The following is a 72,089-nucleotide window of genomic DNA, read 5'->3' on the forward strand; positions in this document are numbered from 1 at the left end:
TAAATGATAATGACACATTGGCATTAATTGAGGCGCACAATAAATAGTATTGCGTGAATAGTAATATGAATAGTAATGATGTTAAAAAATTTAATGATTAGGTTCCTTTTGTTATGTATTTAAAAATTTCAGATTTATTTGCATATTTTAAGAGTTTAAAGTTCAAGATATTTTTCGAGCAAGAGTTTAGAATTCATTTTACTTATCAACCCTAATAAGAATAAGATTATAGGGAGTTAAAATGTAAAGAGAGTGGGAGAGATAATCAAAGAGGAATAAGGAAAAAACTTAATTAAAATAAATCAGTTTTTAAAATAAAAAATTGAAATTACAAAAATAAGTTAATAAAAAACACTACGAACATATGCATAGCCAAGATGAGTAATGTTATTCTCTGCTACAAAGGAGCTTTCACTACTAATATTTGATATTCTGAAAAAAAAATAGAAATAAATGTTGACATGAATAATTTATAATCATAACGTTTTAAAAAATGCAGACATATCAAGTTTAGAAGACGGCTTGTGATTCTACTTTTGTATGTTGATATATATAGATTTACTTAATTTAAAATATTATTATATTATTCATGATAATAAATAATGTATTATTTATCATTATTATTTCTATCTTGCCATGATCTATTAGTTTTTAAAATTAAATGTTTAATAATAAAAATAAGATTATGGGGAGTTACAATGCAAAGAGAGTAGGAGAGATAATGAAAGAGGAATAAGGAAAAACTTAATTAAAATAAATCAGTTTTTAAAATAAAAAATTAAAATTACAAAAATAAGTTAATAGAATTAAATAAAGTTGAGGTGGCAATATGCATTTGTAACATTGTGAAAAAAAAAAGAGGACACATGTCAAGCTTAAAAGGTGGCTTGTAGCTATACTTTTATTTTTATATATATATATATATATATAGATAGCTTTGCGGATGTTAAAAATTTTAATTTTACGGTATTCATAACATGTTATAAGATTTAATGTTATAATATGTCTCAAGTAATATTTCATTAATAAGTGAAATGCATATAAGAGTGAAGATGTTTGGTTTTACAAATGCCCCTTCTTTGATTTTTTTTTTTAAATCAAAGAAATTGCGTTTGCTCCTATTTTAAACACCACTTCTTTACCTTCCTCTAATCAATAGAAGTAACATTTTTACAAGGTATAAATGCCATTTATGTTATTTATTTTTTAGAAAATATGAATATCAAAATAGGTGGCATTTTCTTTCTTCAGTTAGGAAACGCCGCCTATCTGATTTAATTTTTTTATTAAATTAAAAAATACATAGATAGCATTTTTATTGAAAAAAATGCTACTTAATAAATTTATTTTTTTATTAAATTCAAAACTACATAGGTAAAGTTTTTTCATTAAAGGAACACCACTTTTTTGATTTAATTTTTTGAAAATAAGATCAATTGTATTAGAAATAAATAAGTAACAAGAGTACAAAAATATCACACATTACTTACAGTACCAGGCGAAAAGGAGAACTGAAAGTAAAAGTACGAGTCACTAGCAAGAAAAATACTTGAGGGAAATTTCAATAACAATCAGAAAATATCTTCTTCAAGAATTCTACTCGCATCCTTTTTTCTGATTCTATTCAGACATTAAAGCGAATTCTTCTTGAAGCCAACTAATCCAATTGGAAGGTTGTAGATGCCCGAGTTGGTAGAGAGATTCAGAACCTAGTTTAGACCATCTCTCAAAAGAGAAAGCAGATTTGTTTGATTTCCACGTTGCCGATCTGTTTGGCATATCACCCGCAAGTCGCCGCCGCATAACCTTAAGATCGCAAACCATTTCTTTGCATTGCCACCCTCCTTTTTGGTACCAGATCGACCATGTATGAAAGGCTACGTCTATGATATATGTGTGTGTATATTAAACAACTAAAAATATATAGAGGTGTCGTTTCTTCAAGTAAAAAACGATGCCTGTTTGAATTATTTTTTTTAATTTTAAAATACATAGTGGCATTTTATTGACTGGAAATGCCACTTATTGTTGTTTTTAAAATAATTTCTAAAAAATTTTGTACACTCAAATTTTTAACCTACGTAATAGATTCAACAATATACAAACAATCCATCTATACAAAGAAATGTAAGCAACATATCTTACAAAACAATTCAACTATATAATGAAATGTACACAACACGTGCTATATCTAAAACAATTCAATAGTTCCTAATGTTACAAAACAATTCAACAACTACCACAGCGTCTAAATCTCGACATAATAGAAAAATACCATAGCACATTCATAGAATTTGATTTCTTTTCATGGCGTGATGTTTCATATTTAGGGCACTTTTTTAATGAAACATATTCATTATGAAATGAGATGCAATAATTAAGACATGCGTGTATTTTTTCTTAGCCTAACCCAATTGAACAAAACATTTGTTTTGCTTCATATGTCATGGTGGGAAGTTCATTACCAATCAAAAACATATCTTTCAAAGCATCAAGCAATAGAGTGAAATTCTTATCAATCTTTCTATAAGATGCTTTCAAATTATATAATATTAAAACTACTAATAATCTGGTGTAATGGTTTCTCTGAATCACTTATCAACCTTTCAAACATTTGAGAGCAGTCATAAAGATCATCCTCTATTGCATTTAGCATTTCATCAAGATGATCAGTCTCACACACATTGTTGTCAGCATCATCACATACATCTTGTCTCTTGGAAGACCTCGTGTTGTACACCCCTTCACCAAATACATCATCTCTCTCCCCATGCCTTATCTAGCATGTATAACTTTAATCAATTCCATAACATATTGAATGATCTAATTGAGAACATATTAAATGATCTAACAACTCAGTCAGAGTAATTCACTTTCTATAACTACAAGTTAAACAATGACACCAAATCTTGTTTGAATCTTGCACATGCTCAACTGTAAAAGTAACAAACTCTTTCATCCCATTCTTATATTCTTTTGACAATCGATTATCAAATATCTACTTTTGATCCATACTCTCTACCTATTATAGGAAAGTGTTAGGTATGATTTGTTGGCATTGTCTCATGCATAGTCTAATAAAAATTTTATTAGTCAACTAATATGTCTATTTTTTTCCTAAAATAAAACCAGCAATACAACGACTTAAAAATAAAAGTTTTTCAAATTTCACACTTTATATTTAACACTTATAATGGTCAAAAATAAAAATTTAGTCACGGTGATTAAAGAAATTAGGATATGGTCTAGCCAATTAAAAACATGCATAAATGAAAATGAACAACCAATTTAAAAATAAACTTGAACAAATTAATTCAACATTTAAAAAAATTCAACAATATAATGGCTTAAAATAAAAGTTTTTCAAGTATTAAACCTTCTATTTAACACTTGTAAATATCTAAAAGAATTAATTTAATATTTTTATTGAATGCAAAATATTTAATTATTCTAGCTGACAACTAAACTAATAATCAACAGCAATTAAATAAATCAAACACATGAAACATTTTAATTATACAAGAAAAATATATTTTTCTCAAGTATAAATTAAATGTTTTTTTCTCCTTATCATTTAGGAAAGGCAAGAAAATTTCAAGGTAGCAAACATTCTCTAAAATTTCTCTTAAATTTGAACCCATAACTAATGATAGACCTAAAATAGAAAATATTATATTTAGAAAATGCAAAAAAAAAAAGCAGACCTCAAGTTGAAGAAACACTACGTAGCACAATTTGTCAATGTTAAGGAAATAATATTGGGACCATGCACAAGCTAAAGATCACGAAGTGAAAATAGGAATATGAGCTGATCGAATCTAAAATAAGGGACCACAAGTTTGAGAAATTTTAAAAGAGAGTTGTGGAGATAGTGGCTGAAAGTTGGGGTGACAATGGTGAAAATCTTTGAAAAAGACAAAAGCTTAGATATTGGTGGGGACAAGAGCTTACTAGTGGGAGATAACGAGCTAGAGAGTTGGAAGAAGAAGAACCACGAGCTAGAAGCTTGAACGAGTTAGAAGAGTAACCATGAGCTAAGAGCTTGAATGAGCTGGTGTGGATGAAGTTGGTGGACGAGAGCTAAGGGTTTTACGGCTTAAAGGAGACAGTAAAGCTAGCTCACTCGTGTGCATGAACAGGGGAGGTAAAATAAATTAAATGCAGAGTTAATTAAAAAAAATAAAAGAAAAAGGTGATAATTTTTGAGGACCAATTGCTACCTTTGTCAATGTTGACCATCAACTCTTCATGGATAGCATGTATCGAACAACTAGCAGGCACTAATAAAAAAATATATTAAATTAATTAGTAAGTAAATATTATATGGATACTCTAAAATTTTTCTTAATTATTAATTATAATTAATTAAATTCATAAATAATAGTATGAATTAAATACTAAAAATAATTAGATAAATTATAATAACATAAATATTTAAATTAGTATTAGTAATTAATGTATATTATTACTGACAATAAAAATAATAATTTGATAAAATAAGAGAGGTGGCCCTCTCTTCTTTTGATTATTCAAAAATAATATATATTATAAAAAAATAATTTAATAACTTATAAATAATTTATCCAATTAATAAATTAAAAATATTAATTATTAAACCTTGTCAAACAAAAAAATACTAATTTAATTAAAGTTAGAGATGTGGCATTTCCATACACTGGAAACGCCACCTCTTTAATTTTAATTATTAAATAATAATATATGATAAAAAATATTAATTAAATAAATTATACAATATTTATTTATTTAGAACTTACTATATATAATTTTTTAAGTAATTAAATTAAATAGATGGTATTTTCAGATTAAGTAAACGTCACGTCTCTACTTAAAAATAATAAATAATTTTAATTTAATAAATTATCAAAGATTTATTTATTTATAACTTAATATATATAATTTTTAAATAATTTAACAAGAGAGGCCTTCCTGCTAATTTAATCAAACATTAGAGATGTGGCGTTTTCCAACATTGGAAACACAGCTTCTCTGCTTTTAATTATTAATAATAATATGTTATAATAAGAAATATTAATATTAATTAAATAAATTACAAAATATTTATTCATTTAGAACTTAATATATATATATATATATATATATAAAATAATTAAACCAGAAAGATGGCGTTTGGATTGGGTCGAAACTTCACCTCTCTCCATATTTATACATTAATTATTAAGACATATTAAACAAAATAAATTAATTATAAATAATTTATTTAGTTAGTAATCGTTACATATAATTTTTAAATAATTAAATAAGAGAGTTGGTGTTTGAGTAAGGGAATACCACCTCTTTGCTTAAAGATAATAAATAATATTATATATAATTTATTAATACATGTTAAAAATAAAATACTAATTTAATTAACAATTAGAAAGTTAATGTTTCCTCCCTTCTTAAAAATAATAAAAAATATTAACTACTTTCATTTAAAAAGGTAAAGCATTTTTTGAAGAGTTAGATGTTTGAAAATATAAGACATTTTTAGTTTTTTAAAGTATAATCATTGCCTTCTTTTCAAAAGTGCCCCTATTAATAATAACTTTATATTTATTATAAGATATTTAATAGAAATAAATATAAAAAAATAGGGTTAATTTGAGAGTAGGTAACTGTTTTATTAAGAGTGATATTCAGTTAAAAATACGTTACATTTTTAAATGAAAGAAGTATTAGTTATTAAAAATTATTAAATAAAACAAAATATTTATTAATAAAATATAATTTATTTAATTACTAATTAATAAATATAACTAGTTAATTATTAAGACAAGAGAGGTGGTGTTTCTAGTTTGTAGAAATGCCACCTCTCCATTTTTTATCATTAACAAAATAGTAATTAATAATGAATTAGAGAACGTCACCTCTATGACTTTCATTATTAAATTTGTTAAATATATTGATTATTTATACGAATTAAATAATTATATAATTTGATAAAACTAACAAAATAGAGAGGTGACATTTAATTACTAAAATGCTATTTAATTATTGATTAATAAAAAATATGGTACTTTATTTAAAAAACGTCACCTCTATATATATTTACTAAAACTGTAAATAAAAAAATAATTCATAAATTGTGGCATTTGATATAAAGGTCGCATCTTTGCTCTAACTTTAATATTAATGGCCTTTTATTTTTTATTATTATAAAATGCATGATACTAAATCTTTTTTTTTATTTTTTAGTGTTTATAAATTATTTTTGTCGTGCATGCATGGCACAGTACCGGTATTTGTCCTTGTGATCCAAAAGCCACAAACACGCAGTGAGTTATCCAATATTTAACTATCAGTTTTTCTCACACAATTCACACACTAACAAGTAAAACTAAATGCGAGTAATGACTCAGCAAGTTTAACGCATGCCCGTCAACTATATTCTCACAATCACAGAAATATGCGATTGCCGTTTTCAAAAGTAAATACGATTCTTAAAAATCGTTCTATGATGTGACTGCGCGTAATAAATATATTGGATTCAAGTTGGATTAATTGTGAAGCAACTATTAGCTAATCCGACCACCACTTGCTTGTTAAGCTTGGAAGCATGAAGTAGTCACGTTTCTATATTCACACACATAATTTATACCTTACTCCGTTTTTAAATAAAAAAAATAACTAATACATAAAATTTAAAGTATTCCTATAATTAATGAAATAAATTTGTTTCATAAAAGTAAACATTCACTCTGTGATAAGAAATTTAAGAAAAATATAATAAATACTTTTTAAAATTTGTAATTTTGTTTATAAAAAGGGTTAAATGACAAATTGACCCCCACTCTTAATTGGCCAGAAAATGATACAAAAGAATCTCAAAAATTATACAACAAAAAAATGAACAATAATTTTTTTTTGTCATTCACTATAATTTTTTGGGTCTTTATATATAATTTTAGTTAGAAGAATTTTTCCTCCCTTTTGCCAAACAAGATCACTTCCCCTTCCCTCCAAACTGGAGGATTGGGAGAGATTCTTTTCCCTCCTCCCCCTTCCTCTCCCAATATATAATATAATGTTAAACACTGTTTTTTCCCCTTCTAACAAGGCAAGTGGCAAGCTTGAATTGAAAAAGCATCTCTCTCCTTGCAATGAAAAACACAAAGGCATAAATAAGTCCTTACTTTTAATTAAATTAAAATTTTATTTGGTCGTTGAGGTTAAAAACATGCAAGGTGGGAAAACATTCATCTTCCAACCCCTAATATAAAATATTTTTTAGAATTCCTTAGTCCTGTTTGGTCTAAAATATAAAAATTTAGGTTATTGGATAGTTTTCATAATTATTTTTACCACCATAACCTAGTTCATTTATTGCTTTTCTTTGAAAAAATGATGTAATAGAATTTTAATTGTTATTATTAAAATATTGATACAGGACATTCAATTAGGATATAATTGGAATATGTAATTTTTTTAAAAAAATAAAATTTCATCTAACTTTTTTTTAAAAAAAATTGGAGGTGAGAGAGTATATAGAGTGGTTTCTGTCGAGATAGCAGGCAGAAGGATTAATGGTCGAAATTATTTCATGGTCCCCCATTATAAGTTACATGTGCTTCATCTTCACCCCAACTGGCCTTTTCAAGTAATTAAGTATCTAGTAGCTGTGATTTATACCGCCACCAATTAATAATTGATTTGGTGGGTGGAGGGGAGGCTAGGGGAATGCTTTTTTGCTACCTTATTTGATTTTGTTTGAAGGGAGAGGAGGAAGTTTTAATGATCTTTTATTTAGTTTAAAAGGAGAGGAGGGAGTTTTAATAATTTTTTATTTAGTTTAACTATTAAGTTACCATTATATCTTTATATAAAAAAATTAATTTTTAAATTTTTTGCCGTACAAATCAATTTTATATTTAAATTCAAATTGTATAATTTTTTTTTTAAAAACTTTAATCTAAGCATGGAAGTCACAAAATAATTAGATAGATTATATCTATGATAGATGTAATAATAATCAGATAGGAGAAAAATCAAAGGAGAGAAAGCATAAAGTGCATCAAATAGCACAAAAGTCACGTGCAAGGTGCACATCAAGAAAAGTCAAATAGGACAAAAAATAAAGGAGTAAAAGCATGAGTTGGAGTGCACTGTTCATGTTGAATTAGAAACCAAGGAAGCAAGTGAAAGTATATCAGATATAAAGGACGATGACCATGAACCTCAAAATAGGTCCTAAAGGGATCGAAAAGAACACATCTATAACGGAATATAGCAGAGAGATTATAGAGGCCAAAATGAAAGGTAGGTTGAAAAGTAACAAATCAGATAATAAATCAAATAAAATGAACAAAGAAATATCATATCCATATCAAAACACAAATTAGAAGGGGGCGCGAGGAGTAAAGGAGAACTCATAATGTTTAACAAGACAATACATAGTGAGAGCTCTGAAGAATTTAGAAAAGATGCAAGGCAAGAGCTCCAAAAATTAGAAGCACGAGCAAGAATGGGAGAAATGCTGAGTTAATCACCCATCAGATTTTATTTTCTTTTATGGGCACGATTGGAATACAACAAAAAATCATGAAGACAAATTAGTCAACAAAATTAGCTCCCTTCCGAAAAATCCTAATTTGGAGGGAGCCAAAATAAGGATAGGAGAGGGGAGGAAAAATCTTGGCTCCTCCCTCCAAATTTTCTTAACCAAATGAGGGGAGTTTTCCTTCCCCCTAAAAACTTTCAACCAAACAAACCCTAAATCTGATTATATGTATGCTTTGCTTTTAGTCACAATGTGATGTGAGTTTTAACTAACATTTTCTTAGCCGCATGCACATGCAAGATATCTTTTTAAGGAGATTTTATTGAGGGACCAAATTATCATTTTGAAGGACTAAATTATCATTTAATAATTTAGGAAAATTTTATTATTATTTTCCCTATTAATTAATGGTTCCATGTTATGTTTAATTAACTACTCATACATTAACTTGGTCCACAATTTATTTATCTACTTGTTTCTTTTTCAATAATAGAAAATAATAAATGTTGTTCCTCGTCCCAACAACATGCATTAGCTTGGGTTATTTTGGGGAATGAAGAATACTCCATCTAATTTTATTTATAAATAAATTTTAGTATGTCTTATTAAAATTGAGGAAAACATTAAATTTTATTAACATTGTCTTGAAATTCAATAAGTTTGTACCTTTATCCCTAATAATGACAAAATGAATTATTTTTAATAATTTTTCCTAGCATTTAATAAGGGTAGAAAGACAAAGATAAATATGAAAAATAGTAAAGTGCCTTGCAAATAGGATTAAAATTAATATTCTCTCTTTACTATATAAATAAAACTAAAAGAATATTTCTTAACTATTAGATTATTTAGACTAGGGTAAATCACATCTAGGCTCTTAAAAGGAAAAAATGCACTTTGGACCTAATAGGATATGACACGTCCTTGCAAGCTCAATAACTTTAGATAAAAATATGTTTTATCTAGAAAAGACTCATTTGCCGTTCCAAAGTGAACCGATTTTTCACAATTTGATTTTTTTTTTCTTCCTCTATCTTTCTCTTCATCTTTCTCTTCCTTCTCTCCCTTCTCTCATTGTCTTACTTCTCTCCCCTCTCTTTCCATAACAATGAAAACTTGTTTAGTTAGCTTGGCTCTTGATTTTGGCTTTGACAAAGGCTATACCAAAAAAATGCTTGGATCAGCTTATCACCCTATTTGATATTCATTTTTCTACCTAGCCACTTCAATGCTTTCTTTTCTTTTTTCCAATTTTATGTACCATATAGTCTCTCCATGTACTAACTTAGATCTATGCAGAAGGACTTGAAAGGGGTTTATTCACCCTTCATTTAGATACATGTTTTTTGAAATTTTTAAGAACTGCAAGAAGATTTTTGGAAACTACTATGGAAGTTGTGAAAATCAAAACTTGTTATCGTTGAGTTGTGAATATCAGAAGTCAAAAATTTTGAAATTTGAATTGTGAATAACTAAACCTATACTTGTGAATATTTGAATGTTTAATTGTAAATTTATGGACTTTGACAACACATCAACTTTGAACATTTGCCTGTTAAAATATAAACTTTTATTTGTAAATATTTGAGCTTATACTTGTGAATATTAGGACTATTACTTGTAAATTTATGAACCTTACCTTTTTGTTTAGGGGTATAAAATGGTTCAGGTGTAACATTTTATACTAGCTAGTAGAGTATCCAAATAATGTTAAAGCTCAAAATGCCCTTGTACTCACAGTAGGAACTAAAGGAAGATAAAAATAATAGGAAGGATGGCTTTTGCATCTCAATGTGTAGTAGAATTCGCTGGAACTTCAATTTTTGATTGTTTGATAGTCAAAGATTGCATTATGAGTTGTTAAAATATGAATATTATCTTATTAATATTGAATATTTAGCTGTGAATTCAATTATAAATTACTTAGATATGATGTATATATTATTCAAAATTCAATGAAAACAAATTGTTATCTACATAGTTAATGTTGTACAAATTTTGTAATTAATTTGTGTAAATGTTTAAATGTGCCACATAGAAAAACCTTCTGATGTTAATATATGAAACTTGTCATATTAATTGTAAATATTTAACTTAACCATACAGACCATGTAAAATATATGGACATTATATTATTGATAAATGGACATTATCATGTTATATACAGGCTTTCTGTTATTTATTAAAACTTTTACAAATATTCAACTTAACCATATGGACCATGTGAAATAGAGGAAAATTTTATTGTTAATAAATTGATCTTGTAATGTTATACATAAACTTTCTATTGTTCAAGTTAAAAATACATTATAAATATTTAACCACACAGACTATGATATATATGGATATTATATTGTTAACAAATAAATACTATCATGTTATATATAGGCTTTATGTTGTTCATAAACCTAAGAAACATTTATAAATGTTCAACTTAACCACACAAACCATTTGAAATAATTTGTTGTTAATAAATGAACATTATCATATTATATACGGACTATCTATTATTTAATATTTAACCACATAGACCATGAAATATGTGAATATTGTATTGTAGACTATCTATTATTTAGGTTAAAAATATGTTATAAATATTTAACCACATAAACTATGAAATGTGTGGATATTATATTGTTAATAAATGAACCTTGTCATATTATATATGAACTTTCTATTATTAAGGTTAAAAACACATTATAAATATTTAATCACACAGACCATGAAATAGATGGATATTTTATTGTTAATAGATGGATATTGTCATATTATATATGAACTTTTTATTGTTCATAAACCCAAAAACTTTTACAAATATTCAACTTAACCACATAGACCATATAAAATAGATGGATATTGTATTGTAATTAATAAATAGACTTTGTCATATTATGTAAGATGTAATGTTTGCCTCAATATTACTAAAACATTTCATTCATCACTAATTCATAGTAATTAGGATTAAATAATTCCTTATATTAAATTACCATAATATAAAAAAGGGTTAAAATTTAACATTTTAAAAAATATAGTTTAAATTGTGATACTAGGAAAAACCCTTGATTAAAAATGTTTGAGCTCAAACATATGTTAAAAATATCAAATAAGAAGTTGTGGAAGCATGTCAATAATGGAAAACAAACAAAATGTGACACAACAGGGGTAAAATGGGCATTCTGCCCAACTTGTTCCATTCGCTATGATAAATGACTCAATTGGTGTTTGTTGCGGCCAATGCTTAAGTTGGTTACAGTGGTGAACATAGCTTGTCATAACAGCATACTTGCTGTTGTTACAACACCAGGAGATGAGCTTTTAGAGTGCGTCATTTTGCCATTTGAACTCTAAATTAAGCAATCTAAGCATCCACACATAGCTAATTTAGCTACCGAACACATAACATTGGTTACACGGTAAAACACTATACTAATTAAGAGTTGGACACTTGAGTACAAAATCACCACTTTCCATCTTAAAACTCTCCAATGTGTCTAAATTTTCCCAACAAGTGCCAAAAGCCTTTGGACTTCTTAAACCAACTCAAAGACACCAAACTACACCTAATGAAACAATCATACAATCCAATCAATATACCAATGCTTTTTGGCCACTAAACCCCATTTAATAATAACAACAAGGCATAAAATCATAATTCATAGGAATATGTCATAATGGCTAATCATATCATCCTCACCAAAATAAAACATACATTTATGCTAGTATTTTGACCTCTCAACATGCATTCAACTCATACATATTATCTTAGGCTGAAATACCTCAAAAAGACATGCTGTTGTCATCATGCTAGTACAACAAGAATGAATGTCTATCTTAAGTTGGTAATGACAAATATATATATATATATATAGCTCTTCTACTCCTTAGCCACTTCTTCCTTCCTTTTGCCTTTAGAGAAGCCTTTGCCTGTAAAATTTTAGCCACAAGAGTAAGAATAATGTCTTAATAATCAAATAATCTAATCTATCTACTAGCAAGTTAGGAAAAATTATGAGCAATTGAAGTGGCAAGAAACAAGTAAACAATTATCGAGTATAATAATGTATTTTTACATCTAAACAAAGCATGATCTTTCACAACCATCTTATCTCTTCCATATTACCTTTGATTGAATTCATGGACTAACAATTTAACATGACTAAGTCTATGTGATTAGACTAGCTCAAACTTACCAATTATGGAAGGTAGCTCAGCCAAAAGTTCCTTCGCCCATTTTTGAACCACAGATTCCTCCTTTTTAAATACTTGGGGTGTTACATGCCTTATCTACCTCAATAGTAGCATTAGGACTTTCAAACAAATAAAACTAAGCACAAGAGCCACTCAGGTGCTAGTAGGTATCATATGATCATGCTTATACAATGTGTCTCCATAAGGTATGCATAGATTCCAAGTAGGCATATTTACATCACATCATATATAATTCAAAAACCACATACTAGCATCTTTAAGTTTAAAGCAAATTTCACAAGCATCTATATATAAATACTTGTGTTTGACCTAAAAAAAGCTTGTTTCACAAAATTGCCACTTCACATAAGTTTTTATAAAAATAAAAACACGTGTCTTTCATAGCAAAATAATAGTATAAAATTTCACAATAACTCATAACAAACCAAATATACACATAAAAGGATTAAATTATTTGATTACCTTAACTTTTTATCACATAAAGGGTTACTTGTGGGAGAATAACTTCTCTATCTCAAAAGAGTTTGAGCAATAGTTAATTTATAAGATTAGATGCTAGGCATAAATTTTCAATCCTGCTAATCATATTTTTAGACTATACTTAATTGTCCATACTCTCAATTCTTTATCGTTAGCTCAACAAACTCCTAAATCATCAAATAATTAATCACTAAACTTAAGTATAGAAACTTAAATTAACTCCTAATAATCCCAAAGAGCAAAATAGGTTTGGCCAAAATTCAAGGAAGGATGAGTTCATCATCCCGTAACACCTAACACCTTTGAAAATTTAGGTAGGAAAGAGGAGGAAGGGTTAGGAAGCTTACCTAAGTGCTTCTCTAGCTTAGGAAGCCTCCAAAGTAGTCTAAAGTTGAAGCCTTAACAACTAGAATCTTGTTCTCTATCACTTCTCATCCTTCCTCCTTTTGTATTTGTCGCGAGTGACTTGTGATAGACTTAATAAAATTATCCGTTTGCTATAGTGAAAGGGCATGCTCATTGAGATAGATGGCCTAGCCTGGTCCAACGTGAATTAGACTTTTTCTTAAGACCTAGATGCCTAATAACCATCCTAGTCCAATACGAAGATATGCCCAAATGATCTAATAGGTCCATTGGTGATCTAAAAACCTGATAAACTTATTTTATTTGTTGTTTTTACTAATTCACCTTAATTGAATCCTTAATTATCAAATTTTAAAAATTTTGGGATGTTACATATGGATTTTTTGTTATTCAGGTTAAAAATACATTGTAATTGTTTAACCACACAGACTATGAAATATATAAATATTGTGTTGTTAATAAATGAATCTTGTCATGTTATATATGGACTTTTTGTTATTCTTAAACCTAAAAAACTTTTATAAATGTTTAACTTAACCATATAGACCATGTGAAATAGAGGGACATTGCATTGTCAATAAATAAACCTTGTTATATTATATACAAACTTTTCGTTATTCATAAATATGGGAAACTTATACAAATGATCATTGCAAATAATTTCATTTACATTACAGCAAGTGTTCTTCAAACAAACACTATAATATATACCGTACATCCATTTACAAACAAAATCAACTTAAGATAGCACAAACACAATCCTAGATGAATACTAATTACATTTTGATATTTCATCCTATTATTTTTATTTTTCTTTGGTTTTTGCTGTGAGTGCAAATGACACTTTCAGCTTTGACATTATTGGGATGTTTCACTGGTCAATACAAAATGTCACACTTGAATCATTTTATACTTTTGCACAAATAAGCAAAGTTCATAAATTTACAAGTAAAAGTCTTAATATTTACAAGTATATGTTTAAATATTTACAAGTAAAAGGCTATATCTTGATAAGCAAAGGTTTAAAGTTGACGTGTTGTCAAAATTCACAAATTTACAACTAAACGGCCACATGTTCACAAATGTAGGTTCAGTTATTCACAATTTAAAGTTCAGAATTTATGACTTCAAATATTCACAACTTAGTGCTATCAAGTTCTAATTTTCACAACTTCTATTGTAGTTCTCAAAAATCCTAAATATATATATCCAAATGAAAGATGAATAAACCCATTTCAAGGCCTTTTGCATAAATCTAAGTTAGTACATGGAGAGACTGTGCAATATAGAAAATGAGAGAAGGGAAAGAAGGAAGAGAAAGATGAAGAGGAAATGAGAGAAGGAAGAGGAAGGGAGAGGAGAGGAGGGAGAAAATATCATATTGTCAAAAATTGGTTGGATTTGGGAGGGGCAAATGGGTCTTTTTTCTCTAAAATATATTTTCATCCAAGGCCTTTGAGCTTGTAGAGGCATTTCAAATTGTATTGGGCTATAAATGTAATTTTTTCTCTTTTAGCACCCTTAGATATGATTCTTCCTTTAGACTACTTTCAAATAATACTTATTTTTTTTAAATGAAAACTTACGAGAAGTTTTTAATCTTTTACTGGCTAGTGCCATCAGTTCTTGTTTAAAATTTGAAATTCAATTTGTGATCAATTTTTGCACCAAACTATTTTTGATTAATCATCCTAACACTAAAATTAGGGGGGGAGGGAACGCAAAATTTGCAAAGCATGGATACACACACATGAATAACAGCTTACTTAATACCCAGCATATCATAAAGTACAAGTACAGACCATTAGAAAACAGTTCAAGTCCTCACGAGTAACAACGAACACACTGATATTACTTAAGACATGCAAATGAGATGAGCTTGGATTTGAAATCAGCGTCAAAGAAAGAGACCATTGTTTTTGAGTTCAGACTTTAGCTTTCCCAGTTGATCCTCTGGCAATATGATGGTCACAAACTTGCCTTCACCACCATTCTTGACTGAACCTTTTGGCCATGGAAGCACCATAACAGCTCCTTCATCTCCGACACCTTGAATGCTATAGTATACGAATTCTGGTTTATGTCCATTCACTTCCAATCCATACACGTCGACCTCTTCCAAATCCACAAATGTCAAATTCGCCCCGTACACAAAGAAATCACTCACCCCTTCATCCTTATCCACTGCTTCTTCAATCTCTCTCCTCTCATCCACTCCTTCAGCAGCCAGCATCATTGCCAATCTCTTCAAATCTGTCTCAATTATTGAAGATTCAACTTCGACCCTGCTTATGATCTGTTTGTTGCCTAGTATATCACGCTTCCTATGGCATGGATCTTTTCTGCATACTGTCACTTTATTGGGTCCAGGTCCGGGTCCTTGCCTCGCCTCCGCAATGCATCGCCATATTACGGCACAAAGAGATTCGAAAGGAGGGGTCTGATCAATAGTTGGACCCCAGATCTGTGCTTGAAGGTAATTCATTTGAGAACTTGTCAGGTGGAAGGAGAATGTGTCCATTTTGCAGTTGTTGGCAGGTATCCAATGGTCACCCACTGGATCGACCCGTTTTAGGGTGATTGGATCCGGTCCAGATGGTGATTGTTGGGTTGTTGGGATCGGTCGTGGAATATTCATGGGCTTCAACCCCAAACCAGCCATGGCTTGACCCCAACCCTTGATGAATTCAGCAGCTGAATCAGGATCCCCAAGTACATGGGCCCAGCTTAGGCCCAATGACATCCCTCCACAAGCGAAATGAGTTACCTACAGAAGAAATTTGTTGGATTCGATTCAAACAAAATGATTATGATATTATTATGAAGTTATAACTATAATGAGTTTTTATTAAAAAAAAATTATGGTTTTTTTTGAAATAGTTAAATAAAAAATTGAACTATAATGTTTAAAGTGTAAGCCATTAAGTGGTGGGGCTTCTCTTTCAAGGACAACAAACTAATGAACGGCACATATATCATCGCACGAAGAAGACGACCTTACGTCGATGCAATATCTCAAACGAGTAATAAAGGAAAGATATGGTCCACCATACTATATATGGGAAAAAATGTAAGTAATATTAAACGATGTAATTATATCATACTTTATTGTTTAAAACTTGTTATCATAAAAAGGAAGTGTTGCGTGTGTAAGGTGCGTTCAACTATAATTATACTCTTGAACATACTCTTTTTGTTCCTATTTATAATGTTAAGAGATAAATTTTTTTTATCTTATTTATAAGTCACTTTTAACATATTTCACTAGAACAAAAAAAATTCAAAACTTATTAACTCTTTTTTAAAATTTAATAAGTTCTTAATTTTATCCTTATTAAATATATATATATATTTTAATAATATATTTTTTTTTTCAACATTTAATGAAGGGTAAAAAGAGAATTTATATTAAAAATTTAATAAGATGATTTATAAATAAAATAAATTTTTTTCTCTACCCTATAAATAGAACTAAAGGAAATACATTATTGAATTTTGAGAGAAAGTACTTTTTCTGTTTCAAAATATAAGCAACTTTTAACAAAAAATTTACTTACCAATAAGGTCCTTGTTCTCACATAAATCTATTTACTCTATTATTTTCTCTTTTCACCCTTAGTTTTAATTTATGATGAGTGAAAATTTTTTCATAAATTCATAGGCACGAGAATCCAAGTTAATAAATACAATAGGTAAAATGAATTCTTTTTTACTCCTTTTGTCTTATTTATAGGGTAAAAAGAAAAGAAAATATTTGGTCCTATTTATAAAGCATTCGTTAATTTTCAATACTCCTCTTTACATTTTTACTTTTATTAAATGTTTTCAATAAAAATACCAGTAATGAGATTTAAGAATATTTATTAGGGGTAAAGGTAAAAATTTATTAAATTTTAAAATCAAATTAATAAGATTTAAGATTTTTCTTAATTTTAGTGAAACATACTATAAGTGATTTATAAATAAGATCAAAAGAAATATATACTAAGTTGCTTATATTTTGGATCAAGATAGCTAGGAAAAAATGCTTATATTTTGGATTAAGATAGTTAGGAGAAAATGCTTATCTTTTAGATTTAGATAGTCAGGAGAAAATGCTTATATTTTGGATCAAGAAGGATATCTTATTAAAATATGTATATTTAATAGGAATAAAATTAAAAAATTACTGAATTTTTAGACAAGATTAATGAGTTTTAAATTTTTTTTAATTCAAATGAAATGTGTTGAAAGTGACTTATAAATAAAACTAAAAAAGTACAAAATAATAGTGTACAATTTCGTTGGAGAGTTTTATATAATTAGTAAAAAATTGTCCGATCACATTGAGGATGTGCAACCAACAAAATACGAGTTTCAAACATAATTAGTTAGAAAATAAGGGCTACCTACTCTTAATTATCATGGAATGGCGGATGAGAAAACTCCTGTACAGGAGTATATTAAAGGGGTGTGACGGCTCAATCTAACCAAATTAATCAATTCCAAAGTCAAATATTAAATATAACACCCCCAAAAAGAAGGGTGGGGGAGACCCTACTTAAAAAAAAAAAAAAAGCCATAAGAGTGTGTCTGTGTATATATGCAAAAGGAGGCAAGCAGAGTTAAAATTAAAGTGGGAGAATTATACACGGATCCAAGATGCTAATTAATTATGAGAAAAATTAGTTTTAACAAGGCGGAGGTAATGAGAATAGTGGGAAGATCTATTCACGGGAAAAACAATTCTTAATTTTTGTAGGATGCAGGGGAGCACAATTATGTTGAGTGATACTGCTAAACAAAACCATGAGCCTCCTCGTCCCTTGCCTAGGCCGGGCATTAATGGAGGCGTGGGTACATCATGCCCAACTAGGTAAAGGATCCAACTTAATAAAAAGGCTGAGGGGCATAGTACGTAATTTTGTCATGCGATCTGGCGATTGAAACAGTCATGTGAGAGTAAATAACAAGAGGAAGAGGAAAATCCAGAAAGAGAATATACCTGCAATAAAACTGGGGGAGAGAAGGATAATTCAGGACCAATAACTTGGTGAGAAACCAGGAGGCGATGCAAAGGCCAATCCTTCATGTGGAGCCAATCATCTAGGGTTTTCTTGCACTTGCCCTCGATGAACCTGGCTCCGCAGTCGTTGCATTTGATGTAGGGCCGGCCGGAGTCTGATCGCCGGAACCGCCCGCAAGTGATGAAGTAGTGGTTGAACCAGCTGAACATGCTCTCTTTGATCTTCATGATGCTCAGCCCTCGGGCTGCGTCCCCGTGAAAGAAGTAGACAACTCTCAGGTAGTGAAGCTTCATGGCCAGGTCCAGGCAGCTAGGGCTGTGGAACACATCGGTGCCGGATACGCGAGCTGGACCGACGGAGGAGAGCCTGACGTCAGAGACCAAGCTCTGTTCTTCTTGAGGGAACACCATCGTTATAATTGGGAGGCAATTGAAGGGAGGAAGGAGATATGTATAGCAAAGGGCCGCGCGTGTTATTGGTTCGTACAAATGGAACACTTAGACGGCTTACTCTGTCCCTGTGCGTTAAATTATGTGCATCTCCCTTCCTATGACCTCAGTTGACTTCCCTCCAATGCCCACAGTGAAAGATTAGATAATTTAATTTTGCTAGCTTTTAGAGGTAAATATTAATCCATAGAACGGTTCAGCTTTACAACGGAGAGCTAATGTAATCATTTTACTTCTCCCTATCACCTAGGACACTTGAACTCTTGTTTCACATTTTGCGATTTTCTTTTTAATGTGCATCCTAGCTATATTTTGGTTTTAAAAATAATGAAATTAGAATTTTTAAAAACAATAATATATAAAACTCAAGACCATCCAAAGGATACTTATATAACAGTTTTCTTTTTTGGTTGCGGAGGAGCTATTCTAATTAGTTATAATATTAAAATATGTATTAAATACTTAAATTTTGAGGTGGTGGATTATAGCTGGGAACATGCTTGGGAACCACAAGTAATGTGATGGCGCCAGGTTACCAAGTATTGATTAACATTGTTTAAGGAGGGAGCGTTACATGCATGTGCGAGACATAAAAGGTTGAAAATGATTTTTTGAATGATTTGGGAGGTCAAGTGGGTGAGCATATATGCAAACAGAATAGTGGAATTTTTTTTTTTAATAAGACAAGGAAACTTCATTCAAAAGAACTATAATGGGTACAACCTAAGAAGAACTAAACAAGAAACAAGAAAACGTCAAAAAAGGACCTCCCAAAGAAAGCATAAATAAGCCTAATAAGGAAGTTCCTAGTGCAAATTAAAATCACAAGGAGTACTAAGAATACTGGAAAGTTAGGTATGACTTTTAAAACACAAGGGATAGCTTATGGTCATATATTTTGGTCAACTATGTAACGATATATAGTAAGTAGGCCCATGGCTTTGAAGGAGGGTTCACGAGCCAACTATAGATAATACCCAACTTGCTTCATTAAATGGAATCCCGTAATATCTCAACCACCATTTCGCTGCTCATATTTCCAATAATTGTTCCCTCTCATTCAACTATATCATGCTTTCTTGAATCAATCATGAAATATATATAAAAAGTCAAGTCTTATGAAGAATCCTTCTTTTATGAGCACAAAACCTCGTCAATCTATTATATGAATGATATAATGCTATCATCTAAACGCACCACCACGTTCACCTGCGTCATGAATGATCGTTTCATGAAAACAATAAATGATTTAAAAAAGAAACTTAGCTCCTTTCTATGGATATCGGTCTTGGCTACCAAAAATCTTGCGCTGGTCTGCAAAACAAAGAGCTTAATAATGAGCTGCCATCTTCATCCAAAGTGCCAATTGTACAATAGAAAGTGGAAAAGCGTCGATACCATATTAACTGTCTACCTACTTGCAGCTCACCATCCACATAGTAATTCATGGCATGATTTCAAATTCAAGAACTGCGTCTCTAAACAAGTATATATGTCGTCCGAGCAGAGATGTGAGTCGTGAATCCGACACATATATAAATCCCGTACGACGTGTCACGCATGTTTGTTTCGGGATTGTGTCAAGTCTGTTGAACCGGTTCGTAATTACTAGGCTACTAGCTACTATGATGTGCCTGAATTAGCGTTGGGGTTGTGTAATCTTTAGCCGTAGCCTGATCCCCAACGGCCCACGAGGATGAGGTGTCCCTACCCGAGGTTCATAAACAATTTATCTTAAACTTATTATTAAAAGTGATATATATATATATATATGCAATATGCATGCACATGCACGTAAGATTTGTGTGTGTGTGTGTGTGTTCTCCATCTCATTTTCACGCATCCAGCTAACTAGTGATTTTTCATTATGCTAAACTAAACTAGCTTCAATATAATAATGACGCTGACACCTTTAATTCCAGGATAATGATCTATAATTAATGGCGGATTTACAACATGAATATATTCTCGTCCTCAAATCTTAAAAATGCCCACCACACAAAGAACGATCTGCGCGCCAGTAAGAAAGATTTAAAGAATTTTACAGAGCTCACAAAGTGTTATCATATTGGCAACAAAATCTGAATTCCGAGCCCACACTTCACGTGAAACATAAGAAGGCATACCCTTGCCAAATAAATAAGACTACATTGATCCATGTGCTTGATTTTAAGTTGTTCAAATGCCATTAAATGTTAACTTTGTAAATATCTTCTTCCAACCCCAAACATCAATCCAGCCCTTTCAGCCTCAGATATTTTTAGTTTACGGAGTGGGGGTCCTTAGTAATTTATAGGGTACATGTGTGGACGAAGAATTGACTACAGGCAAGCACCATTAGCAGGGCCGGAACCAGCTTCCAATTCTGAAGCCAAATGCTTGATTAAAAAAATTAACACTACATTTAATTAAAAATATTGTAATTACGTGATAATATATATCAAAGGTTATAGCTTTTCTTTTTAGATAAGAAAACCTTAGCCATTCTCTCCTTTATATCATTAAAATCATCTACAAGAGATTCTATATCAAATGTTGTCACAATTCTCTTTTTAATATACACAAGCAAAGAATCAGAAACATAACCATCATCCATCTTATTGCAAAGCATGATCTTAATAGTCTCATAGTTGAAAAAAATCATTGTGTTGTAGTTCTATAGAAATTGAAAAAGTAAGAATTAAAATTACAACTCTGTATATAAGAGGATAGATATCTAATTTTCTTGTTTTTCATACACCATTGGCATAAATAAGAAATGGTAACCAATATTTAAAAACTAAGAAGTTGTTAGACATGGCAAAAATACTCAAATTATATCTTTAATTGTAACATTTCATCATGTGCCAAAAAATCTTGTGGGTAGAACTTTTTCTAAAATCTTGCAAATATCATCAATTCTAAAAATTATGCATATTTCTCTTGGATCAAAACTAAAACTAAGCTAAAAGTAAGCAACTTCAATTGAAGCTTCAAAGGAAGCCTATTTTCTATAATTTCTTGAGTTTCAAATCTACGAGCAATCTGGATATCTTGATTCATGAGATTTTCACATGCATGTTTTGCAATTCAATGTGGAGAATCATTATCTTTGCCAATATGTGTCATAATACACAATTTCTCTCATCTCTCACCTTTTTTTATGATCAAAATCCATTGACTATAAATGCATCTTATTCAAAATGTCCATTTTGAGAATGAAATAAGCAACAAATAAAGCAAACAAAATGTAGCATCTACACAAGGGGAATAATATTTCAACCATAATGAAAACAATTTAAACCACAAATGCTTGAAAACTATGGGGATGCTTTTCTTTAGATTTTGAATACTTTGACGACATATATTGTTGTGGACCGGCTTTAATATAATCTCTCATACTTTCATCATGCGTCTCAGCAAGATATTCTCATATTTGTCCCCTCCATCATGGATCATGTTGTAATGAGTTGATATTGAAATTTTTATTGATCTTAAATTCTTGAAATTTTTTAAGGAGGATGTTCGAGAAGTAGCTCCTCAATAGAAGGTTGCAGTTTAGTTTTTAGCAAAGAATTTAATCTTCCATAAGGTTGTTGTATTATTTCAACATTCTTTCTTTTAAAGTATAAGTGTAGTGTCTTTTTCATCTAAAAAAATTACAAAAATTCTATCTCCATTAAAAAATTTATTTTTAATGTTTTAAGATGTAATTAATGTGCTTTTTTCAAAAATGCTCATAATAAATAAATTATTTTATATTTATTTTTAAGTGAAATACTCTATTAAATAAAGATAAATATAAAAACATGATATTAATTTAAAAATAAGTAACTACTTTATAATCGGCAAAATTAGGTTAAAAATATCTTACATTTTTTAATAAAGAGAGTAAGAAGCTAACAAAGAATCTATTTTTTTTAATTTAGAGAAATATAGACCTTAATTAACATGTAAACACAAGTAGTGACAAAAAACATATAAATATTATAAAAATAAAAATACCAAAACTAGAAAAATACCGTGTCTTTGTGAATTGCAAGCCTTTTCTTTTCTCTTCAATCTTTTCCATCTTTTATTGATTGAGTGTGAGTTGCTAAATGTTGAAAGGTTGAATAAGGGCATTTATAGGTTTGGTTTGGTTTTGAGAAAAAATCAAATGAAACTAAAACAATCGATTTACTATATTTGAGACCTATTCAGTTTTTTCATCCAATCAGTTTGATTTCATTTTTGGGCGATTTAGTTTAGTTTGGTTTGGTTTAAGTTTTAGATCAAACTTGAAATTTTTTTAAAGATATTCTTTATAATGATCAATATATATTCATGTTCACTGATAATTTTTAACTACTAATTACCACTTGTAATGAAAAAAATCTCTTGATCACAAAAGGATATTTTTTAACAATTAACATTACAAGTAAACAAAAATTTTTTCATGGAATTTTCTCTCAAAGAATCTGTCACGAAATGATGAAAACCCAAATAGAGAGAAATTTGAAGAGAACAATATGAGAAAATTAGAGAGAGAAAACTCACTTTATGGTAGAAAAATGTTCTCCCACTTTAATTCGTGAGAAATGTTTGACAAAAATAAAAAATTGATAAAAAAATGAAAATAAGAACCCATTAAGTTTCTCTCAAACTTGCCTAAGAAAAATTCAATGAGTTCTCTCAGATAATATTAAAAGAAATATTTTCTCAAAAAGTATCGAAAGAACTTTCTTTCAAATTAAGTCGAGAGAAATATTTTCTCAAACCGATTGAAAAGAGTTGAGAGAAATATTTCTCTCAAATTAAATTGAGAGAAATTTTTCTCTTAGAATAAGCCGAAAGAAAAGTGTCTCTTGTAATATTTAAACTTCTCTTTTAAAATTTCTCTCAGATCTTTCTGACAGAAACTTTCTCTCAAACTTTATAGTAAGAAAAATTCAAATTCTCTCAATTTTTTTTAAGAGAAACTATAAAAAAAACACACATACACACATTATTTATTCAATACTCATATTATGTATATTATTGAATGAGATGGTCCAATACATGACAAAAGTGATTGAACAACAAGAAGGGGCAGACACTAATGAGGGTTAGGTCTAATGTCATAATATAATGAATTAATATTTGAATTCTTACTTAGAAAGTTGCCTCAATTTAGTTCTTGACTGTGCATCAATCAAAATTACCTTTAATAGGAAGATATCTGTATACAATTTAAAAGGCAAAAGGGACTCATGGAGTAGATGCGAGAAGCATGAAATAGTGTTAATAAACTAATCATTATTTATATAGAGAGAGGACCTATGTTGGAGTATTATACAATACTCTTCCCGTTCAAAAATATAAAATATTTTTAATCAAATCTCACCTCTAATAAAGTAGTCACCTACTTTTAATTAATCCTATATTTTTATATTTACTCATATTAAACACCTTATAATAAATACAAAGTCATTATCAATAGGGGCACTTTTTTTTAAAAAAGAAAATAATTACATTTCAAAAGATTAAAAATGTTTCATATTTTTGAACATCTAACTCTTTAAAAAATACCTTATATTTTTAAACGGAGGGAGTATATGATTATGATTTATATAATAATATCAATATTAATTTGTCATACATTCACCGACATCTATAGCATATAAGAAAGTTTGCTAAAGAATTTATCTATAGAATTAAATTGCATTATATTTCACCTTTTCAATTGAGAAAAATTAATTATATAATTCAATATATATATATATATATAATATAACTTATTTAGTTTTAAAATATAAAAAATTAAGCAACTCTAAAAAACAATATTAAGTTGATTGCCAAAATAATGCGCAAGCATATTGCTTTGATTCACATTTTTTATAGACTTGCTAGACAATTTTTTTATGCAAAACATTTTGGCCACTTATTGAGTAAAAAAATTTGTCAGAATTTTCCTTCAATGACAATAAATTTTTACTACTAAAAAATAGTTTTCTTAAAAAATTAAAAATTTAAATATAATTATAGATTATATAAAATAATTTTTTAAAATAATTAAAATTGAAATATATAAAGTTAAAAATAAAGTACATAAATTAAAAATTATTTAAAAAGTAATATAATTTAATTTTAAATCAAGTTAAATTATATAAAATATTATAAAATTACTGATTAAATTATTAAGAAATTTCCAAAATTATTTTTTGAGGTCAAACAAATTAAAATAATTTAAAAATATGTTATACTATAAATTTAATTTTTTAAATAAAATAATCTAAACTTTATAAAAGTGTACTTCCTCTGGTTCTATTTCTAAATCATTTCTATCAATCTCCTCAATATCGATGTAATAAAAGTATAAAGAATAAAAATGAGTGAAATTTTAAACACAAATCTCAAGTAAAAATTAAAAAGTAAAAAAATCATAAAATATCATTTTTTGTCTCTTCCTTTTTAAGGGCAGTTTGGTAATTTTAATTTGAAATAAAACAATCACATTAGCTGGTGACTTATAAAGTAGACCGGATTGTATTTTTAGAAAGTACCTAATATACAAGACTGGAGGAAATATAGTTTAATAATATATATTTAATTTTGTTAATTTAAGAAATCAAATTCATTGCAATTCAACTAGCAAAAATGTATGCACTGATGGTAAAACTAAGGTCATAGGTTCTACTTCAAAGTAAGACATATAATTGTAAAATAAATACAAGCATGATGTGGAAGCTCACATATTGCAAATCGCAAGCCTTGTCCCTTCAATTTTCTCTATCTTCCACCGACTAAGTATGAGTTATTGAATGTTTTGGTTTTGAGGAAAAATCATATCAAATCAAACCAATCAATTTATTATAGTTTGGGACCTATTTAGTTTTTTCATCTAACATATTTGGTTCGATTTTTGGGAGGTTTAATTTGGTTTGGTTTAGGTTTAAATCAAATTTGAAAATTTTTTAAATATTCTTTATAATCATCAATATATATTTATGTTCACCGATAATTTTTAATTCCTAATTACCACTTGCAATGAAAAAAAAATCTCTTGATCACAAAAGGATATTTTTTAACAATTAATTAATTAATATATTTAACTATTAAAATTTAAGATATTATCTTTAAAACACTAGATTATAAACTTAAAAAATTATAATAAACAATTGTAGATAACATTTAGCTAATTGTAACATATTTTTAGTAATTATTTACAAATAACTAAACTTGAAAAAGGAAAAAAACTTAGACAAATTTATTAAAACATATATGATAAGTGGAATAATAATTAGTTCGATTTGGTTCAAGTTTGCAGAAGTAAAAATCTGAACTGAATCAAACCAATTAGTTTTGCTAAAAGAAAAACTAAACCAAACCAAACCTTTTTTGTAATTGGTCTTGATTAGATTTTGTCAACTTGGTTTGGTTTGGTTTGATGTAATTAGTTTGGATTGATTTTGATCACTTCTAGCACCAAACATTCGAGCTTGAATGTTGACCCGAAAAAAAAACATATAAATATTAGGAAACTATCAAACTTAGAAGTGGGATCATGGGAACACACCAGTTCTTTGCATTTTAGGATTTAGCCATTTAGGAAGTGCTCTTGAAGTGGGAACTAGGAGGGAAGTTGCTCATAGCTATCGTTGGATAGGAGGTGGGAGTTCCGAGCATCAGTCTTGCACGAAACTCACTTGCGTGGGGCTGGGTAGCTTATTAGTGTGACTCATGACTCACACCTCCCAATTTCTAAATTAAAAATTTGAAACTCTTATTTTAAGATAGATCATGCTTTTTAACTTTTGAATTGGGTTGGTTTTTTGGGGTGGACCATTATAGTAAATTAACAAAACAAATCACTCTTAGGCCATTTATTTAAGTTGGGTTGAATTAAATTATATCATGGGACTAAATTCATGCAACAACAACAAAAAATCAGGAAGGAAGGGTGTGGAAATATTATACACCTATACCATACATGTAAAAATTTAGGATGGACTATCCTATAAGGTAGTTCCGCCCCTCACCATTAGAATCATTTAATGGCTGGGAGACAGTGTGTGGTAAAATAGGTTGATTCAATTCTCAATTTCTTAGATAAACTTTAAAGTCATCAAAGCTCTATCACATGATTTCCTCGTGCGAAGTCCATACATCACACTTCGTCTTCTCCTTCTCAAATATCATTATAATGAAAATCTTTCATTAATCAACTCAACAAATGATAATGAAGATGATAAACCTTTCTTGGGTGATTTATAAAGAAACTATATAACCCTTTCTTGAATGGTGTTAAACTAACTCCAAGTTTATGAAATAATGCGACACTACTACAGAATATATCTTTAGGAGCGAGTATTTAGGAGCGCTTCTTTAAAAAGTGCTCTAAAATGTGAATGCGGAATTTACCGGAGCGCTTTTTTAAATAAGCGCTCCTGTATGTTAGAGCTTCTCAATAAGATAACGCTCCTAATTAATATAAATAAAATATTATAAAAAATTTAAAAAGACCTTCAAAAGCGCTCGTAGTTAAGTGCTCCGAAAGACTATCTTCCGGAGCGCTCTTTTAATGAGCGCTCCGAAAGAGTTGATCTTCCGGAGCGCTCGTCAAAGAGCGCTCCAAAAGAGGGATCTTCTGGAGCGCTCTTTGACGAGCGCTCCGGAAGACCACCTCTTCCGGAGCGCTCATTAATAAGCGCTCCGGAAGAGGTGGTCTTTTATATCTCTGCCTCCCGTCAGTTTTCTTTTCCCTATTCATGAGTTTCTTTCAAACCTCTCTCTCATTTGCTGAGGTTGTGCATTCCCAACGAGTTCCAAATCGTCACTGTATCAGTCTATCTTCCATCGCTGTTCGCTGTTCCAGATCGTCGTCCTCCACTGTTCGCTGTTCCAGATCGTCGTTCGCCACTGTTCACTGTTCCAGATCGTCGTCCGCTGCTGTTCATTGTTCTAGATCAGTGTTCATCGCTGTTCGTTCATTTCTGTGTCATGTCGCACCATCTGTCTCTGTTTTTGCGCTGCCGTCGCCGTCACTGCCATCTCCCGCATCACTATTCTAGATCTGCATTGCTGTTCCAGATCTGTGACGCTGCTATACACCGGAGGAAGCGACGCCGTGAAGACCTCCGTTGCAGCTGTGTGTCATTGCTGTACAGCCGAGGAAGCAACGCTGCAAAGACCTCCGCTACTGCCATGAAGACTACACTGTGAAGGTATTTTTTTAATAATTAATTTATAATGTAATATATTGATATATTTATATATATTTGAGAATAAATTTCATATATATTTTTTAATAATCAATATTATAGATAATATATGAATTGGAGTTATTTATATTAGAATTATGGAGTATTTGTAGTTGATAATTAGATTAAAGTTGAGGAAACTACTTGAACATTTTTATTTTATTTATGAAATATACTTTTAAAGGAGATTATTGTTATTAATTAAATTACAATTGATTGACAGAATTTAGATGCATTATGCTACTAAATTTTTATTTGGATGAATTGATTTTTTTAGTTTAAATGTGTTGTGTTGTGGAATTTGATTGTTTCATCATTTGGGAGATTCTTCTTTTAAGGAAGATGTTGTTGAATTTTTTTTATAGAAATCTAAGTCTTTTGTTTATTGAATTTTGATAATCATATTAGTGATATGGATCATAAGTGGATCTCGGCTAATCGACTATCTAGAGAATATTGGGATGGTGTGGATTAATTCATTGAATTTGCATTTTATTGTGATCAAGACTCCCCTGAAGTCATATGTCCTTGTTTGAAATGTTGCTATGGAAAAAGAGTAAAGCCAATAGAATTGAAAGATCATTTAATCTGTAATGGAATTGATCCAACTTATACTTGTTAGACCATGCATGGGGAGACAAGGAATAATGCAAATGATTGGAGGGATAGTACGAGCTACTCAACATTTGATCGTGATAGTGGGACATATGATATTGACCGTCTTGATGAAATGATTCATATATATAACTTCATTGCTGAAATATTTTAAATTAAGTTAGAATTTATTTCTACCATATTTTGATAATGACATCTTTTATTGTTTTATAGGTAGGTACCTACACAATTACAAGGTTGGGAGTGTGGATATTATGTTATAAAGTTTATGAGAGAAGTAATCACACAACAAGAGTTGATCATTCCTGAAAATGTAAGTCAAAAGCTTTGAAATTAAGTTGATATAATGTTAATTATTGCTTTCATATCTTGTGTAGTATTTTGTTGGAGTAAGATGTTCGCATTTTACCATGGAGCAAATAGAAGATTTAGTTGAAGAGTTGTCAGAATATATTATTGGCTGTTTGTGATAGGAAGTTAGATTTCAATGTTAGAAAAATAACAATAGTTTCATATGTTAGGCTTGTTAGAAATTAAACTAGGTTAGTTAGGAAATTGAAATTGTTGTATCAGTTTCAAATTCTTTTCTTATATATAAATTTTTATGTTGATATTATTTTTAAATTAATTTTTAATATTATGATTTGCCATTGTTAAAGAGACGTAAAAGGAGAAATTTCAAAAAATCTGATTTAAAAAAAAATTAAAGTAATATACGGGAGCGCTCATTTGAAGAGCGCTCCTGTAAAGTAACATACGGGAGCGCTCTCCCAGAGAGCGCTCCTATATGGTTCATACGGGAGCGCTCTTTATAAAAGTGCTCCGGTATGGTTGCATACGGGAGCGCTCTTGTAAAGAGCGCTCTCGTATGTGCTCCCTTACGGGAGCGCTTTTCGAAAAGCGCTCCCGTATAGCGTATATACAGGAGCGCTTTTTTAAGCGCTCCTATACATTTCGGAGCGCTCGATACGAGAGCGCTTCAAAAGCGCTCCCTAAAGTAAAAAAAAAGCGCTCCTGTAAACTTATTTTGTAGTAGTGCGGTAAGGACTAAGTTAATCTTTCTACATTTTAATTCAAAGTTGCACCCTTTATATACACATTAATGTCACTAACTAAAAAGTGATTAACACCAAATCACCTCTAACATCCTAATAACTCTATTAGTTATAGGCTTGGTGGATTAAATCTATTAGTTACCAAATAACAGACAAAAATAATTGCAGAAATGCTTGCTGCTGAAGATTAATCTTCTGGCTGATTAGTTATGTTAATAATTAAGGTCATGTTGCACGCAATCTTAAACCTTTATTTTAGACAATGATTTTGTAGCTCCACAACTTTAAAAACTCTCTTCAGTGAGAGTAGCTAGAGTCAAAAAATAACGTTAACAATGTATAAGTACCTGTTTGGATATGCCACAAGAATTGATTATCTATATGGAAATCACGTTTTAGAAACAAATACCCAAACACCCTCATTTTTGCCTAATCGATTATCTTGTCGTTAATTGCATTTTGCAGGAGGTAAAGAAGAGTTGCTTATCAATTCCAACTCTTGCCATTAGTTGCATTTATTAAGTGTTAGATACCCCCTTTTCCTGTGTATCTCATTAATAAGGTGTTTCTTCATCTGCTCCTCTCCACTCTCCTACCTTTTCCTCCCATCTCCACGCCTAAAGCCAATAATTTAGGTTGGGCCTAATGAGCCAACCCAAATAAGTTCAAGAAAAGTTTAGGTCAAGCTTATTACTTTTAAAAAAATGATACTTCGGGCTAATTCGGGTAGCCTAAATACATGCTTATCTTTATTATTATTTTTAAATTAAAAAATAGCTGCTACCTGCCCTAGTTCACCCTTCACCCTCAATAAGAAATGAAATGTGAAATCACAGTTGTAAGCTTCTTTCTTTCTTCTTCAAACCTTTAGTTTTCACTTTCTTCTTCACTTGTCATTCTTGGTCATTGACCTATCAATCGCTGCACTCTTATCTTCTCAAAGATAATGAGAACTCAACTTTCTTCTTCTTTGAGTTCGAGTCTCTAACAATCTCTCTTACACTCTCACTCTCTCATTCTCAATCTAATAGCAATCGCTTTCTCACTTATAATTGCACCCTGTTTACTCTATGCTCTCTCTCGCTCTCTGTACTCTATGTAGCTGCACTTGTTCTTTATTAAGTGACTCTGTTCAAAACCAGAACAACAGGTTTCCTTCTTCTTCTTTCTTTTTCTCTTATGAACCATTATCTAAAAGTCTAAGAGGCTGAATCTAATTTGTGAAGTCTTTGCTCTTATGTGCATTATATTTTTATTACTTTGATGGTTTAAGTAATCTATATTTAAGCCATCTAGCTTGATTTAGAGATATTCTATCTCTAATTGTACTATTACGTTGGAATTAAAGTTCTTAAGCTTGGTTGTAATTGTAAGGTCTTCCTTACTAATCTCCAGTCAATTTTGATTTCAATGTAATCAAGGGATTATCCTAAAATGTTATCAAATGTATACATTCTACAAAATAGGGATCCCAAGTTTTTAAAATTAAGATATTACAATATCCTTCTATAATCCAAAATCAGAGTAATTAGATGTATGCAAAAGCATAAGATCATTCAAAATTTAAAGCATTTGCATAATATATGGAAAATATAAAAACTGTGCAGGAAAGCAGACGCACCCCATGGCTTATCATACATGTGTTGCAGTGTAAGATCTCCATATACTAAACACTGTTAAAACCTTAATCCATGACAATCAAGGAATTAACTCATAAGAGATTACTAAGTCTAAAATTTAAAATAATGAGATCCTAAGTTTTTCATAATTTAAAATAAGTCAAAGCCATTTATTAGACTTTTAATCAGAGTAAAATAATATTACAAAAACATGGGATATCTCATAGGAGTGAAATGTGTCAAAACAGTTTCAAAAATCTTAATGTTATGAAAATAGAGTAATGCACCGCAGCTTGTGCATAATGTGCCATTGCTTGTCACTCTTTGTGCCACGTGTCGTGGAGTGTTGCATGCTCATGATAGCAATTCTGTTGTCATTTGACAGCAGGTTCAAGCAACTTTTGGCGTGCCTCATTTCTTTATCAAACATTCGAATGAGATGATTTAGGTGTTTATGAAAAGCTCTTCTCATAAACTAGCTAATGACCTGAGTTTTACTTCGAAATTAAGTCATACGAGAAAATTGGACACCCAAATGTATTTTCACAACTTTTCTTACTTTTCACAACTAAAGGGTGTCTAAAATCCTATACAAATGCTAAAAGCCATTCCTAATACCCAAATGATATTCATTGGATTAATGACTAATAGCACAACATACCACATTTACATATACACCACTATTTTTCATTTTCACCCCTTAACCCTTTTTACACCAAAAATAGAAAGAGAAGGTTTTGGCATTGCATTTTATCAAAAATCATCCATATCATGTTTAAAATGACCATACTACACTTGCACTAGTATTTTGGCCTAAAATACATGATGGATATCTTAAACCACCATATAATACAAATGTAAACAAAATGCATCCTAATTGACAACATTCAAACTATTACACAAAATAAATAAATTAAAGAGGCATTACAATAAGAATACTCAAATTCCTAAGCCTTTGAAGCATTTTTCCTTTTTGTACCAGAGTTAGAGCCTTTAAAATGTTAAAATAGAGGGGTGAGTATAGCCACTCAGTAACTAAGGTAGGCCTACCTCATGTAGTTGTATATTAATTGAATAAACATATAAAATATAGCTGATTTTCTCAAAATATACATTAACAGAGTAACTTAAATTGTTATTTCTTAGTTTAACTCATTCTCATCTCAATCACATATTACATTACCACAAGACATATAGACATGTGACAATGATCCAATTTATTATCATGACTTACTACAAACCATCCTTATACCTTTCTTATTTTTTCTGACTGAAATCATGGACTGTAACATCAAATAGGGCTTTATTCGTATGACTTAGACTACCCAAGCTCAGCAATTGTGAGGTATAACCTGGCCAAAGATCAAATGACTCACTCTTAAACTATGGTTTTTCCCACTCTCGAATTTCTGAGGTATCGTATATCCTAAACTAACCTCCTCGATAAACTGGTGGAGGTAACTAAGTTCTAGTTCCTTGACAAGCCATAGGACAGGGCTATATCCTTGTACACCAAAAGGAAGTCAAATATACCATAGGGATTTTAACTATGCTTCTTCCTAGGAGAACACCCACTAACTAATCATGCCATATACAATGCTCACTCATTCCATAATTTTATTTATTCATTATTAATACATTGGCTCATGATTACGCTACCCAAGTGAGCATCAATCTCATTTTCACATTGACTACATATATCTACCATTTTGTTTCAATCTCAATACAATTATCTTTATCCTAATACACTTAATCATAATTCACATCTATCATACCAATCATCCATTACTCATTTCAATATCACGTTGTAATTTGAAATTCATTTCAAATTCACTTTTATATCTTTAATTTAAATCAGAAAAATATACTATCTCAGGTTTCATAACATGTGTACACATTTACAAATCACAATTGTAAATGACAATGAACATATTTCACATTACAATGCAATTAATAAATAACTACCTAATAGAGTTTCCCTGGTTATCTTAAGCCTTTGAGAGGTCAAAGGTTTATGCCTCAATAACTAAATTTCAAGCTTGGTTCCCAAGCTAAATATGGTAGCTAAATGCTTAATCTACAATTAATCAATTCTAAACTCATTAATATTGTCAAAAACACATTTTCACTCTTACATTCTTTACTTTTAAATAGTCAACATCCTTATTTCTCACATTTGGGCTTACTTATTAGGTTTATTAACTTTTTTTAGCATTACATAGCTTCCTTAAGTTTTCACATTGCCATTAATGCCTCAACCACCTTCATAAATTCAAATTAAATGTCCATTTTGAATGTTAATTAAGCTCACCAGCTAAAAATATCAAAACTCATAATCTCTAAGTTTAAATACTCTAAACAACTCTCATTAACTCTATTTAAGTTAGTAGGTTCAACCCCATAACCTATATGAATTGAAAATCATCTTCCATTATCAAACTCTAACTAAAAACCTCATAAAAATGAAAGAAGAAAAGAAGATTAGGGCTTAAGAAACTTACCTTAAGTGGTTATTAGCTCTAAAATACTTCAAAACTACTAATATGGCACAGCTTTGTTAAGCTCTCTTGTTTTCCTCTTCTCCCTTTTTGGATTTCTGTATTAGCTCACGACCAGTATATAGAATTTTTAGTCGTGTGCTGTGGCACACGCAGCACGTGCTACGATGCATGGCACAAAGAAACCCTTCCTTTTTTGTTGCCATCTGTGCACCGTGGTGGATGTGCTATACACCACAACATATGGCACAGAGAAAATCCTTCACATTTTTCTCTTTCTTTTAATGCTCGGGTTATAACATCTTAATTTTCTAATCTTGTAATTAGCTAATAATTAGAGGTGATTAGTAATTAATCAATGATTAAAGATTCGAATGACCATATGATGATGTGAGTCTTTGAGGTGTTGAATAGATAGATACGGGTGAAAGAATCATGTTTTGAGATGAAGTGTATACACGCAGTGAGGATTCTCTTCACTGTGCCACACACCACGGCACATGCTTCTTGCACCATAGTGTATGGCACAGAAAATTGTTGAAAAAGTCATGAATCAACTTTTGATTTATAAGAGAAAAAGAAAGAAAACATGAAAGGAGAAGAGAAGAGAGAAAGGGTCTGCTCAGGCAAGAGGATTTATGAGCTTGAAAGACATTTCTAGCCAATAACTTATCAAATAAGCTTTGTATAGCCCTTACCTCTAATTCTACTATAATTTCTCTTCATATGAGTCATAAAAAAATTGAATCAAGGAAATTTAAGGCATTAGTTTCTTACCCTATAGTAATTAAAAGGTTTCTCGAGAGTTAAATTAACACTTTATGACTAATTTGGAGTAATTGAATGATAGAGCTTTGAAGCTAAAGTTATAAGCTCGATTTAGTGCTAAATCAAAGAAGAAATAGGCATGAAAATAGAATGGAGGTGAGATGGGATTGTGAGAAGAGATGGAATATGAAAATTAAGTAGTGACAGACCTAAATTGGATAAGTGAAACTGAATGAATGGTTAGAGGTAGTTTATAGTAGTAATTAAATATTTTTGGTTTGACTAATAATGCCATTTGTGTGTAGATTAGCATATTCTATGAGTAAACTGTGGAAGGAAGCTTTTAAAGAGCTTTAGTGATAGTTGAAATTCATAGGTAACCTTTCTTGTGATAGAAGGGTTGAAGTAACCGAATAATTTTCTCTATTCAATTATCTATTACTATTGTTTGGAAGTATTATAGATATCGCATGAAACTATTTTAAACTGAGCATGTTTTGTGACATTGCATGGTTGTTTCTTGGAAATGAATTTTTATTGAACAAACAAATGAAAATATGCAATTTACATGCTTTATATATATATATATATATATATGGTTGTGAATGCAAACTTGTGACTAGTACTAAAGCATGATCTTGGAGGTGAGAGTTCACTTGTAAGGAGAAGTAAAAAAAGATTATATGACATTATTCTCCTTAGTACCCGATGAGATGTGGTGTTGGAAAATTATTCTCCTTAGTACCTTCCAAGGTGTGGTTTTGAAAATTATCTTCTTAGTACCCATTGAGGTATGATGTTGGAGATCTAAACTTTTTAGTACTGATGTGATACGGTGTTAAAGTCAATGACACTCTATTGTGTGAAATGGAAAAAACTATAGTCCAAAAGTAAGATAGAACATCTTTAGCCAGGTGATTCTACCACTAAAGATAAGCTCAAGGCCAATAAGTATGTGTGTGTTAGTCTAAGGCAAGCCTATTATGTCATGTTGGGGTGATTTAAAAGTTCAGATGGCAGTGATCATGCTATATGCTATTAATGGTGAATTGATGAGAATATGGTTTATAAAAGTAATGATCAACGGTGAAATATAATCTTGTTAAAATGAAATATAGGTTATGTGCTATGTTTAATTGTATATTATGTAATACTTGCTTATAGTTTCATGTAATAGTCAGTAGTAGAGAGTTATTCTATTATTGAGATTATGATCTCACCTTATGGTTATATTTTTACAAATCATAGTGGTAAGCAAGGTAAGGGGAGAAAGTCAAGATAGGCTTAGAGTTCTTAAAGCCGTGTGAAAGCAAAGTTTGTATAATGAACCTCATTTTTGTGGATATTATGTATATAAATTGCCATAAGATTTACACGCATGTTTTGAGTTATGATTTATTGAGATAAGTAGTGAGTTTATAAATCTTAGCCCTTATGTGTGAATATGTGATGAAATGAGTAATGTGGATTAAGATTGAGTTGTCAATATGTTGTAGATGTAGAAATATGTGGATTTGTAGTGAAATTGTAGAAATTTAACTAAACTCATGTGTTTGGTGTAATATTGTGAAATGGGCAAATGGGCTGTTAGACAGCCAAATATTGATTTGTGTGTAAATGTGATATAAATTATAGTCATTCAGGTATATAAAGTCCTTTTGAACTTGGTTTAAGGCTTAGAATAGTCTAATAAGACAATGTGATCAATTAGAGTACTTGAGTATGCTAAATTTTTTTAAAAAGTAACTTTTTACCCTCAGGAGTTTAAATTTTGATTGGACCATTGGATCTTGTCTAAACCTATCTCATTAGATAACTTATGGAACTTTGTGTGGATGCTTGAACCAATTTAATTGAACGTCGTATGTGAAAATAGTGCACTTTGAAAGTTGGCCCTATGAATTGTCAAATAACAACTGTAGAAACTATCATGTGTGTCACGGCGCACAACGTGCCTATGCCATACTACATGACACAGAGATGAGTTGCTTGTGGCTTTGTGCTATATACCGTGACACATGGCTTAATTTTTAACTTTATTTCTTTATTTTGATAGCATGCATGACCTCTTATGAATGCACATGATATCTTTCACTGAACTATGCTCTATTTAGTGTTAAGTTGGTTGAGAATTATGATAATTTCTAAAACAAGTCTTGGGCCTAAACTTTTCAAACAAAGTATTTGATTACAATTTGGTTTTGTTATTATGGTGATTAAGTAAACCCCTCTTAATATTAGGTGGATATTGAGAGAGGTTACATGGATGGCCTGACTTCACTTCAAACCCATAATTAGAGCTGAAAATACAATCAAATACTTTTATTAGACCTTTTTGGCTATACACCGCAATAAATTACTCAATCACTATAATTAAACTTGATTAATCCTTTAATAATCCAAAGATTAAAATTTAGGATGTTATATGCGACATGTATGTCTCTATGTCATGTGCCACGGTACATTGCACATTTTTTATAGATTGCTGCTATCACTTGATAGCAATAGGGGTGAACTTTCGACACATACTATTTCTCTATTCGACATTCAATTAAAGTGATTTAAGTGTCTACAGAGAGTTTTTTCCTAACTCTAGCTAATGGCACTAATTTCATAATCAAATTATTTTTTTTAAAAAAAGTGGACACTCATTTCACAATTCTTTCTTTTTCACAATTCAAACACATCTCGAGTGTTTTAATTTCATATCAAATGCCAAAAGCTATAATTACCCCTAGACACACTCAATAGACTAAAACGGAACTATGTAATACACCACATCACTAACAACAGACATAAGTACATTTTCAATGCTCAACCCTTTAATCACAAAAACAAAAAAAGGAGCCTTTAATTCACAAACCATCACATCATTCCATAATAATCACAATCTCACTAACTTCCTACTTACATTAGTATTTTAGCCCTATAGTAGATTTCACAATGAATACATATTCCATCCTAAGGTCTAAGATACACAATATAATATCATAATCTTATGGTGCAAATAAGCCAAAAACATGAATTTTTAGTTGGAAATATCATGTAAGATTATACACATTAATAACCAAAAGGAAAATGAGGCCTACAGATAGGATAGTATTCCTATGCCTTAGACTGTTTCCCTCTGTTTTGTCCTATTAAGGTAGTTCTTGTAATATTAAAGATAAAGGGATAAATACAACCACTTAATAACTAAGGAATCTTTAACTTATACTAATACATGTTAATTAATTTAAATGCAAGCAGCAAAGATATTATTCTCAAATCATTTAGCATGTTTAAGAATACTATTCACATTTCTCATTCATGAGGGCATATAATCATGAGATAATGACTTGATAACATAATTTCATAGACATAAGATTAATCACATGATTTTCTTTAGTAGGGTCACAATACAGACAGCCATATACCTTTTTATCACTACATGCATAATTCCACCTTCCTTATATTTTCCTTATGCCTTTGACACGAAACCACAAGGCTAAAACACATTAGGCTCTTTTAAGAGATGAGACTACCCTAGCCATTCATGTGTAAGAGAAAACTCAGCCAAGGTTTCCTAACTCACTTATAGGTCATGATTTTCTCTAAATCTCACACTGTAGGGTGTCATTCTTCTTAAACTAGCTTCCTTATCAAACAAGTGAAATACTAGTTAGGTTCAAGTCTCTCATTAAACCAATGGGACAGTTTCTCATTGAATAAATAGGACAATAGGTATAAACAAATCCAAGCAAACCATTGAGTTCTGATAAAAGCCTTACCATGTGAATTTCAACTCATTACTCCTCTTCTTAGGCGAACTGCCGACTCTTATGATCATACGATGCATAATAACGCAATATTTTAGGATATGTAATTACTCAAAGTATAGGAATGCATAATACCATCATTGTTCTCAATTTATAAATGAATATCAAATAAACACGTATAACCAAGTCATTGAACTTCACTTTACTTCATATCATCAAACTTCTTACTATACACATTCGTTGAACTCTATAAATAACACATCGTAGAACTCCATAAAATACTATTTCATTAAACTTTTCACATATCAAGTCATTAAACTCCATTTGACACATAATCATTGAACTCTATTAATAAACCACATCATTAAACTTCAAATAAACCATGTCATAGAACTCCATTAACACTTTTTCCTAGAGTTTTGCATGTATCATGTCATTGAACTTTATAAATTTATAATATTTTCTTTTCAAGTAATTTATACCATGCTTGCATTTATAACAATTTCACATAGTTCAATTATAAGGTATAAATCAATAAATCAACTAACACACAAAAGCATAAGAAAGATCTTACCTTGATTATCTTAAATATTTGAGAGATCAAAAGTTTTTACCCTTGAAATTTACATTTTCAAAGCTTCACAAAGCTTGAATAGTGCCAAATATGATCTCTCTACATTTAACCACAATATTGATTATCAATACCCCTTTTTGGATAATTTTCACTATCTAATTTAATACTTTTTCACTCTTAAGATTCAATCCCTTCACATACAAGGGTACCCATAGTGTTTTTTAGCTTTTTTTATTTCCCATTAACTTTATTGAACTCCTAATTACCCATTAATTAAGCCACATTGCCATAACTACCACATTTATGATGGGATTTTTGGGTATTAATCACCCCACAATCACAAAAAATCACAACACCATCAATGCTAAGTTTTTATAGCTTAAACAACTCTCATTAACTCTATTTAAGTCAATGGGTTCGGACCCATATCTTTTATGGATCAAAAATCATCTTTCTCAACTAAACCCTAACTTCCAAATTCAAGAAAAATGGAAGAGGAAGAGAGATTCAAGCATAAGGAACTTAACTTTAGTGTTTGAAAGCTCTAAAACACTCCCAATGCTTCAATTCTTCAATCCCTAGTAGAGGTCTTTCTCTTTTCCTTCGCTTCTTCTTCATTTCTCTTCTATTTTCTATCAGTTTTTGCATCTTATTTCTATAGATTTGTCATCATGCGCTGCGATGCATGTCCCCATATGCTGTAACATATGGTGCAAAGAAAGGTCTTCTTGTTTAAATGGCATCGTGCACCGTGGCGTCTTGTGCACATGCCGTGGTGTATGGCACAAAGCCATTTCTCTTTGTTTTTCTTACTTTTTCATGCTCGAATAATCCGACCTCAATTTGAACTCAATCCTAAGGCTGACCACAATCTAAAACACTAGTTAGCTCTTTGTAACTATGCACTACATTAATTTACATAATTAACCTCATTTATCTAGCTAATTAAGGGTTAAATTTTTCCCGAATGTTACAGTAACTTGGAATTAAGGGAAGAAATTATTGGAATTAAAGTTCTTATGCCTCAGTTTTAATTTGTAATTAAAGGACAGTATACTTAAATTGATCTTTAATTTCTAATTCCATGCAATGAAATATGTCTTCTAATCAAAGGAAGAAACCTAATAAAAATGTAGGTAGTAGTCTTAACAATAAGTTAGATGATAATAGGTGTGGCAAGAGTAAGGTAATTGATATGTCTTCATCTCAAAAGAACAATGGAAACAAATTACTTGCCTTTACAATTAAATTAGCTATCTTTGCAAGTAAGAAATCTGTTGAAGTAACACTAATAAGTAACAAATCAGCTATCTTTGCAATTAAATTAACTATCTTTGCCTTTACAATAATGAAACAAATTCATAATAATATTACACAATTATATAATATTACAAAATTCATAATTTTCTCAATAATCACCCAATTAACATGAAGTAACACTAATCACAAATTAAAAGCATAGTTACCTTGTAGCTTTTTCAATAAATTATTCCTTAAAATTTCTCTCTCACCACAATCTTCACCAGTAATACAATCTACAAATAACATATTATTTATAAATATTAGTTTCAATTTTTGAAACTAATAAATTAATTCTAATAATAGAATTAAAAATATAACATAATTCCTAATCTCAATCTTAATACAAATCTATAGTTAATACTATTGAGTAAAATTTTTAACTCCTCTTTTAATTATCAATAAACATTAATAATCTAAAAATCAACTTCTAAACTAATTTCTATTATCAAAATTTTCTTTTTATTTCATAAATTCGTACCTAAAATACCCAAAAATTAAAAATTAAGTCTCTAGCTTAGAATCATAATCCTATAACCATAATAATTCATTTCTCATCCCAAATAATCATCTAAACCTCAATAAATCAACATATATTTTCAGATCTAGTTTAGAATTTGATCCATAAGCCACAAATTCAAAGATCATCAACAAATTTATACTCTAAAATATTTATTATACTACTGACAACCTCAAAAACCATATTTATTCAACATAAATTCATCCCTCTTCCATATCTTAAATTTTCTATCACTACAAACTCAGAAACCAAAGAAGAAGGATGACTAAGAAAAATTTTTAGAATACTTAATTAGTCTTGAAAAGCTTAAAATCACACTCTAAATATCCTATTAAAAACTCTTACCTTAAAAATTTAGATATTTCGAACCAGCGACTCGCTTCTCTCCGCCTCAGCTCGCGTGCAGGAAAAGAATTGAAGAAATAAAAGGAAACGGGTGAGTTTTTATAAAAATTCAGTGGGTCTCACATATTTTTTTTATTATTATTTCTTCTTTTCTCTCTCTCCCTTTTTTTATTATTTTATATTACTATTGATACGGCAGCCGAAAGCAATTCTCTTTTTCTTCTTCTCTTCTTTTTTTTTGCATACCTTTTTTTTATAATAATAATTTAATAATATTTTTTAATTAATTAATTAATAATAATTTTTTTAATTAATTTTTTTTAAAAAAATTTAATTTAGAATTATATCCTAAGTTAGATTTAATGATCATTTCTTACTAATTTATTTACCTCTAAATATTTTTCAAAATTTCTATTAACCCAAATTAACTATTAAAATTTAAATTGGGATGTTACAATTCTCCCCTCCTTTTAGAAATTTTGTCCTCAAAATTTAAAATTAGTAACTATTAACTACTCACTTAATTAAAAAGACAAGGATAATCATGTCGCATACTGTCTTCGGTCTCCCATGTAGCATCACCTGGAGTTGTGTCCTTCCAGATTACTTTAACTAATCTAATGGTCTTATTTCTTAATTGCTTGTCCTTATAATCCAAAATCTCTTTTGGTTCAGCTCTGAATGTTAAATTCTCCCTGAGTTCAATCTCCTCGGGTTCAATTATATAGAAAGGATCTGGTTGATACTTTTTCAGTTGTGACACATGAAATACGTTGTGTATTCCAGCAATTTGGGGTGGTAATGCTACTTGATACACTACTGGTCCAACTCGTTTTAAGATCTCAAAAGGCCCCATAAACCTTGGTGTCAACTTCTTAGCCTTAATAGTTCTTCCAACACCAGTTACCAGAGAATTTTTCAAAAATACATAGTCACCTACTTCAAACTCAAGCGGTCTTCTCCTCTTATCCGCATAACTCTTTTGTCTACTTTGAGCTGTGAGTAATTTTTGCTTGATTAAAGCAATCTTTTGGGTAGTCTCATCAACAATGTCTGGCCCTAAAACAGTTCTCTCACTTAATTCTGTCCAACACAGTGGCGATCTACATTTTCTTCCATACAATGCCTCATAAGGTGCCATCTGAATACTAGAATGAAAAATATTATTATAGGCAAATTCAGCTAATGGCAAATGACTATCCCAATTACCTCTAAGCTCAATGGCACAAGCTCTCAACATATCTTCAAGAGTCTGTATGGTTCGTTCTGTTTGCCCATCGGTCTGGGGGTGGTAAGCGGTGCTAAAACTCAGACGAGTACCTATGGCTTTCTGTAATGACTTCCAAAAATTTGATGTGAACCTTAGATCACAATCAGATACGATATTTTTTGGCACTCCATGCAATCTCACCACTTCTCTTATGTAGATTTCAGTTAATTTTTCAAGAGAATACGTGATATTGGTAGCAAGAAAATGAGCTGATTTGGTGAGTCGATCTACAATTACCCATATAGTGTCATGACCAGAAGATGTTCTAGGCAATCCTGTAATGAAGTCCATAGAAATGCTGTCCTATTTCCACTCTAGAATATCAAGAGACTGTAGCATTCCGGCTAGTTTCTAATGCTTAATTTTGACTTTCTGGCAAGTCAAACAACGAGTTACATGTTCAGTTACATCTCTCTTCATCCTTGGCCACTACCAACCACGTCTTAAGTCATGATACATCTTAGTTGCTCCTGGGTGAATGGTATATTTACTCTGATGAGCCTCCTCAAGTAAGATATTTTTCAATCGAGCATCATTAGGCACACACACTCTACCTTTATATCTCACGACATCATCATTGGTCACATCAAAATGTTCAGCCTTTCCAGCCTCAATCTCTACCCTAATCTTATTCAAATGATCATCCTTCTGTTGTGCAATTCTGATTTCTTCCCAAAAATTATTCTCAAATTCAGTAATGTGTAGAGCAGCCAAACGATTCTCAACTACTTCTACATTTACTGCATGGAAACTACTCCATAATTCATGTTCTCTGACCATCATGTGAGCAGTATGTACAAGCTTCCTGCTCAGAGCGTCGGCGACTACATTAGCTTTCCCTGGATGATACTTCAACTCAAAGTCATAATCCTTCAAAAACTCAATCCATCTGCGCTATCTCACGTTAAGCTCCTTTTGATCAAACAAATATTTTAAACTTTTATGATCACTGAAGACCTTAAAAGAAGAACCATAAAGATAATGCCTCCAAATCTTTAAGGCAAATACCACAGCAGCAAACTCCAAGTCATGAGTAGGGTAATTTTTCTCATGAGGTCTCAACTGTCGAGAGGCATAAGCCACTACTCAATCCTCCTGCATCAATACATAACCTAAACCTTTCTTAGAAGTATCAGTATACAAGGTATAAGGAGTAGTTGGAACAGGTAAGGTGAGCACCGGTGTGGTGGTCAACTTTTTTTTTAGCTCCTGGAAGGTAACTTCACACTCGTTCGTCCAAATAAATGGAGCATCTTTCCTGGTCAACTTAGTCAAAGGCATTGCAATTTGTGAAAAACCCTTAATAAAATGACGATAGTAGCTTGCAAGACCCAGGAAACTCCTAATCTCTGTCACACTTCGAGGTTGTTCCTATTTCATTATTGCATTTATCTTATTGGGATCCACCGCTACCCCTTCTTCTGAAATAACATGGCCTAAGAACTTAACTTCTTTAAGCCAAAAATCACATTTGCTCAACTTGGCATAGAGCTTGTGCTCTCTTAATATCTCTAAAATAATTTTAAGATGTCTAGCATGGTCTACCTCATCCCGAGAATAAATAAGTATGTCATCAATAAAGACTACAATAAATTCATCGAGATAAGGCCTGAAGATTCGATTCATATAATCTATGAAGACAGCTGGGGCATTTGTTAACCCAAACGGCATTACCAGGAACTTATAGTGCCCATATCTAGTCCTAAAAGCAGTTTTAGGGATATCCTCTGCTCTAACCCTCAATTGATGATACCTTGATCTTAGATTAATCTTAGAAAACACCACTGAATTGACTAATTGGTCTAACAAATCATCAATTCGAGGTAAGGGGTACTTGTTCTTGATGGTTACCTTATTCGATTGTCTATAATTAATACACAATCTAAGGCTTCCATCTTTCTTTTTCACAAGCAGTACCGGTGACCCCCATGGTGATACACTCGGTCTGATAAACCCCTTCTCTAACAACTCTTCAATTTGTCTCTTCAACTCAACTAACTTCGATGGAGACATCCTATAGGGTGCCTTAGAAATAGGCCCCGTACCAGGTACGAGTTCAATCGAGAATTCAATCTCTCATTCTGGAGGCAAACCGATCACTTCAGTAGGAAAGACGTCAGGGAATTCTCTCACTACTAGAATCTGATCTACACCTTCTTCAATCTCTACCTTGATTGAGAAGAAAATCATAAAAGCTTGACAGCCCTTTCTTATACACTGTTTTACTTGAGCTGCAGACAACAACATAGGACTTTAGGACTCTACAAGGGTTACAGTAAGAGCTGAGAGTGACATACTCTTTTTTTGACAATCAAGTACAGCTCCATTTATAGACAACCAATCCATCCCCATAATAACATCAATCCTAGACAAAGACAAACAAATGAGGTCTATGGTGGTCTTTCGACCCTCATACTCAACCTCTACATTTTGACATGTCTTAGCAGTCCTTACAGTCAAACCAGCAGGAGTAGAAATCTTCACATTAAAAGGTAAGGTACACATAGGCAATTTACATCTTTTCATACATTTATCAGATACAAAAGAGTGTGTAGCACCCGAATCAAACAAAGCACAAACATCATTATCAAGGATTCGGATTATACCTCGGATAGCATTAGGGTTATTAGTAGCCTCCGGCCCAGAGAAGGCATACACTCGTGCTGGCACTGTAGGTCTCTGATCATTACCCCTATTTTGGTTCTGATAGCAAAATCGAGCAATATGACCAGGTTTCTGACAGATGTAACAAACCCAACAATCACCAGAATAAAACTTCCCACACTTACTGCATGCTTGATTACTAGCAGCACCAGAAGTAGGATTAAAGGTAGCTGGGCTCCTATAGGACCCTTGACTCCCACTCTGATTCCCTCTGTAGCTCTGGCCCTTATGATAGTAGCCCTTCTTCTTCTTATTTTTAAAGCCTCCAAAGATTTGACTGCTCCTCTTCTCTACTTCACCAATAGGTCTGGTATGGATAGGGGGCTTCCTATAAGGTTCTTTCCTCCTCTCTCTATCAGCTTCTAATCTAGCCTCTCTCTTCCTCCGAGAAACTATTCGAAGCTTATTGCACATCTCACTGAATGTCTTGATCTCAAAAGGGGCTAACTGTTCCCTTAGATCAGGCCTCGCCTTCTCTAGTAATCGTTCAGCCATCTACTCCGTATCTTCATGTTTTTGGAGGTAAGTGGAGTATTTAGATAATTTTGAGAATTGTTCAATAAATTCATCCTCATCTAGATCACCCTGACGAAATGCATGAAACTCAGCCTCCTTTTCTGCTCTCAATGCAGTAGGAAAATAATTCTCGAACAATATGGCTTTAAAATCTTCCCAAGTAAGAGAGGAATTATCCTTCGGTCCTGATATTTCCCACCATTTCTTAGCACTCTTCTGTAGTAGGAATATTGCCAGCTGCACCTTTTGATTAAAAGTGCACACAACCATACGAAAAATACTCTCCAATTGATCTATCCATTCTTCAACCACCGCCGGCTTAAGATTTCCATCAAAAGTAGGAGGATTAAACTTACGAAAAGTACTCCAAATCTTTGTGATTGTGGATGTCTGTTGCTCAGAGTAGAGATTTATATTCTTTGAACTAGTCTCATGGTGAGAATAGGAAGGTGAGCCTTCATCAGCAGATTGGCTCGCATTAAATACCTTGGTATGGCTTCCTTCTTGTTGGCCATTTCCCTCTTAGTTGGAATTCTCCTTATATTGTCTTAAAACAGCTAACTCTTCTTATTGTCTCTTCATGCGGTCACTAAGATTATATAGTAGATCCATCATTTGCCTCATGGTTGGCTCATTCTGCCTTAGTTGTGACTGTATGGGCTCGCCCTGCCCCATTTGTTGCTGTGTGGGCTACGGTTGTGGCAATGAAAGTATGTCATTTCCTATTGGCTCTATAGAATCACCGACAATTTCGTCACATCTCCTAGTTTTGGACACCATCTCTCCCCTCCTAAAGGATGGAAGTCACATAATTAAGTTAACACTAATCTCAAGACAAGAAAAATAATAGAGAAGTATTATGATTTAATAATGTATATTGTCAATAAACTATGTTAATGTATAACAATTTCATAATTTATAAGAATTTGAAATATGTAGCTCTGATACCAAAATTTGTAACACACACAAAAAATTTTTTTTAAATAATTTAACTCAACCATAGTTGGGTTACAACCACCCAACACATTTTTATATCAATAATTTCAATATAAAATATTTTATAATTGGCTTCAACTCATACACTATAACATTTCAGATAAATTTTTACCTCCCACATGCCATTAGGCTAAATCATATTTGTCCATCCTTATACTCTCAACAAGTAAACTAAATCACATTTGTCCATCCTTATACTCCCAACAAGTAAAATAAGCAATTTAGTCAATTTTCAACACAAGCCAGTTATTTAGCCTTATAATCATGCCATTTTAACCAATCCAAAGTAAACTAAATATTAAAATTACAGTCATCCAAATTATACCAAAAATAGAAATAGTTTGAAAGGCATGATTACATTTATATATTCATATAATTGACAATAAACAAAAAGCCCTAATATTGGTAATATAACACATTATAAATCATAAATTAAATACCCAAAAAAGACAGTGGATCTATACCACTAAGCCTCTGCGACTCCTCCACGTGTCACTCGTGGCTCTTCTCCTGAAAATTGTTAACCACATAATGAGACTCAAAAGTCCCAATAACCAAAGCCAATTTATGATAGTGTATACAAACAGTTAAGTGTGTGCTTACTAAGTGAGAATTAAAAATAATATAATTTCAACAAATATAAGAAATAATACAATATACAAAAACAACTATCCTTATATCCCTCCATTAACCTCGAGCCGTAGTCCTCACTAGGTGCTAAATTACCTGGCTAAAGGTAGATTAGCCCGAGCCCTTACAAGCCACTTATTGAGCTCCAATAGGGGTGTACCACGTGGCACATAAATACAACAACAATAGCAAGTCTCCCAACACCTCCCACAATAATGAAACAAATTCATAATAATATTACACAATTATACAATATTACAAAATTCATAATTTTCTCAATAATCACCCAATTAACATGAAGTAACACTAATCACAAATTAAAAGCATAGTTACCTTGTAGCTTTTTCAATAAATTATTCCTTAAAATTTCTCTCTCACCACAATCTTCACCAGTAATACAATCTACAAATAACATATTATTTATAAATATTAGTTTCAATTTTTGAAACTAATAAATTAATTCTAATAATAGAATTAAAAATATAACATAATTCCTAATCTCAATCTTAATACAAATCTATAGTTAATACTATTGAGTAAAATTTTTAACTCCTCTTTTAATTATCAATAAACATTAATAATCTAAAAATCAACTTCTAAACTAATTTCTATTATCAAAATTTTCTTTTTATTTCATAAATTCGTACCTAAAATACCCAAAAATTAAAAATTAAGTCTCTAGCTTAGAATCATAATCCTATAACCATAATAATTCATTTCTCATCCCAAATAATCATCTAAACCTCAATAAATCAACATATATTTTCAGATCTAGTTTAGAATTTGATCCATAAGCCACAAATTCAAAGATCATCAACAAATTTATACTCTAAAACATTTATTATACTACTGACAACCTCAAAAACCATATTTATTCAACATAAATTCATCCCTCTTCCATATCTTAAATTTTCTATCACTACAAACTCAGAAACTAAAGAAGAAGGATGACTAAGAAAAATTTTTAGAACACTTACTTAGTCTTGAAAAACTTAAAATCACACTCTAAATATCCTATTAAAAACTCTTACCTTAAAAATTTAAATATTTCGCACCGGCGACTCTCTTCTCTCCGCCTCAGCTAGCGCGCAGGAAAAGAATTGAAGAAATGAAAGGAAACAGGTGAGTTTTTATAAAAATTCAGTGGGTCCCACATCTTTTTTTTATTATTATTTCTTCTTTTCTCTCTCTTCCTTTTTTTTATTATTTTATATTACTATTGATGCGGCGGCCGAAAGCAATTCTCTTTTTCTTCTTCTCTTCTTTTTTTTTTTTTTGCCTACCTTTTTTTTTATAATAATAATTTAATAATATTTTTTAATTAATTAATTAATAATAATTTTTTTAAATAATTTTTTTAAAAAAATTAATTTAGAATTATATCCTAAGTTAGATTTAATGATCATTTTCTACTAATTTATTTACCTCTAAATATTTTTTAAAATTTTTATTAACCCAAATTAACTATTAAAATTTAAATTGGGATGTTACAATTATAGTTGAGAATTATAGTTGATGGAAAAATAAAGGCAAAATGTAATGATTATAATAAAGACTTAACAAAATATGGGGTTGATAACAAGTCTCATCTAGCATAAAAAGCTAAGAATTCTTTGCAACTTGCTAAGTATCACAATATTGGATTAATGATGATGGACAAAGAAGAAAAATTAAGGTTTAGAAAACTTAATGATAAGGATGGGCGAGAGATTTTATCATTGTTTTGACGCAATTAGGTGAAAAAAGCATTGAAATTGTGTAAAAAAGGGAGGATTTATTATGCAGGTATTCTGGCCAGCTCGAAGCCCTCAGGGCTTAGACATTAAGGCTTTTTAAAGAATTGAACCTATTTGGGCTGTTACTTAAACTCCAGCTCTATCTACATTAAATTGATTTGAATTATATTATAATATTAATAACTTATGTTAAACTACTAGTATTACATTTTAATGTAATGTAATTTAAATTTTAATATATAGTCTGTGTGTGTGTGTGTGTTTTTTTATTTGTTAAATAAATCATAGCAAAATTAATAATATCATATGAATCTTTATTAATATCACATCTAAAATTTATTTGATTGAATCATCCAAATATCTTTAATTCTATCAAAATTAATTTTAGAAAAATAATATCTAAATAGATCGCATTGATTATAATCAAAATTAATCATATTAATCAATTTTTTTCACAATCAATTATGTACAATCGAAATCCAAATGGGCCCTAAGTATAATATAAACACACTTGTTTTTTAGCCATCAGTTGAATCCAACGCTTCTAATTAGTGCAATTCTAACACACTGCAAATCAGGCACTAGAAGGGATCCATTGTGCCAAGAAGAGCCCCAACATTATGTGCATTGTTTTGGGAAACGCCAAGGTGATCTACTGCTTTTCATCACTAGAATTGGTACAGTGATCACCTTCCATGGAGAAAAATACTTAGGTAGACTGGATGTACCACGTCATTTGTGGTGTACCCAATAAAAACATGATATTTAGATAGGATTAAATATAATTTAATTTTTATATTAAAAATCATTATCATTTTTAGCAGTCAAAATTCAAATCTCAATAATGAATTTTTTCAGATTTGGGATATAGATTTATTTATGATCCGATGATTTTGGTAAGTTGTTTGGAGTTCAAATCTATAATTAACCAAGGTCACTTTCATTGCAGGGAATGGGATAAATGAATATTATTATTCATGTTTCATGAATAATAATTTCAACTATTAAATTTTTTATATTATATATAGATATAAAAAAATATAGACTGCCTTTTATTTATCATATTCGCAAAGGATATTTTCATTCCCACTTTAAAAAAATAAAACATTTGCGGTAATGAAACAAGGGATCTAGAAAATATGGGCCCATGTGCACATATAGCTTGGCTTGTGAAAATATTTTAATAATTTATAAGTATCTTTATAAATATTTTTTAAACCTGAATAGCAAATACATGTCCTGACAAACTCTCAAAATTGAACTCACCTAAACTTTCTTTTATATAAAAAAAATAATAATATTTCAAATGGTCACAAAACTTATTGGTAGGCAATAGGTAAGTATTTTTATAAATATTTTTTTTTCAACCAAAAGTATTATTTGAAATTGAAAGTATGCACTCGCCCAGCCAACCCTCCTAAACTTTTCTTGTGTCAAGAAAATAGCTAATGAAAAATAATGTTAAAAACAGTTATATTGACTCAACAACGACATCAAACTTACTACGACTTGCCAGGCGGAAAAGACACGAGCACTTTCTCTTTTTTCAACCTCACTTATTTAACAAAATGGATTCAAGCAAAATGATGGGAACTAACAGAATTTACAGGAAACTGAAAAAAGAATGAGACTACTACTTTTCTTTCTCTCGTACATATTTTTGTAGATAGGGGTTCTATGTTACAAATCAAAATTGCGGTGGTGTTGCAGAGGCCACATCTAGCATGTTTCTTACATTCTCAATTTCTATTAGAAAGAGCTTCTCAGTTCCAACCAAAAATAGAAAACAAAGCAGCACAAGGTCTCAAGCCTCCCCTCTCTGCAACCTGCAGCTGCCTTTGTTAAGTCATTTCTGTACTACGATGTGTGAAGCAAGCGGCACTCACAGATCTTGGCCTGCAGGCAGTGCGCCAGGGCAAGCAACCATTCATGACAGAAGTCCCTTTGGATTCAGTATAAGATCAAGACCATGTCAAAAGTTTCCATCCAAACAGATTTAAGACCACAAAGCACACAAATCAATCATTACTTGCTGCCAGAGTGAAGTAACAAAAGAATGCATCGAGAATCTCCGAATCCATTTCTAGACACAGATGCTGCTGTTCTGCCATGTCGGTTAAGCTAATGGAGGACTCCTTTTGCAGATATAATTGTCGTACCACTTGCACCTCAAAAATTAATCAGTATGGAACGACATATGGCAGAGCATAAACATCGGGCTCTATATGCAGAGCTTCTGCCCATACCTGAGCTGTTCCCCCGACCTTTGAAGACTCTGACATTGGCTTTTTCTCTTGTAGACTGTGGCTGCCAAACAGCCAATCTTGATCATCAAAATCAGGCTGCTCATCCATTTTCGGTACTGAATATACCCGGCTTAGGTACTTTGAATCTGGATGGGGCGGTTTTGTAGAAGTTTCTTCAATTACAGGATCAGCTGGCACAGTAGCACTGATAGGCTTGTTTCGGAAATCTGCAAATGGCTGAGCTCCAATGATGCCATTTTTCTTGTGTTTCTTGTTTTCGACCTTAAAATTGGTAGCTGCTACTAGACCATCGGAGGCATGTGGGATGGAACTTTGACAAGGTTTCACTGTCCTTCCATTCTCAGTGAATGGATGAGGGGAAGAGGATGGCCTAGGAACCTTACCCGACCAATTATCACTGGCTGTTAAAAAAAGTAAAAATAAAAACGGGTTAAAGATAAACTTGTGAGCCAATAGCAAATCAGAAAGAGACTGCACAAGCAAGAAAAAAGAATTCACCCACGTTATTGAAAACAAGAGTTTAAATATATATGCATATATTAATCATGGGAAACCCAACATTACGTTGAAGGATGCAGCATCTGATATTCAGGTCAACAAAATACTACTCAAACACCAATCTAAATGCTCTATTTGACTTCACATACAACTTAAAAAGGGTTCGTTGAGGACAAACGAGGGCATAATTTGTCATCAAAAGCACTCACCGTGAAGGATTCCATTTGATTCTGTGTCCTTTCGTTTCTTGAGGTTTTCCCCACTAACAGCATTGTCGTGGCTGTTCTTGGTAATCTGTGGGAAAGAATTTATACTCATGGGGCCACCTTTGGTGCTCATTTTAAACTTATTTTGCTCTGTGTTCTTCTGTTCAGTTTGCTCCTTCACTTTCTCTTCCTTTTTTTTCTCTTTATCCCTGTCTTTGTCCTTCCCATGCCCCTTTTTCTCCTTCTCCCTATCTTTCCTTTTGTCTCCTGATTTATTGTCTTTCTTTTCCTTACTTGTCTCTCTTGTTTCCACAGTAGCTTCCACTGCTCTGTTGAAGTTCTTCTCCAAATATCTGGGCGTTCCACCAACTCTGGAATGAAAATTTCCAGCATGATTCTGGTCTGTTGCATTTTCAATTGGTCGGGCCTCAGCCCGGACCCCTTGCCCATCGATCTTCTTGACATCAATACTCTTATCCTTGATCTTTTCCTTGCCATCAAGCCAGGAACCACTATCCTCAGCCACTGGCCTAGTAGTCCCCTCATCCTTCTTTTGGCTTGCAAAGGTATACTTCTGAACCAACTGATTACCAGCCCTTCCATCCTCCTCCTTGATTCTCCTGCCCAACTCCTGACCTGACTGGTTGACGGCTCCACCATCATCCTCCTTAATCCTCCTCCCCAACTCCTGAAGGAATTTTGAATCTTTATTCTCCTCTGCCAGGTGATTATTTTTCTCTCTAGCCTTCTCTCCATTGTTACCAGCAAAGTGTTTGGGAAGTTTCTCCTCCAACAAGATACCCTTCCTATCCTTTTGCTTAATTTCCTTTTGAATGAGTTTACCTGAATCGGGACCTTCTGTTTGTCCTGGGAATCCATTCTCATCAGCGGTATTTTTTTTATTTTTATCCTCATCCTTTTCCTTGTCTCTGTCTTTCTTTTTATCCCTGTGTTTTTCTTTTTTATCTTTCTTATCTTTATGCTTTCCATCCTTTCCTTCTTTCTCTCTTCTTTCCTTACTTTCCCTCTTCTCTTTTTTATGCTTCTTTTCTCTTTGCTTTTCCTGCAAATCATCAGATGGAAAACAAATATCAAGAATAATTATCAAGTGAGGACACAGTTAAATGAATATACGACCACTTCACTGCACCACAGCAAAAATTACAGCAGAAATCATTTTCACTGGGATAACACACACAGACAAGCATGCTTAAGCAGTCTGCTGTTGGATTGAAGAGAAAAATATCAGAGTGATCCTAGTTACCTTCTAACACTAGATACCAACAACCATAACATAATGTTAATTATTATTCTTTACATGTAACCTGTTGGATAAGTGAAATCCACCTGTCTTCTATATCATAATAAACAGACTCCTGCAAATAAAAGTCTTTTGCATAGCCCATTATGACCCACAAATAAACAGGGAAGCTCCATCTTCTGAAGTCCCAAAATCTTCTCAACCGAGAAAAGTATACTCATGTTCACAAGACAAATCAAGGCAGAAAACAAACAGCAAACTCACTGCTTAATACTACTCTAATAGATGAGATCCGCAGACCACAATGTCTCCTATGTTTCCATTAAAAAAAAAACAAAAACATAAAAACATCTATCCAGTTAAAAATGCAACCAAAGCCAAACAGAAATCTTGGGATATTTATCATGCATCCGAAAAGAAAAAAGAAAGGAAGAAAGAAAACTTCTGCCCCTTCGGGGACATCTGATAAAAAGAAAGAAAACTTCTCATTTAATTTAGAATTTGGTTACAATTAAGTAAGGGAAGAGAAGCTCCAAATATGATCCACAAGGGGGTAACTGTTGATTCTTGATGTATCAAGGGTATTAAGTTTCTCAAATTCATACTTGATATACCAGTTACTCCTGTTTTATAACAAGCCTGAGCAAGTAAGGTTATCTACTATGCACTTTTATCTACTACGCACTTTCCATTTTAAAGTGCAACATCCACTTTTGAGGATCTTTCCAAATCCAATAGGATCAGTCTTCATAATTTGCAAGAAGATAATGAGCAATATTATCTACATCTTAAGTTAAAACTTACTGCAGCATACAATCTAACTGACCATGATGGAGTTTTTCCATTCGCCATCCACCGCATTTTTTATCCACACATTGTGTCCATGCTAAGACTTTGCCATCCCCCAAGGCATGCTTCTCTTGATTACTTACTTTTTTATTCCCGAGTCATTTACTATTAAGCATTTATAGAAAGATATCAGCATACATCAACCTGAATTTATCAGTTGGCTTGCATTTCCCCAGTTGGTTATTGAACTTCTAATCCAATCTAGACAATCTTCAATTACAAACTACAATGAACTTGGCAATTAAACATTTTACACGATATGTAAGCTCAGAGAGGAACATGTCACTAGAGGTAAATATCAAATTTTATCTATACAAACAAGTAACATCAGACTCAATGGAGACATGCACTTATTTCTCCAAAACAAAATGCAAGAATCTTCAAAAGAGCACTATGTAAATAAATTCTAATCGGGTCATCAAGGCAACGTATTCATTTTATTAAGGATACTTGCAAACTTCGGTAGGATTCTGATCACATACTGCCACTTCTTACATGGGAGATGGTTTTGACACATAATAGGATCAAAGCATAATTAATTATGACAGATTCTTTATGGAGGTAAAATAAAGGTCCATTTGAAATATGACTGGAAGTGAGATAAGTTAACAACAAAATTGTAGGAAAACCTAACAGTATTTACAAAAATAGATTATGAGAAGTTCATCCAAAAGTACCAAAAGTGAGAGCAAGGCAAGGAAATCTGAACAAAGGACAAAAATGATCATGAGTAGCCCAAATAGAAACGAAAAAAATCAGAAGTGACACTACAGGATATCCAAAAATCAATATTGGCTCATACCTACTTACAGTCACTAGACAGATTAAAAAAAAACTCAAAAAAAAAAACATACAATCAGATGGTTAGAGGTCTTAGTTTTCAAAATTCTCGCTCTTGTTCATGCAAAATCAATTGGGTGCAAGCATGAAGATAGCATCAACTATCAAGTCAAGAACATTACAATAACAAGAAGCTTTATCGCATTAAGTGGAGTCAGCTACATAAATTGCATTATGTCATTGTGCTGTATCATTAACTAAGCTTTTAGGAATATTGTTAACTAGAAAGTCTCATCTAACAACTTTCATAAGTGTTTTCTTTGGTTTTCCTCCACCCCTCTTTACAAGGCTCAAGATTATCCATTTTACTCTCTTCATCGGTGCTTCCCATGGTCTTCTCTGTACATGTCCAACACATTTTAAATGATTTTCTACCATTTTTTCCTCAATAGATACCACACTTACTTTTTCTTGTATATACTCATTTTGGATTTTATCTTTTCATGTATGCCGCACATCCATCTCAATGCCCCAAGTGATGACAATAACAATAGTAATTGTGATCTTTTTCACCATAATTAAGATTGGAATTTGCAGCTCATTTTCCTTGGACAGTTCAAGCTATGCAGATAATAGACAAAACATTTCTAAATTAGAACAGTACTTGAACCTCACTGCTGTTATTTCACCATGGATGGGAACAGAATAATCATACCATATTGAAAGTTCATAACTACCACCTCCTTTGTATCCTCCTAAACCACAAAATATGGACATTATTCACCAACAAGGTCTCTCAGTCCTATTATATTATTAAACATTTAGATTTTTTTTTTTATTATTTTCAAATCAGCCTGGGGAGGGACAAATCTGGGTTAGCCACCTGACAATTTGAAATTTAAGCTTTACCCTATGACCAATAGAAAACAAGAAAAAAAAATTATAGCATCTAAACAAATAAATAAGCAACTATAATAAGAACGTTCATTTAGGGGCACAGGGCAAGCAACCCACAGCCCAAAAAAATTTTCCTCAAGAGCTTCGTGAAGCTTGTCATCCATCTAACTGTGCCATGTTACTTTTCAAAGATCTTAGCTTGAAAGCTTGCTTATCTTACATTAAAAAGAGTTTGTCCATTTTGATCAAATATTAATTGGGATGTTACTTACACAACTGGAAATTATTTGAACCAAATATTACCTCAGCTGAGGCCTTATTCTTACAGGGTAGTTTTATGCATATATCGTCCACAAAGGAAAGCACTGAATACTTACCATATCCAATAGGACAAATAATTTACTTCTCCCCACAGTTTTAATTTGATTACAAATTTCTAGCTAACTACAATTATTTCAATCAAATACAACTTTGCCAACCTAAAGGGCTGTCAAGTTTGACATGCAATTGCTCATTCCATCAGAATATATCAAAATATTTCCTGGCGGTAAGAAACAAGCCCCGTCCATGCAAGATCTTTTTTCCATCTAAAAGCATAAATTGCCAAAGAAGTTCATGACTCAGTTCATGACTCATAAATTCAGATCGTGAATATAAATGCATGCAGGTATATTAATGGTTCAGAAGCCAGAACCCTTTTGCCAAAAAGGCTCCAAAACTTCACATGTACATGGTGCACATGCACACACGAATACACATTGGCATAAACATTCTCATGCTAGAAGCCTGAACAAATACATACTCACTAACTCTCTCTAGCAACCAGCGTCAATTATCAAATTATCTCAATAGAATAGAGGTTCCAGAAAAGTTTCAGCATGAAAAAATACTGATGATGACACAAAACTGATGTCAAACACTTTGCTTTGACACAACTGCATTTAAAAGTTATAAAACCAAAAACGTCTTTACATGAAATCACAGCATTACACACAATACATTAACACTATAATGTTTCTCCTCTACCAGGAGTGGAATATGATATATGATTTTAAAACAAACAATACATTAACACTAGTATCAGGGAAGCACAGATGGACTAACTTAAGGGAATAAATTTTCAGCACTAGCCAATATAGTGATCAGAAAATCATAAAATCAGTGTCAAATACATAAAGTAAGCCGAGCATGTCATCTTTGAAATGTCATGTTATCCCTCTGCCCTCATCAGCAATGGCAGATTTGCTCAATTTTGTCCTTTAAAGAACTTATATATCTCCTACAGCCATACTACAGATCATAAGGTCCAACTTTTGAGCATCACATAGAAATTCCAAATATGAAATGAAAATGGAGTCATCAATTAATATGACACGCACTCAGACCTGCTTTCACATTCCACTAACCACCTAGCATCAACCAAAAATGTATAATCACAACCGATAATAAATAGGAAAGTGACGATATATAAGTCTTCAATCATCTTGAACTGAGCAGACCAAAACACTAATCGAACTCAGCAGACAAAGATCTTACAAGACAAGACCATTTCTTCTTTCAGACAGACTTCGATAGATGTCATTTAAACTTTCCTACGTCATCAACCAACGTATAACTGGTTCTACACAAATTTCACTTGTCCAAAAGTAATTTCAGATGTAACTGAGACGCAACAGCATATATTATTAAAAAGAACTTAAGTTTCAATTAAAATATTGACAATGGACATTAAAAACCCTATAACTCACAAGAAAATCATTTTTGTATCCCAATTTACGCATTCTCAAATACGAGAAAAGTACAGTAACCTTTTTCAATAGGTCCACTTCATCTGTTCTCCCCTTCTTTTCATATCCTGGTGGTGGAAATGGAAAGCAGCGCGACATTGCACCAAATTCTGATATATCTAGTGTGTGATCCTTCCGAAACTGAGAACGCTTCAATTATTCCACAGTAGTGCTGTTCCAGTAAGGGAACGAACCAGCAACAAGGCTCCTGTCCATGCACCATGTCAATGCATTCATTTCCGACTTTAGTATTCCTCCATGAGCTTCTAACTCGCAGCAAACAAAGTTATAGAAACTACCCACGTTTACTTCCCTTCGAATATTTCCAATGTCTGATAAAATCAATGTGATGCACTGCAACCACTCAACCTGACTAACAAAAACACGACCCTGGTAATTGTAAAGTATTAAGCTGAAATTGTGTCAATCCAAATGGTTTCTTGAGATTTGGAAATGGTGTACTGCAATCAGATCCTCTCAGTAGTCTTAGAGGCCAATAAAGAATCATCAGCTCCTTCCTGTTTCCGTTGTCCAATACCAAAATTATCACCCGGTAAAGGCCAAAATACCGAAACTGCTATGCTTTTTTTTTTCTCTTTTTCAAAGTCTTGATCCCGGCCAACACAATCAGTCAATTAATATACGCAATCTTCTTCCATGCTCACTTAGGCAATCTCCAAGTGGAAATGCTCAATCAGTGTATATCCAAATCTGCACTTCAAATCTCTGAGAAGATCGGTGCCCATGCCCATTTCACGCAAAACCCACAGAGAATGAGCCCGGTGCACACTCCTCTGCTCGGATGCAGAGTAAACTGATCAAACCGAAAGTTTTCTGCTATGATCAAACAGAAATTTTCGAATTCAGTGACTATCCAGTTACCATCCAATAAAACCCTAGAAAATCCACTAACACAAGTTTAGTAATACCGACCCAGAGAGAAAACCCTAATTTGTAATGCAATTAAAAAAAAAGAAGCAGTGGAAAAAGTGCCCAGATTGAAGGAAATAAAAAGAATCAAATACTTTTTTTTTTTGTTATACCCAAGTAATAATAGGTATCGATTAAAAGGGTAAAAGGAACTTGATTCGAAGCGTTAGGATGAAAACTTGGACGAGGAGAAAAACGAGATTGGATTGTCAGAAAGAAGGTGTAAGCGAATTGATGAGGAGGGGTTATCTTGTCCACTACAAGGTGAGCATTGCAGGAGATACAAGATCTCTCTCACGCGGATAGATGAGAAAAATAAATCGTAATATATAATCTATATCAATATGAATATATATATGTTATGCAGGAGGGGTATGAGAAATCTCGTGGAAGAGTACTTTGTATTGTGTTGGTGTGTTGGTGCGCTAGAGCTAATTGCTCTTGAAGCTAGATTCTGGGTTTTTGGTTCTCTTTTCTTCCCCACTCCTCCTGCGACTGTCTGGGGCCTCTCTTTGTATGTGAGTCTGTATTCGTGCGTGGGTCTATGTGTTTCTCTTTTCTTTCAAGGGAGAGAGAGGGGGGGGGGGTGATAGAGAGAGAGAGAGACTCTTTTCACTTCTGAATAGGTTTTTGTTCGGAAGTTACACGCGAACCATGAAAATCCCTTAAAATCCGAAAAAACTTGAGCAGGGGCAATTCGGGTAAGCCGGTCTATCAGGTCTCGGCTCCGGACCAACTCCACTCCCCTCTATCTTCACTCTGCTTGCTTACCTATTCCAGCTTTGGAAACAAATTTTTCATTGTGTACACTTGGAAATAAATCTTACTTGTTTGCCATTGCTGATTAGGAAGCTTAATCCTTCATTGCAATTTTAATATGCATCTAGTATCATGAGAGTTTTCTATATGCATGCAAAGCAAGAGGAAGCATTATAACTATCACAATTGAACTCTTTCCATTTTGTGTAGCTATCCAAATACATATAAATAATAATTCTAAATGCATGCTCCTTTAGCCCCAAAATTTATGCTCTAAGGAACAATTGAAATATCTAATGTTGAGGAGTAAAATGAGATTTTAAATTCCCCATAATTAAACCCAACAAAATATTTAAGCTATTTTTTACTTCTTTTAGCCCCAAAGTTTGCTTTTTTTTTTTTAAACCACCCGAAAGCCCCCATTCAAAAAATTCAAAACAATACGAAAGTAAGGAAAAATAGGAACAGTTAGAAGGTCAAAATAACAAGCAAAGGAGTGGCAATAAAAAGAAAGGGTGTGATCAAGTAATGAAATTACAATCAATCACCATACATTACTCAGTCACTCTTCATGTTCATCATTACGTCTTCATTCATTACTTTTACCATGTGGTTAGTTCTCTATTTCGTTCACACTTTTATTTTGTTTTAAATAAGGAATTTATCTTAAGTGGGGACTCTTCAGCAATTTTTTTTTTTTTTTACCAACTATTCTAGGAAAGTGGGTTTAATTGTTGAATAAGATGTATTTGTTTATCAACCACTATATATCTTGAATTTAAAATGTACAATAATATTCTTTATAATATTTTTCATTAGTTTTGTTCACTTTACTTATAATAAGTAAACAACTCAAAAGATATTCAAAATCTTCAATATCACCTAGTTAGTTTCAATTGATAAGTGAATAGAGAATAGTAAATATCATTGAACATTCTCATGCAATTATGTCATGCCACCTCTATGCAAATTTTTCTTCCTTGGTCATGTTGAAAGTGGAATATGCTCCCCCTCCCCCAAGGATATATCACTAAAAAGTCCCAATTTGTCTAATTTCCTTCTTTTTCTCGTTTTTTTTTTGTTGTCATCATTAATTTCCTCCCTTATTGCTGCTTTATTTTTTCCCTCGTAGTGCTTGGAAGTGGAATTCTTCCCTGTTGATTGGAATTGCATACTATAATTCTATTTATAAGTCATTAGCACCTATTTATAAGTCATTAACATGTTTTATTATAATTAAAGAAAAATTTAAACCTCATTAACTTTGTCTTAAATTTTAATAAGTTTTCACATTTGCCCCTAATAAATATTCTCAAATCTTATTATTAGTATTTTTATTCAAAGCATTTAATAAGGACAAAAATATAAAGAGAAGTATTGAAAATTGACAAGTATAAATACCTTATAAATAGGATCAAATTTTTTTCTCTCTTTGCCTCATAAATAGGTCTAGAGGAGTATCAATTTTTTTGTTTCTATGATTTATTTAAAGGGTTTCAAATAAAGTAAGGTGGAAATTAAACAAGTACTCCTATATCTCTTCAATATAATCAATAAACTTTGTAAATTCACGTTGGATAGTGGATTGAATAGGATAAAAAAAAATCTTTCTATGGCCAAGCCAAGTATGAACAATAAACTAATAATATCAAACAAAATAAATACATTATTATACATTATATGTTTTTATCGAGAGAATGTTAATTAAGAATTTCCGAACAAAGTTAGATCCCATTTAATACGAGTTACTATTAAAAGATTGGGAATTGGATTGAAATTGGGAGCAAGAGCAGGAGTGAAAATAAATTTTAAAATAATGCTTGATATATCATGGGATTAAAAAAATGAGATTGGGATTAAATAAACAAAAATTGCAAAAAAAAAAACTCAAAAACCCTCATCTCCTTCCTTCATGTTGAACCCAAACTCATTCTTCTTTCATTGTGCTTCACTTGGTCACAAGGAAACCCAGGAAAACCACACCAATTTGAGTTCATCTCAGGAAAACAACTCATCCTTCCCTCATATCCATTCTTCGATCACCAAGAAATTTTTGAATTTGGTTCGAGCAACTTATTGTAAGGAAAGAGTGAGAATTAAAACTCTCACCCCCTCCCTCCTTCCTCTTCTCTATTTTCAATCACTGATGTGAGAGTTGAGAGAGGTCATTTGTCTACCGCTGTGTAGGTGCATCGGGGCAAGTTTGGGAGTTCCTCCACATTAAACCCAAACTTCCTTCAGCATGCCAAGCAACTCTTAGGCCTTGTTCATCTGCTGTCTCCGTTGTGGCTGTGATAAGGGGCAGGGGGTGGAGGGCATTTCGCAGAGAAAATAATCAATTCAAGATTGATTTCCCAATATCAAATGTAGGTAATATTAAACAATCCTACTTAGATGAAATTGAAACAAAGGTTAAACTTCTCATATCTTATACCAAATATGAAAACGAATTTAATAGTAGTTTCAATATCACTTTTTTAGTTCTTTGTACTAAACAAGGCTTTAAATTCTTAAAAGGATCTTTTAACAAGTGAAGTTATTATTTTAATAATAATTAAATCTGTCTGGAGTTCTTTTAAAAAAATTAAACTACTTCAAGGGTCTTTTATTGATATCCTCTCCCTATAAAGTTATCATCAAGACAACTCATTTATCAGTGCATATTATATACAAAGCCTCCATAAACTTGGCAAAATGATTAGCAACCAAGCATAACAATGGTAATCAAAATTGAATATACTGGATGTCAATGTACTAGCATCCACATGAAGGCTACAATCACAGACGACTCCTAGATCGTTCAAGAAAATAAAACATTCTTGATGTTTGACTAAATAAAGAAGGATCTGGAAGTGAGATTTGAAGACTGAACTTGTACACAATAAAATGAAGACAGAAATTTTATTAACGGGGTTGAAAAGAAAAGATAATGGCTGTAAATGTGAATTGAATAAATATATGTAAAATTTTACTGGCGGGAATGGGTAGAATATGATTGGAGGAAGGAAGAGGAGTGGAAGGGACGCGCGAGCGGTGAAGGTGGGGATGGAGGGAATGAAGAAAAAGGAGGGCGGAGGGGTAGAAAGGGTAAATACGGAGTGGAGCCATTTGCCAAAGCCCATGTGGGTTGCTTGCTTCTCCCTCTCCTGCTGGCTGCCGCTACGTTTCCAGGTGGCACCACCCCATCTTTTGCTTCCTCTCTCTTACATTATATTTTTGGTTTTAATCTTAAAAAAAAAATTATTAGGAGTGAACTTGGTCATATACTCGATAATTTAATTTACTAATTTCTTTTTTTAATCTGCACATCCTAACTTTAAAATACATTTTAAAACGGAGGGAGCTCAAAATTAGATAAATTAATCTTATTATTCAGTCTCAAGAATAATGATTTCACTTGTTAAACTTTTTAGATATAGGTATGAAAATAGAGGTTGCCTTGAAAAGATTAGTTCCCGCTGTCAATGAAAAGTATTTTCAATTCCATCCAAAAAGAAAAACAGAGAAATATATAGGCTATATATTTGAGATGGCGTTGACAGACATAGACAATAAACAGGGGACTTAGAAAACATGAACCCATGTGTACCTGGCTTGGCCTGTGTAAAAATCCTTCTCAAAATCGGAACAAAAGTGTGCTGTCTGTAGGAGAATGAAAACCAATAACAATGATGCAATACGACCAGTAGCAATTAAGGAGAGATCATGCGAGCAATAGCCAGACATACCCACAATAGAAAGTTCCCACGGATCGAAATACAAAATGCTCAAATGATTTTAACAAAACAGAAGCATATTGACTAAATAACAACATCAAACTTGCCATGACTTCCTAGATTCAAAAGACACGACCACCTTTCTTTCTCGACCTCGCTCATTTAACATTATGGATGTGAGCAAAATGATGGGAAGTCACAGAATTTATAGGAAACTGAATAATGAATGAGACTACTACTTTTCTTTCTATCGTACATATTCTGTAAACAGGGGTTATATGTTACAAATCAAAATTGCGGTGGTGTTGCAGAGGCCACATCTAGTTTGTCTCTCTTGCATTCTCGATTTCTATTAGAAAGAGCTTCTCAGCTCCAGCCAAAAATAGAAAAGAAAGCACACAAGGTCTCAAGCCTCCCCTTCTCTGCAACCCGCAGCTGCCTTTGTTAAGTCATTTCTGTACTACGATGTGTCAAGCAAGAGCGGCACTCCCAGATCTTGGCCTGCAGGCAATGCACCGGGGCACGCAACCATTCATGACAGAAGCTCCTTTGCATTCAGTATAAGATCAAGACCATGTCGAAAGTTTCCAACCAAACAGTTTTAAGATCAAAGCTCAGGGTCAATCGTTACTTGCTGCCCAAGAGTGAAGTAACAGAAGAATGCATCAAGCATCTTGGAACATATTTCTAGGCGCAGATGCTGCTGTTCTGCCATGTCAGTTGAGTCAGTGGAGGGCTCCATTTGCAGATATTAGTGTCATACCACTTGCAGGTCGAAAAACCAATCAGTATGGAATGACATATGGGAAAGCATAAACACCTGGCTCTATATGCAGAGCTTCTGCCCATACCTGCATTGTTCCCCCAACATTTGAAGACTCTGCCATTGGCTTTTTCTCTTGTAAGCTGTGGCTGCCAAACAACCACTCTTGATCATCAAGATCAGGCCGCTCATCCATTTTCGGTACTGAATATACATGGGTTAGGTACTTTGAATCTGGATGGGGTGGTTTTACATAAGTTTCTTCAATTACAGGATCAGTGGGCACAGTTGCGCTGATGGGCTTGTTTGGGGAATCTGCAGATGGCTGAGCTTCAATGATGCCATTTTTCTGGTGTTCCTCATTATCAACCTTAAAATCGGTGGCTGCTACTGGACCATCCGATGCATACGGAATGGAACTTTGGCAAGGTTTCACGATCCTTCCATTCTCGGTGAAAGGATGAGGGTAAGAAGACGGTCTTGGCAACTTACTCGGCCAATTGTCACAGGCTGTTAAAATCAGTTACAATAAAAATGGGTTAACGGTAAACTTGTGAGCCAATAGCAAATCAGAAAGAGCCTTCACAAACTAGAAGAAGAATTTACCAGTGTAATCAAAAATAAGAAGTTTTAAAATATATACATATATATATATATATATTTTAATCATGGGAAACCCAAGATTACGATGACGGATGCAGTATCTGTTATCAGGTCAACAAAATACTACTCAAACACTAAACCTAAATGCCCGATTTGCTTTCACACACAACTTAAAGGGTTCATTGAGGAGAAATGAGGACCTGATTTTTCATGAAAAGAACTCACCATGCAGGATTCCATTTGATTCTGTGTCCTTCCGTTTCTTGAGATTTTCCCCACTAACAGCATTGTCGTGGCTGTTCTTGGTAATCTGTGGGAAAGAATTTATACTCATGGGGCCACCTTTGGTGCTCATTTTAAACTTATTTTGCTCTGTGTTCTTCTGTTCAGTTTGCTCCTTCACTTCCTCTTCCTTTTTTTTCTCTTTATCCCTGTCTTTATCCTTCCCATGCCCCTTTTTCTCCTTCTCTCTATCTTCCCTTTTGTCTCCTGATTTATTGTCTTTCTTTTCCTTTCTTGTCTCTCTTGTTTCCACAGTAGCTTCCACTGCTCTGTTGAAGTTCTTCTCCAAAGATCTGGGCATTACACCAACTCTGGAATGAAAATTTCCAGCATGATTCTGGTCTGTTGCATTTTCAATTGGTCGGGCCTCAGCCCAGATTCCTTGCCCATCAATCTTCTTAGCATCAGTACTCTTATCCTTAATCTTTTCCTTGCCATCAAGCCAGGTACTGCTATCCTTAGCCACCAGCCTGGCCGTCCCCTCATCCTTTTTTTGGCTTGCCAAGGTATACTTCTGAACCAACTGATTACCAGCCCTTCCATCCTCCTCCTTGATTCTCCTGCCCAACTCCTGACCTGACTGGTTGACGGCTCCACCATCATCCTCCTTAATCCTCCTCCCCAACTCCTGAAGGAATTTTGAATCTTTATTCTCCTCTGCCAGGTGATTAATTTTCTCTCTAGCCTTCTCTCCATTGTTACCAGCAAAGTGTTTGGGAAGTTTCTCCTCCAACAAGATACCCTTCCTATCCTTTTGCTTAATTTCCTTTTGAATGAGTTTACCTGAATCGGGACCTTCTGTTTGTCGTCCAGGGAATCCATTCTCATCAGCGGTATTTTTTTTATTTTTATCCTCATCCTTTTCCTTGTCTCTGTCTTTCTTTTTATCTCTGTGTTTTTCTTGTTTGTCTCTCTTATCTTTATGCTTTCCATCCTTTCCTTCCTTCTCTCTTCTTTCCTTACTTTCCCTCTTCTCTTTGTCCCTCTTCTCTTTTTTATGTTTCTTTTCTCTTTGTTTTTCCTGCAAATCATCAGATGGAAAGCAAATATCAAGACTAATTATCAAATGAGGACAGAATTAAAATGAATACACGACCACTTCACTGCATCACAGTAAAAAGTAAAACAGAAATAATTTTCACAAGGATAACACAGATAAACAAGCATGCTTAAGCAGTCTGCTGATGGATGGAAGAGAACAATATCACAGCGTTCTGTTACCTGCTAACGCTATATACCAACAACCATAAAATAATGTTAATTATTATTCTTTATATGTGACCTGTTGGATAAGTGAAATCCACCTGTCTTGTATATCGTAATAAACAGACTCCTGCAAATAAAAGATTTTTGAATAGTCCATTATGAACCACAAATAAACTGGGAAGCTCCAGCAATAGAACATCCTCTGGAGTCCAAAATCTTCTCAACCAAGAGAAGCATACTCGTGTTCATCAGAACAAATTAAGGAAGAAAACATTGCTACTTAATTATCTTCTGAGTCACAAGAAGCAACCGTAGACACTTCATACACTACTCTACCAGATAAGATCCAAAGACCACAATGTATCGTATGCTTAAACAAAAAGCAAACATAAAAACATTTATCCAGTAAAAATGCAAACAGAGGCAAATAAAAATCCAAGAATATTTCTAATTTATAAAAAAAATGAAAAAGAAAGAAAGACAATTTCACATTTAATTCAGAATCTAGGATTTGGTTACAATGAAATGATGGGAAGACAAGCTCCTAATATGGTCCACAAGATTATCCCCATAAACATTTCACGGAAAAGTAGCCAATGAAATTGTTACCCTATAACGTGCAAGCAGGTAACTGTTGATTCTTGATGAATCAAGGAGATTAATTTACTCAAATTCATATTTGATATACCAGTACTCCTATTAAAAAAAAAAAAAAAAAGACCTAAACCAAGGTTATCTGCTATGTACTTTCCATTTTCAAGTGCACCTCACGCTTCAGAAGATCTTTTCTAAATCTATAGGGTCTATCTTCATATTTCGGAAGAAGATAATGAGCAATGTTATCAATTCTTGAAGTTAAAACGTACTACAGATTACGATCTAACTGACCATGACGGTGTTTTTCCATCGGCCATGCACCCATTTTTTATCCACATATTAAATTAACCCTCCACGCCAAGACTTTGCCAGCCCCCAATACATGCTTCTCTTGATTTATTTACTTTTTTAATTCCCCAGTCATTTATTATCAAGCATTTATAGAAATGTATCAGCGCACATCAACCTGAACTTATCAGTTGGCTTGCATTTCCACCTTTATTTCACTTCTCTTAATCCCATCTAAACAATCTTCAATTACAAACTGCAATGAGAACGGCAATTGAGCATTTTACACCATATGTAAGCTCGGAGAGGACCATGTCACTAGAGGTAAATATTAAATTTTATCTGCATAAACAAGTAACATCAGACTTAAAGGACATGTACATTTATTTCTCCAAAACAAACTGCAAGAATCTTCAAAAGAGAAATACGAAAATAAACTCCAATCAGATAATGATGGCAAACTATTCATTCGTTTAAGGCCCCTTTTAGATACTTCTGTAGGATTCTGAACACATACTGCCACTTCTTCCATAGGAAAAAGTTTTGACACTTCACTCATCAGAGCATAATTAATTATGACAGATTCTTTATGGGGGTAAAATTTATGGCCAATTGAAATATGACTGGAAGTGAGATAAATTAACACAACTGTAGGAAAACCTAACACTATTTACATATATGGAATGAAATGTTTATCCAAAAGTACAGAAATAGACAGTGCATGGAAGGGAAATTTGAACAAAGGACAAAAATGATCTTCAAGCAATGAGACGTTTGATATTGAAGGAGAGAAAGTTGCTTGACAGCAGGACCAAAAAGCTAGTTCATTTTGTATTTTCTGAAACCTCATTTGACTCCATAAGGATTGTTATAAATAATAAATCACAACAGATTCTGCAGGTCGAGAATAACAGGACATCCAAAAATCAATATTTGCTCATACCTACTTACAGTTATTAGACAAATAACCCAAAAAAAAAAAGGCTTTCAAACAAAATTGTCAAGGAGCACTCTATTAGTTCTTTAAGCAAATTTAACGTTGATGCATATAGTCAAATAATCAGAGGCCTTAGCTTCCAAAATTCTCACTCCTGCTCGTGCAAGATAAAAAGAGTGATGACAATAGTATTTAGTCAAGAACATTATCAAAACATTTCAGTCAATGTCCTGAGTGATGACAATAGTCATTTTGAACTTTTTCACCAAAATTAAGATAAGAATTTGCATCTGATTTTCCTTAGATAGTTCAAGTAACGCAGATAAGACGGGATATTTCTAAATTAGAACTGTACTTGAACCTCACTGTTGTTCTATCACCATGAATGCGACCAGAATAATCATACCATATTGACATCTCATAACTACCACCTCCTATCTCTCCTCTTAAACCACAAAATATGTACATTGATCTGCAAAAGGCTCCTTTAATCCTATCATATCATTAAAATCTTGTAATTTTTTAATTCTTTTCAAAGCAGCTTAGGAGGGGGCAAATCAGGGTAAGCGACCTGACAATTTGAAAGCTAAGCTTTGTTTGATGACAAATAGAAAGCAAGAAAATAAAAATTATAGTATCTGAACAAATAAACAAGCATCTATAATAAGAATGTTCTAATATGGGGCACAGGCTACGTAACCAACACCCACAATAAATTTTTGCCTCAAGAGGTTCTTGAAGCTTGTCATCCAACTGTGCCATGTTACTTCCAAGAATTTCAGCTTGAACGCATGCCTATCTGACAGAAAAAAGAGTTTATGCATTTTGATCAAATATTAATTGGGATGTTGCTTGCACAACCGGAAATTATGTGAACCAAATATTACCTCAGCCAAGCCCTTATTCTTAAAGGGTAGTTTTATCTACATAAATCATCCACAAAGGAAAACACTGAATACTTCCGATATCCAATAGGACAAATGACTTACTTCACCCCACATTTTCAATTTGATCACAAATTTCTAGCTAACTACAATTATTTCAATCAAATACAATTTGGCCAACCTAAAGGTCTCCAAGTTTAAGACATTTGCTTACTCATTCCACCAGAATATTTCCTTGCTGCAAAAAACGGTCCCATCCATACAAGATTTTTTCCCCTTCTAAAGACATAGATGGCCAAAGAAGTTCATGACTCAACTTGTGAAAGTGAATACAAATGCATGCAGATATATTAATGCCTTAGAGGCTAGCACCCTTTTGCAGAAAAAGGCTCCAGAGCTTTACATCTAATGGTGCACATGCACACACAAATACACACACAGACAGATATTCTCGTGCTACAAGCCCAAACATATACATACTCTCTCTCTCAAAAAACCAGCATCAATTATCAAATATGATCTCAATAGAATACAGGTTCTAGAAAAGTTGACGAGTGAAAATACTGTTGAAGACACGAAACTGATGTCAGAGACTTTGCTTTGCACAATTACATGAGCAAGAAGTTAGAAAACCAAAAACATTATTACATGAAATCACAGCATTAAACCATGAGAGACAAGTTAGATTGCACTGACATTGTTTCTCCTCTACCAGGAGTGGAATGTGATATATGATCTTAAAACATACAACAGATCAACACTCCTACATGGAAGCACCAATGTACTAACTTAAGGGAATAAATTTTCAGCACTAACCAATATAGTGATCACAAATTCATAAAATCAGTGTCAGATACATAAAGTAAGCTGAGCGTGTCATCTTTGAATTGTCATGTTGACGGCCCTAATCAGCAATGGCAGATTTGCTCAATTGCGTCCCTTATAAACTTGTATGTCTCCTACAGTGTACTACAGGTCACAAGGTCCAAATTTTGAGCATCATATAGCAAATCCAAATATGAAACTTATAATATGCAATGAAATCACAGTCATCATTTAATACCACATGCACTAGATGCTTGCAATTGTGAAAAGAGAAAGACAAGAAAGGTGGGGAGAGAATTGAGGGAAGAAAAGGGAGGGGATCGAGAGAGAAATCAGAACAGAGGACGCATACAGAATACTTCACTGTATCATTCAAGTCGTAATCTGAATTTACAAGTAGGTAATATTATTTATAGGTTCAATACCCGCCATTCCCCAACAGGCAACAGTCATTAGCTAACTTTTATAACTCCTAATCCCATCATTTCTCAAATTATAATTATACAACACATTCAGATCTCCTTTCGTATTCCAATAACCACCTTCGATCAACCAAAAATGTATAATCACAGCTAATCATAAATAGGAAATAGACATTGTTATATAAGCCTCCGGTCATTTTAACTGAGCAGACCAAAACACTAACAGAACTCAACATGAAAGGATCTTACAAGACCTTTTCTTCTTTCAGACATATGCTTTGATTAATGTCAATTAAACTTCACTACGTCGTCAACCAACTTATAACTAGCTCTACAAAAATTTAACTTGTTCAGAAGTAATACATAAAACATATTTCAGATTTAATTGAGACGCCACAGCAGATATTATTCGTTAAAATATTGTCAATGGACGTTAAAACCCCGCAACTTACAGGAAAAACATTTTTGCATCCCAATTACCGTTATCCCAATTATATGCACTCTCAAATACAGGAAAAGTAAAATAACCTTGTTCAATAGGTGCACTTCATCTGTTCTCCCCTTCTTTTCATATCCTGGTGGTGGAAATGGAAAGCAGCGCGACATTGCACCAAATTCTGATATATCTAGTGTGTGATCCTTCCGAAACTGAGAACGCTTCAATTATTCCACAGTAGTGCTGTTCCAGTAAGGGAACGAACCAGCAACAAGGCTCCTGTCCATGCACCATGTCAATGCATTCATTTCCAACTTTAGTATTCCTCCATAAGCTTCCTACTCGCAGCAAACAAAAGCTATAGAAACTACCCACGTTTACTTCCCTTTGAATATTTCAGATTTTTATTAAATCAATGTGCTGCACTGCAACCCCTCAACCTAACTAATAAAAACACGACCCGGTAATTGCAGAGTATTGAGCTGAAACTATGTCAATCCAAATGGTTTCTTGAGATTTGGAAACGGAGTACTGCAATCAAATCCTCTTTGTAGTCTTGAAGGCCAACAAAGAATCATCAGCTCCTTCCTATTTCCGTTGTCCAACACCAAAATCACCAAACAGTAAAGACCAAAATATCCAAACTGCTAATTGAGTTTTCAAAGTCTTGATCCCCGCCAACACGACTAGTTAATTAGTATACGCAATCTTCTTCCATGCTCAATGTTAAACACCATCTTAGGCAATCGCCAAGTGGAAATGCCCAATCAGTGTATTTCCAAATCTCCACTTCAAATCTCTGAGAAGATCAGTGCTCATGCCCATTTATGCAGACCCCACAGAGAATGAGCCCGGTGCACACTCACTCTGCTCTGATGCAGAGTAACTGACCAAACCTAAAGTTTTCTGCTATGATCAAACAGAAATTTTCGAATTCAGCGACTATCATGCTACGATCCAATAAAACCCTAGAAAATTCACTGCGCAAGTTTAGTAATACCGACCCAGACAGAAAACCCTAATTTTATTTAAGAAAAAAATGTATTAAAAAAAAAAGCAGTGGAAGAAGTGCCCAAATTGAAGGAAATAAAAAGAATCAAATACTCTTTTTTTTTTTAATCACCAGGTAATAATAGGCATCGATCAAAAGGGGAAAATGAACTTGATTTGAGACGTTAAGAGGAAAAATTGGATGAGAAAAAAAGGAAATTGGATTGTCAGGAAGAAGTTGTAAGCGAATTGATGAGGAGAGATTTATCTTGTCCACTGCGAGGTGGGCATTGTAGAAGGTGCAGGATCCCTCTCACACGGATAAATAAGAAAAAGAAATCGCAATATAATCCATATGAATATATATGTTATGCAGGAGGGGCGTGTGAAGAAGGGTATGAGAAATCTCGCGGGAGAGTGCTTTATTTTATGTTGGTGCCAGGGCTGATGACCCCATGCCTGGTCTAAACTGTATGAAGAACCCACTTTGGGCCAAGGTCTCGTCCACCCTATGGGACTTGGCAACTTATTTTAAAAATAATCTTTTATTCTCAAGAATAAAAAATTTAAAAAAAATATTTAATAACATGTTTTAAAAAAATATTTTAGAGAAGAAAAAAAGCTAAATTTATTTTGAAAAATAAAAAAAGTAGATGTTTTGAGATTATTATTTTACAAAATAAAAAAGAATACAAAAAACACATATTTTTATCATTTTTTATTTTTATAATAACAAAATAAAAATAATTTCAAACCAACCCTTGCTTCCTAGGGTAGCGGAGATGGAGGCATAGAGCTGGGAATGCAACCAATCC

The 72,089-nt window shown here is 32.3% G+C and overlaps 3 protein-coding genes across 8 annotated transcripts; all 3 read right to left on the reverse strand.

Moving 5' to 3' along the window:
• Window positions 1–15,324: 15,324 nt before the first annotated feature.
• On the reverse strand, window positions 15,325–19,088 carry LOC129308248 (protein ECERIFERUM 26-like). Its single transcript, XM_054949311.1, has 2 exons — window positions 18,558–19,088; window positions 15,325–16,340 (listed from the first exon to the last, which is right to left on the reverse strand). Exons 1-2 carry the CDS (start codon window positions 18,987–18,989, stop codon window positions 15,471–15,473), a joined length of 1,302 nt encoding a protein of 433 aa, XP_054805286.1. The 5' UTR covers window positions 18,990–19,088; the 3' UTR covers window positions 15,325–15,470.
• A 31,538-nt stretch (window positions 19,089–50,626) lies between these two features.
• LOC129308580 (uncharacterized) lies at window positions 50,627–59,180 on the reverse strand. 6 transcript variants are annotated; one of them, XM_054949778.1, is made up of 5 exons: window positions 58,965–59,180; window positions 57,940–58,470; window positions 57,598–57,844; window positions 52,066–53,125; window positions 50,627–51,759 (listed from the first exon to the last, which is right to left on the reverse strand). In XM_054949778.1, the coding sequence occupies exons 3-5, from the start codon at window positions 57,733–57,735 to the stop codon at window positions 51,272–51,274; spliced, it is 1,686 nt and encodes a 561-aa protein (XP_054805753.1). In that variant the 5' UTR covers window positions 57,736–57,844; window positions 57,940–58,470; window positions 58,965–59,180; the 3' UTR covers window positions 50,627–51,271. The 6 variants fall into 6 exon arrangements, with proteins under 6 accessions (XP_054805753.1, XP_054805751.1, XP_054805754.1 ...); XM_054949776.1 differs by having other exon boundaries at window positions 57,598–58,470; XM_054949779.1 differs by having other exon boundaries at window positions 57,598–58,473.
• Window positions 59,181–63,100: 3,920 nt separating this feature from the next.
• Window positions 63,101–71,730, reverse strand: LOC129308601 (uncharacterized). Its single transcript, XM_054949828.1, has 3 exons — window positions 70,377–71,730; window positions 64,633–65,710; window positions 63,101–64,314 (listed from the first exon to the last, which is right to left on the reverse strand). The coding sequence occupies exons 1-3, from the start codon at window positions 70,452–70,454 to the stop codon at window positions 63,827–63,829; spliced, it is 1,644 nt and encodes a 547-aa protein (XP_054805803.1). The 5' UTR covers window positions 70,455–71,730; the 3' UTR covers window positions 63,101–63,826.
• Between the last annotated feature and the right edge of the window lie 359 nt (window positions 71,731–72,089).

Source organism: Prosopis cineraria, unplaced genomic scaffold (genome assembly GCF_029017545.1).
Source record: "Prosopis cineraria cultivar Desert tree isolate PC_DT_omini unplaced genomic scaffold, ASM2901754v1 PC4, whole genome shotgun sequence".
Classification (NCBI taxonomy): Eukaryota; Viridiplantae; Streptophyta; class Magnoliopsida; order Fabales; family Fabaceae; genus Prosopis; species Prosopis cineraria.

Coding starts and splice junctions, on each gene's coding strand:
- LOC129308248 (XM_054949311.1), bottom strand. CDS start 18,989: ATGGTGTTCCCTCAAGAAGAACAGAGCTTGGTCTCTGACGTCAGGCTC. Junction 16,341..18,557: donor CTCCCCCAGTTTTATTGCAG/GTATATTCTCTT, acceptor TTTCTTCTGTAG/GTAACTCATTTCGCTTGTGG.
- LOC129308601 (XM_054949828.1), bottom strand. CDS start 70,454: ATGTCGCGCTGCTTTCCATTTCCACCACCAGGATATGAAAAGAAGGGG. Junction 65,711..70,376: donor AAGTGCACCTATTGAACAAG/GTTATTTTACTT, acceptor GATGATTTGCAG/GAAAAACAAAGAGAAAAGAA. Junction 64,315..64,632: donor ATCAAATGGAATCCTGCATG/GTGAGTTCTTTT, acceptor TGATTTTAACAG/CCTGTGACAATTGGCCGAGT.
- LOC129308580 (XM_054949778.1), bottom strand. CDS start 57,735: ATGTCGCGCTGCTTTCCATTTCCACCACCAGGATATGAAAAGAAGGGG. Junction 53,126..57,597: donor GATACAAAAATGATTTTCTT/GTGAGTTATAGG, acceptor GATGATTTGCAG/GAAAAGCAAAGAGAAAAGAA. Junction 51,760..52,065: donor ATCAAATGGAATCCTTCACG/GTGAGTGCTTTT, acceptor TTTTTTTAACAG/CCAGTGATAATTGGTCGGGT.